General features: G+C 43.8%; 1 protein-coding gene across 1 annotated transcript; it reads right to left on the bottom strand.

Annotated features, from left to right (window-relative positions):
- Positions 1 to 796: 796 nt before the first annotated feature.
- LOC103718765 (protein decapping 5) lies at positions 797 to 33,254 on the bottom strand. Its single transcript, XM_008807722.6, has 7 exons — positions 32,859 to 33,254; positions 32,268 to 32,368; positions 8,212 to 8,280; positions 7,267 to 8,130; positions 2,671 to 2,865; positions 1,441 to 1,551; positions 797 to 1,360 (listed from the first exon to the last, which is right to left on the bottom strand). Exons 1-7 carry the CDS (start codon positions 33,025 to 33,027, stop codon positions 1,214 to 1,216), a joined length of 1,656 nt encoding a protein of 551 aa, XP_008805944.3. The 5' UTR covers positions 33,028 to 33,254; the 3' UTR covers positions 797 to 1,213.
- Between the last annotated feature and the right edge of the window lie 19,424 nt (positions 33,255 to 52,678).

Raw genomic sequence — 52,678 nt, 5'->3', positions numbered from 1 at the left:
TTTTGCTATTCATTAAACCCCAGCAAAGGCATTTAATTTTTTTTTGTCATGCCTTTTGAAGTATTCTCGTACAGTCGACAAATATGGGCGGCTCCGTTTACATTTTCTCCTACCAGTCCCTCCCTTCTCTCTTTTATTTTTTCGTTTTTTTCGGTTCTATGCGTGGTGCGACCTTTTCCGGTGCCAACCAATTCACCCTACCAACAATGAATTGCAACTCACCTGCTGCTAAAACGACCTTCGCTGCTCCGCAGCTAGCCATCACCAGATGGCTTTTGGAAACCCATCGCAGCAAATCATTTTGCTTCCACACAAAGGCATCATGATTTAACAAAGCCTGATTCCTTGACATGCAATTTTCATCATTTCCTAAAGGATAGGGAAGTAAATAAAATATAGCAATTAAAAGAGCTATTTGCTCTCATGATTGCGGAAGCACCAAATATGCTGCCCATATCAGGAATAGGCATCGCCACAACAGCTGCCTTTTATTTTGAAGCACCAAACATCCTAAAATTTTTACCGTAAATTAGTACGGAAGCCTCATTCCATTAGTACGGATTGACCACCTTTGGTCATTGCTCATAATTTTCCTTTTGTTTTTTGTAAACAATCTTATAAAACAGATGACAACATATCCTCTATTCATCAACCATTTCAACTGCCATCTCAAAGACATTTCACACCGATTCCTTGCATTCTGCGCCATACTACCGAACTCCAAATTACAAATTTCGAAGACTGAACAAGAAACAGTCAAAACAGATTTTATGGGCTAAGCATCAAATAATAACAATAAGTACCAAAATTAACAAGTCATTCATAACCATATAAACATTCATCAGCCAACTTTTCTCACCACCTGAACGATGTACATCCTGGTAAGTCGTACATTAGCAGTTCTTCATCTCAAATTACTTGAGATTATATAAGGAGAGACATGAAATGCCTCTTACTACAACAAAGGAAGCCTGTGCGAGAAAAAGACAGAGGCCATACTATGAAAAATTAGTAGGTAGAGACGGCAAAAATTTCTAAAAGACAGTATTTCACATCAGTGGTTAAATGCGAATGGCTACGAGGCCATGACTGGATACAGGTAAGAGGGTGGTTTTGAGAGCCGCCAGACAGATTAACAGGGTGGAGTAGCAGGACTGACATGAGTACACTGGCAAAACCACAAATCCTCAGGAAATCGATCAGATAAAAGCTTCTAGACAGGTCTATATCCTCCATGGCCCCTCCCACTATAATATCCATAACCTCTTCCACGGTTGTACGATCCCCTGAAGTTACTAGAATGAGCAGGCCCATGGATGCCACGACCCAAATGAGTCCTCTGCTGGAACTCGCCAAAAGTCTGCCAGCCAAACAACAATTTCATCAATTAGCATCATCAAGACTTTTCAATATTAAATGCAAAGAAAAGTAACTCCAAACCTCTGTGTCCAATTTCATTCTCTCAGAGAACTTGGCACGGCCGCTCCATGATCCTCGGTTAAGTGAGTTGCAAGAAAGATTGTCAAAGAAGTCATCTTTATTATATACAGGCTGCAAAACAGGACACAAATAGGGTTGCAGTTGAATCACTTCTAGTCAAAGCAGAAGTTAAATGCTTGATTCTATAAGAATTTATTATTCCCAGAAAGCTAGGGCTTGCTCATTAGAAAGCATTTTTCTGCCTCTAGGTCATGTCTTACAGTATATTGTATAATTTGGCCTGCACAGTCATCAATATAAAAATCACTAACCAAGCAAGAACATCAAGCAGCAAAATGGGTAACATGCAGAGTGCTGAAACTAGCTTGCACAAGGTTCAGATTAGTTCAGGGAAGGGACCAATTTTGAAAGGACCTGCTTTTTGGAACTGGGAGGCCAACTAATTGATGCTGGAGAAAAACTAGACCAATGGACCAAGATCAGGTTAGTTCTCAAACGTACCAAATCTTTTTTTTACATTGTCGACATAAGAATCTAATGATTCTTTAATCTCAAGAGAATCCATTTAAACTAGTGAACCAAAATAAACCAACAATAAATATACTCAACAATTTCACACAACAACAAAACCCAAAAAATAAACTATTTGGATATGATATATAATGAAAAACAATAAAAAAAATCCAACATTCTGTTTAACAAAACAGAAATGAATAAAAATTTTGATTAGATGATGTAATATGCAAAACAGATATTAACAATATATAAATATTCATTCATTTGGTTCGGGTTAGATCAGGTTATCCAACCACTAGACATGGATTGGACCAACCTATGTGAAAATCTAAACCACCAAGGAAGTTGGTTCAGTTCAGTTCTTGGGTTACCCCAGAACCATGTGTACCACTGGCTGAATCTCAGGCAGGATGTGAAGTATGGTGCAGTCAAACTTGTACCATCTGCTAGTTTCTCCAGACATTAAATTTTGGTCTAATGACAAGTTATAAATTGAACTACTCACTAAAAGACACCACAAATACAGCCTTGGTCACATCACCCAGCAAGCAACCGAGTCTGCATCTAACCAGCTCTGCTAATAAGATCTCAAAACTTTACTTTTCAGGATCATTGTTTTTTTATAAATTTCAGTGTTTTGACTTTCAAGTGTTGAAAGAACAATCATGAGAGAAGAATGAAACATAAAAGAAATGGCACACAAGCATGTCATACTTTGTGGTCAAGCTTGGGATCTTGTTCATAACCCTCTTCAACCTCCAAATCATCGTGAGCTGGATTTTCTCCTATTTCATTTTCTATGCTTCTTCTCGACTTCCCAAGCGACCCCCAAACTTCATCTTTGTTGAACTTCTCATTCATGGCTGCAAAATCAAATTCATCGGTGAATCGAGCCACCCCAACCTGTCCCTGTAGATTTAAACAAACAGCAAAGAAAATTCTAGTGAGAATAAACTGAAAACCTTTAAAAATAAGTCGAACCGTATATGGCAAAATACTGTCTAATATACTATTGCATGTGTCTTTAAAGCCATGATTATTTCCTTTACTTATTTCCTTTAAAGCCATACTTGAGGGCTTGTTAGCTACAAGGCACATATCACGTGATAGCTAACAAGACCACAAGTATAGCTGTGATTATTTCCTTTACATATTTTGGCCTCAAGTATACTATGGCATGGTGCAGCTACACGTGATATGTAGTTTTCAAATTTTTTAAAGCTACTTGATGGCTTTAAAGGAAATAATCACGGTATTAGACAGTATTTTCATATTTCTTGCCTGCACTATCAGGTACTACGAGCCCTCTCCCTCACGCTTCTAACCACCTCATGTGGTTCATCAGTTCCACTGAAATCTACCACTTGTTGATGCCGAACATAGTGCAGGCCCAAGCAAGAAACATCACTTCTTCATGGATAAGCATCTTTTATGCATGGATCTCTAATGTATTTTAGATTGATTTATATTTAATTTCCATTTTCTTGTAACTTCTTTAACCATCTGAAGTAGGTTAACAGTCCACTGACAAATGATAAAAATTAACTGCTTGGCAGGCCAAATTACAATTGTTCTCATAGAGTGGCAGTATAGGCCATATGTACCTACATTTCAACACTAAAAGAGAGCACTTAGAAAACAGCTGGGAAGTGAGACCTATTTACAGTTTCTCCTCAAGCTTTTGAATGTGAAAAGAAGTCCAATTCCTTTCAAGTTTTAACCCGTGTCATGAAAATCAAGTTTCCAGACGCTCACCCTCAAAGATGCAGTAAAAGTGAGGTTGCCAATAAAAGTCAAGCAAGGTCCACAAAGAAAAGTAGATTAAAAATGAATAAGAAAAGGTGAACTTTAGAGATTTAGCCACTAAATTGTATTCGAATGAAGCATGTTTCTTAAGAAAAGTGGTGTTCAGGTAGTTGAAATATGATTATAAAGATCAAGAAAATCTAAATTTCGTAATTTTGTAAGTTGCAATGAATGGAGCTGCATATAAAATTACGATAGAAGTCTTCCATATCAAATCAAAATCATTGCCCCTCCTTGACAGCCGCTGGTTAGTTGGATGCAATGATTCATGAATTCCAACAAAGGAAAGGCAAGAATGGTCAAAATAACATGCATAACTTCATAATGCTGATTTACAGAAATTAATTAGCTGATGTCATTGTTCAAAATGGTGGAGAAAGACCATCATCAAAGGCAGACACCATTAAAGCAATCAGAAATATAGGTAGATGGTCTATATGTTTTTCCTTTATTGAACTTGTTAACTATGAGGGGTATATATGTATTTATGCATGAATACATATACGTCAGCTGCTCTAATACATTTAAAGTAATGAAGTATGGCAAAACCTTAGGCTTCAGTTCTTTTCTTTTTCAAGTCTTACATCAGCATTTGTTTTCATACAACTAAGCGTGATGAAGAAGAATCCATCAGTATTAATCAATTGTTACATAAAATGGTCCAAGTTCTTCATGCTTTTTCTTTTTAAGAAGGATCTCAAAATGTTATTCATCATTTCACCAAATTTTGATACCAACACCTGAATGCCAGAATAATCTCATCTACCATTGCATGTAACTTGTAGCTAATAGAAACAAGTGTGAACCACAATTACCTTCTTTTATGTCATCTAGTAGCTTCTGAAAAAAGGTGCCCTAGTGCACGAGCGGCAGCCACTGCGGGGTTTGGGGAGGGTCTAGTATTGCCCCCGTGTGTGAAGAAGTTGTTCCATATTTTGAACTTGTGACATCAAGTCACAATGGAGCAACCTTACCGTTGCACCAAGGCTTACCCTCTTCATCAAGCAGCTTACAAAAGACAAAAACTACATCACATATTCAACATCTTTTACAAGATTTCTAATTTATATGCTCTAATTTGATTTAGGACTTTCACAATATATACTGGTACAAAAGCCTAAATTACATCACACAACTAATGTGTTTCTTTGTTTCATTTTCTTTTAACTAGTTTAATTAGCTAGATTGGGTTAGTAGTTCATTGACAACCTGTAACAAGTAAACTGCACCCCGTACCAGGTAGGGGAGCTATATCAAGGTTGTAAAACCAGTATCAGATGATGTATTGGTTTTTCACAGTACCAAGTATCAATACATGATAGCGGACTGTACCCCGTACCAACACCCTATGTACAATGCTGGTTTTCTGCCGGAATAGTAATAGTAGCGCGAATAGCATCCTGTTCTAATGATTTTTAAAACCTTAATCTATATTCCAAGTTGGAACTTGGATTAAAAAACAGTAGGTGAAGTGACACCCCATATCTATGCAAGCTTTTGGACATGAAAAAGAAGCCCAGTTCCTTTCAAAAGTTAATAAATCTCATGAAGAATGAAGTTTTCCAGACCCTCACCCCAGAATATGCACTCAAAGTGAGGTGATCAGGAGAAGAATAGCAAAGAAGCATGAAAAGAAGAAGAAAATTGCGGTTCACAAAAAAAGAAATTTAGGATTTAGACACGAAATGGACTCAAATGATACAGGTTTCTTCGGTAAAGTGATGCACATGCAGCTGAATTATGATTACAAGGGAATCTACATTTCATAATTTTGTGAGATATCATTGGAGGAGCTCCATCTAAAATCACAATCACTAGTCCTACATCATAAAATCAAAATTCTTGATCCTCCATTAAATTTCTTCAAATTAGATTGTAACGGCAATTCAATATGAAACCGAACCTATCCAGCATTTGTGGGGCTAGTTGCCCTTAGGACTCAAAACTTCCAACAAAGCAAAGGTGAGATTACTCAAATTAACATGTACAGTTTCTTAATGTTTTTTATTGAAATTACTTAACCAATGTCATTGTTTGTAGGAGTGTAAATGGTATAACAATCATGTATGGATCCAATATAAGTTTCGATGACCTTGATGTATCAAAGTCAGATTTCATATGTCGGATCCGATTTCATATTGAATCGAACTTGGATGTAGCTATATGCAGATCAAAAACCCGAATACATACTATATATGTAGTACATAAAAATTTAGAAATATAAGGAGGATTGGCTTCTGACTTGTATTAATTATTTTCTGCATGTTTGGATTTTTGCATTTTTCTCATGCATGCTCCCTATAAGTCTCGATTGCCGCCATTTCAATTCCAAAATCCTAGCTGATAGTCAAATAAACATAAATGGAGACTCAAATCTGTTCCCAAAGTGGTTGGACATTTTTTTTTCAAAACAGTCATTAACTTCCCATATTGGGTTCCTTTCCCACCATAATCTGTCACAAGTTCAATATATATGGAGGACCATCGTGATGACAGTCCTTTTAGTTTTAGGAACTGTTGACCCTTGGATGGTTGGCCCACTAAAATCATGTGCTGAACCACACAAAACTTGAATACGAACTTAGAATTAATCAGGTTTGGTTTGAGTTTGAATCTTACTCATTTGGATAAATTCAAACTCAAATCTTAATTTGATTTGCTTATTAAGTTCGGATGCGGATTCAGCATGGATCCAACCTAAGTCCAACCTGTTTGCAATTGAAAAGTAATGAACTAGTACCAAATCATGTCTCGGCTAATGGGGTGCACTGCATACAACTTTTGATATGTTAGACTTTGGCTCTTCCCTGTCAGAGCTTCATATCAGCATTTGTCGTCATATCACAGTGTGATTGGCAAATATCCATCAGTATTATGATCCTAGGATACAGAAAATCTAACTACTTCCAGATTATTGAATCTACTCTGCTGTTAAACTCAAACACCTGAGTGCGATGAGGAGGCTCTACTTGGGGTGTCATCTGTCTCCACACCATAGGACATGTTAAATTCTAATATTCAGATAGTGAAAACCATGTAAAATAATTTCAAAAAGTCAAATATCATTAATGCTCTTCTGGCGCCATCCGTGTTCTCTTCTTCTATATCCGGCATAGTTAATATATTAAGCCTAAAATCTGCACTTCACTCCAAGCATCAACTGTGCGGATGCATATTAGCTCATCCAGTTGAGAATGTGTTCGTAATGTCCTAGATACAGTTGCATACTTCAATTTCATTTATAAGCAATATTGACTTTACATTCACTTAAACACAATCATGATTCAATAAATTAAAGAATAACCTTTTCAACCTAAACTATTGAATCCAGATAGACTTTCAAACCATTTCAGAGACATTCTTAGAAAACCAAAAAAAAAAAAAAAAGCAGCAGTAAAGAGCAGTATGTCCTTTAGAAAACAACAAGAACTGCATAAAAGACATAACCGACCTGTGAAAGCAATTTAGGCAACATATTGAAACTAATATAAAGTGTCATTGTACCTGTTGGGAAGGCAATGGTAATGGCAAAAATGGTGCCTGAGGCAGTGAGCTAACTGACAATAATGGGTCCGATGATGGCGGTAACATGGCTGCCATGTCTTCTTGCTCATGGCTCAGTCTCTGGTTAAAGGAGGAAGTTGTTGGCCTAGATTGTGGGAACTGATCACGGGCCAGCAGAGGAGGCAATGTAGTTACAGGAGATGCAGCAGATCCCAAAATTGAAGCTGAGGAATAAGGTAAACTTGGCATGGAAAGGATTGGCAGTGCTGAAGATCCAGCTTTGCTAGAAATTGAATACATGGAGGCATTTAACTCTTGATTTGATGAAGAAAATGAAGACTTTGTTGATGGATACAGTAGAGATGACAATGGATGAGATGGTTGAGAAGCGTCACTGGATACTGATGACAATACATCAGCAGGGCTAGAAATTCCAAAATGAGAAGAGGGTCTATGAAATTTTGAGTGCTCATTGGTGGCAACAGGAGTGAAGGTTAAAGGGGCAGGGTCTATGAAATTTGGAATGCTCATTGGTGCCTGCCTTACAGGTAACTGCAACTGATCTTGCAGCATTGCTGAAGAGGGCTGCAAAGGAAATGATTGCTGTTGAGCAGGAGCCTGGCCATCTAGTGCACCAGTATATCCTTGCCAATACATAGGTGCACTAGAAGAGGTCTCATTTATATTTGTAGAAGCAGGCAAGGAGGCCCGGGAACCGAGAGCGGCCCCAGATTGATACTGTGATAATGCATCTGGATATGATGGCCTGGCTAAAGATGAGTGTGCAGCATGGGAGCCTTGACCAGTAAGAGCAGTGCCTCCAGCTGAAGATGTACTTGTAGTAGGTGCATAAGCATAACGTGACTGCAAAGCATATGATGGAAACGTAATGAACATACAGTAAGTAGCACCAAGAAAAAAATCCCCAAGTCATATAACATATACCTGAATAATAGCTGGATCACTGGGTGCCTGGGGTTTACTAAGAACTGGAGATGACTTCACTTGCAAATCCTGAAAACAAGATGAGCTAAGAATGCATCAACTTCATGAAACTCAAACATGGAATTATAGTCTATTTTAAGACCACATGGTAAGAAATTATACTCATGGATCTTCATGCATTTCAAAGCTCTAAATTATTCAGGTGTTATAACAAAGAAAATTTAAAGGTAACATCAACATTTAGAAACATGATAATACTACTACATGAGCAGTCAAATTCTATGGTAGGAACAATTATTTCCAGATGACCTTATATCAAGGGAAATCATGTTGGCAATCATTTTCAAATGAGATCTTATCTGTCCCTCGTCTTATCATTCTTGTTTCAAGCCACTGTGAACTGACGCATGCCCCCACATGATACTTCTGCTTCCACTCTCCATAAATAGGAAGACACTAAAACCTCACAAAACTTCTTTGCAAACATATGCTATAAGAAGAAGAAATAAACAATTTCAAGTCAGCAGGTCAAAGGCTCGAAAAAAGCTTTTCATAATCAAGAATTCGTCCTGTCTCTTATGGAATGGATGTTTAAAAATCAAAACAGCTTTTCTTTTCTTGCAATTTACTTTCCTGCATATGTCAGGACAGCTGAGGTCAATGCAAGATTGAAAAGGGAAAGGCCTCATAGCTATATTACATGGTTCAGTTATGGATCCCAGGTAGACCTGCGCAAGCTAGCCTAGCTTCTTGGCCTGATTTTTGGTGGGCCCGAGCATAGATGTTCAGCCCGACGGGCTAGGCTCAGGTTGTCAACTTCTGATCTGGCCCGGCCCGAAAGTCATCCACTAAAATATGCAATATATATTATACATTTTATATTAAAAATCAAAGAGGAAAAAATAAATCTTAATTTGCTCCCTTTCTCGTCTCCCTAAGTTCCATCCTTTGCTAGCTAGAGGACATAGACGCGCTCCTTCCCTCGTCTCCCTCTCTTTTCCCTCCCTCCCTCTCTCCACCCCTACCTTCCCTCCCTGGTGTCCAATAGCATGTGCCCCTATATGGTTCTACAGCCTAGCTCCACAAACAACCACCGCCTCTCCCCACCCCCCACCCTCTCTCTCTCCTGCCCTCCAACCCCCCCCCCCCCCCCCAAAAAAAATAAAATAAAATAAAAAAAGAGGAGTCTATCTTGTCTTGCAGCTCCTCCACACCTCCCCCCCCCCCCCCCCCCCCCACCCAACTCCCTCACCATAGGCGGGACAAGCCACCACTGTCTTCTCCACCTCCTCCTCTCTCTCTCTCCCTCTCTCGCCCTCTCTCTTCTATCTCTACAACCCCCTTACCCCCACATCCACAGTTCCACAGTGCCCCCTCCACTCCCAAGCATGCTGACCTAGGCCCTCATTTGTTGGGCCAGGCTAGGCCAGGGCAGTTTGAGCTCAGCTTTTAGGACTTGGGCTAGCTCAAGCTGGATGCTTAAGGTCTGAGGCCAAGGCTTGGGCCCAATTAAGCTCTAGACCATGCTAAGGCCAAGCCCAAACACGACCCAGCGAGGCCAATGCTCAAGTCTAGTCTTGAGTGCAGGTATGTAAGGTTCAGATCCATTCTAGGCCCAAATCTTAGGACACAAGAAGATTCAAAAACTAGGTGCAAGCACCTGAATTTGTCGTATTCGTGTCTTGGATTGCAACTTTAGGAACTTAAGCTTAATCTAACTATTGGATAGAGTTTGGCATACTTTGCTATTTCAAAAAGTCCCTGCAGAATTACCGTTTAACTTTTAGTCCTTATACACAATTAGGTTTTGTTTGCATAATGTTAATCAATTATGCATATTTGGCACAAGCTTATGATGGTTAGAGTCTAAAAACTAAAATGCCCCTCAAGTTCTAGGACTTGGAATTACAAGTCCACCATACAAGGGCTAAATTTCACATCAGTTAATCAAGGTTAGACTTCAATTTTCCTCTTTCTAAAGTGAAAGCACATGTACCATCTGTGCCAGGTCCTAATGATGTAGGAAAGTCTAGGGAAAGGGATAAGACCTGATTTTCAACAAAATTGAACCAGAAAGTCAATGTTCTTGAAGAAATAGATAATGGTTAGCTATAATCTATCCTTGGGTTTAGGATTTTAGGGTTGATTAGGTTTTTAGGGCTTGATGCAATTGAATGGCCAAAATCAACAGTTTGCTGTAAGTTTTCTGGAAAAGAAAATCTGTGTCATGAAAGATCTAGGGAAGATAAAAGTATTTTTTTGATCAAAGAAGGCAAAGAACCCTAAAATAAAAAATGAAAGAATAAAAGTGTAAAAAGGAAGAGGGATGATAATACTAGACTCACTCCGCAACCTAGGAATCACACCTAATTTTGCAATCCTCACTTGTTATAGTTTAATTAGATTTGATTTTAATTATCAAGTTCTCATATTTTCTTTTATTTCTGGTTAGTTTTAGATCAGTGGATATTGAAAATTAAGGGCTGAAATTAAGGATAGCTTTATGAACCAAGTTATTATAACAATACTGTTTGCAGCATTATTTAAGCTATAGCAACCATGAATAGTAATCATGCGTGATGACAGTAATTTTAGGATTATAAAAGATTGTTAGGGTCTTTTTCTCTTATAAGCTTCGGACTGAGAGTGATGTAATCAGTTTTTATGCAATGAATGGAATATCAGTTTTTTTTTTTACTTTCTTATGGTGTGATGCCATAGGACAAGCATGTGGCTTGCAACGCTAAGTGTGAATCATACGTTGCTGAATGAGTATCGTATCATCATCCCTCTTCCTTTTTCTATTTTTCTTCTTTCATTCTTTTTTGCGTAACTATCTGCCTTTCTTCTAATATTCTTTAATAAATACCATACTTTCGTCTTCTCTAAATCCTTCATGACACATATATTCAACTTTTTCCCCAGACAAATACCGGCAAATTCTTGACTTTGGCTATTCAATGTAAAGCCCTAGAAAACCCAATCAAGCCCTAAAATCCTAAAACCTATGACTCAATCATTGTCTATTTTCTTCACAAATTTATCTTTCTACTTAACTTTTATTAAAAAGTCAGGTCATTAACGAAATTCCCCTCCTCTTCTTCTAGATCTCCACTCCCCCTCTACTCCATCCAACTTCCCAGTCTAGAGGTATTGCTTGAAGTGCCATTTCTGAAAATTATTCTAATGCTTTGGACTCATATCCCAAAGTACTCATGTCATGTCAAGTCAACATGGGTAGATCGGTTATATTACTAAGTCCAAGCATCATAGCCTCAGAGTTCAGCCAAGTGCTACACTCCAAGGTTTCCCATAACTAGATATGGTAGATATATATTGATTGGAATTTTGATTTTCTGCAAGGATTTCTGTTAGATTCCTAACAAGATTGACCTAAGCATTTGACAGTTTAAGCACATAGTTACAGTTAAGGTTGGCTACAACCGTTTTGAGAAACATCTTGGTCCAATTCTTCACATCATGTAGATGAGCCGAAGACATGGAGCTGTTGGCCAAATAATAGGAGCAAACCTTCTCGATGGCTGCATAGAAATCCTAATGAGCTTTGAAGAAAGATTTTTCTTCCAAGAATTATCATGCCGATGGGGGGTTATCCGACATTCTGATGGCAGCTGACGAGTCAGAGGAGGTTAGACGGATAAAGGGGAAGGTGGTAATGTCGGCAATAGCTGAGGTGCTAAAGCAGTCCCCGACACCTGAACCCAGTTCAAATCAGAAATACAATTTTATTTCAGCTTAAATTTGAATGTATCTCCAACTGTTTCTAATCTGCTGGTGTATGACGTACCTAAACTCTTAGGCTCTTTCTTTGGAGATGCAAGGGCTCTAGAAAGTGAGGATCCCCAAAGAGGCTCTTTACAGCTATGGGATAATCCTTGTTTATATGGAGGTCAAAACTTTAATGCTTCTGTTGAGAGAGATAGGACCATAGAGGTTTTACTTTCTCCTAGTGGATATCATGCTAAAAGAGTGCATCACATAACACAATTTTCCTTTCACAGCAAAAGAAAAGGAACTCTAGCTCAAATGTTGGTAGTAAGCTGGAAACTGCCTTGGTGTCCATGGCTGGCAAGGGCCCCACCCCTGTGGACCTCAATAGTTCAGATCCCATTCAGGTTAATCCTATTGCAGCTTGACCAGCTCCAGAGGTTCAGGTTTCTAAGAACATGTGGTGCTAAAGTTAATGGAGTTTCAGTTAAGGACAACATATGGCTCAAAGACAAGGCTGAGGCAACAAACTTAGGAAGCGCTGGACACCATAGAGAAGATTTGCATGCTATTATGGAGAATGGGGTTGAGAACGTGTCTGATGGTGACTTAAAAGAAGGAAGGTCAAGAAGGAATTCAGAACCGTAGGGAAGAAATGTGGACTCTTGATAATTGAAGAATTTATTGAAGGTGCATTGGATAAGCTCAAAGACTTGGAACAAGAATGAGCCAAGCAAGAAGTATGCAACACAAGATAGTGGCAACATCATCATTCATTGAGCCGAAGTTAGTGGAGACTTCGGTTTGACATGTTGGGTGGGTGTAGTGATAGAAGCAGGGTGTCTAAGCAATAGTTATGCTTCTTCTGGGATTTGCTTTGTTGGGTTTTCTATTTTTGTATCCTTGCTGACAGTAATTTTAGAAAGTCTACATTTGTGGTAGGAGTTTGGTGTATTGTTAGCTGTAAACTAGATAGGAAAAATGGGCAAAGCAATCTTGTATGGAGTAGGATGGTTTGTGCATCATGGAAAGACCTGTGTGGTTGAAGTCCTTGGTGCAATCTGTGTTGGTTTAGAAGATCTTTGTTTGAAAATCAGTAGATTCCACAAGAAGGTGATAGGGCTCTAGGTTGATTGGAGAAACAGTCAAGTTAAGAAAAAACGGTGTAAAGGATGAGTACAGTGGTAGTAGGTATCTTTCAGGGCATTTGGATGGAAAGTAATGCAAGAGTGTTCAGTAGGAAGAAGAACAGCCTCAGGGACATCAGCAAGACTAAGACGTAATTAAAGGAAGGTTTTGAGCATACAGTTCAAAGGAAAAATCACATACTAGGGGACTGTTAAGAATGTTGGGTCATCTTAGATGCTAATCCTGTTTTGAATGTAACTTGATCCTTTAGGATCTTTTATATGAGTATATTTTCTTACCTTATCTAAAATGGAACTATTTGGAATTCTTGTCAGTTTCCAGAATTTGGCTATGAATAAAATAATGGACTGGAGTGACTGTGTTTGGAATTTATGATTTACATTGGTGCAAATCCGATCACCCAGATTTGACAAACATGGGAAACAAGGCTGGAAACTCATTTGGTTACCCATTTTACTTTTTTGATCTTTTTAAAAGCATTTTCCAAAATTTTTGAAAAAGCAAAAGCTCCAAGGATTAGCTTTCACTTTTTTCGAAAATGAAACTATCTATAGCCATCACCACCACCTATGGTGCCACCACTCCATTGGCCATTGGAGCCGCCACTCGCTGGCTGCCCGCCGCCACCACCACCAATGCCACAAGCCATGACTACTAAACAAGTTGTGGTTTCGGTTTTCAAGAAAAAATAGAAACAGATTTTGGTTTTCATGAAAATTGAAAAGTAGAAATGATGCCAAATGGAACCTTAGCATCCAATTTTTCTCTTCAAAAAATTTTGCACTTCAACCTACTGAAGCATCCAAATGACATAAAAAAAAAATTAACTACGTGAGAAGGTTTCATATCTTTGGAGTTAGGCCTCATATACCCTGACTCCAAGTATTTGCATTTTTAGATGCGGTATAAAAATCCCAAGTGAACATGCATATACTACTAACCACATGGAAATGTTGCCCCATAATACCAAATATTAGTTCTAAAGATGGACAAATACTAAGTTTTTTGCACAGAAATCATAGTAAGTGATTAAGTGTAGTCCTATAAAGCTTTCTTTTCTTCATCTTACGGAATATTAACGGTGCATTAAAATAGCTTTCTCAAGTTAAACAAGAAATAAGGTGAAACTTCTAGAAGTATCCATTTGGATTCGAGTCTCTATTAAGGCCCAATGGTGATAGAACAGCCCACATCAACATCTCAATTGGTGACCGATATAGCGTATCCCACGTAGTTAGCTCATTATCTTGGATATGGAGGAGGATTCAAACCCATGAATGATATTGGAAAGCACCACATTATAGCAATGCATATCAAAGAAGCTTCCCTAGCAATGCATAGTGTTGTGGATCACAAATAATGTCATGGCCTCCTTAAAGATTGAAAAGATACTATACAATATACGTACTTATTTACAGATTTTGATGTTGAGCATTGAAGGGTTATTATTAGGAAGCAAACAGATCTATAGAAAACTGTAGCCACTGCTTCCTGGAACATTAGTTCCATCTCAGAGGTTATGGAACAGCAACCCTTAGTTGCATAGCAGCAAACAAAGTGAAGGCTGATAGGAGAGAAGAGACAACACTTAGCTACATAGCAGCAAAAAAATGGAGGCTGGTAGGAGAAAAGGGATGTGAATTTGGTGCCCAAGATAGGGTGGGTTTCTTAAAGGCGTCGGGTTGGGGGAAGGGAGGGATATTGATCAACATTTCTCTTTAAGTAGTAAATCACATTGTCAACATTGATAACAGACAGAGAAAGAAAGAGAGGGAGGGGGGGAGTGGAATTGCCATGGGGAGCAGGTGCATCCTTTTTCTAAAAATAATCTAAAATAACCTCATACATATAGTTGTAGTATCCATATTTGCATAACTAACATGTCTTTATGAGTGCATGTAGATACATATGTACATCTATGCTTCACGCAAACATGCACATATGCACCAGCATGAGGAGCTGTATTGAGTCTGTCAATGTATGCACGTATCAATATAAGTGGATGGCAGGATGGAGCGCATCGAAATGAATTGGTTAATAAAAATAATATCTATGTTTACTCAATAAAGTTAGAAATGAATCATATATTTCTGATAATTATGCACTCTTTAAACATGTGTTTCTGTTTGGCTATTTACCATATCTATCGATCACAAATATACAAGTTAGAGATAACAAAAATGATGGCATAGTTCAGCATAACATACTAGAAAAATCAAACATTGAAATGTACAATATAAAACTAATCACATAATTGAAATAAAAATAAATAAATACGTCACTAAAAGTATTATATTTATGATATGTCAATATAACATATAGAAATATTCCTATTTGTATCCAAACATTCAAATATCTTATCCAAATTGGAATTGTACATCAATATATATATATATATAGGCACACACACACAAAAGCAAAATAACCCCGCGATGGGGAGTAGTAAAAAAACAAATACAAAGAAATATTAAAGAAAATAAAAAAGAATTAGATTTTAAATTTTTAAATCTAAATTATTGAATAGGGATAATATCTTCTAACAAGAGAAAAAAATGGCTTCAATTGGATTTTGAAGCAACTGAATCATGTGATTATTTCAACCTATGAAATAAGATATCATTATTACTGTTACGGGGGAACTAAGCCGCCATGCTCCACGTGACCGGCACGCGCGCCCATGAAGACTACGGCTGTACTTTGACCCAGCAATCCGACCCCGAGTCGGACATCTTCGGCTTCGCAGCCCGACCCCGAGTCGGCTGCCCCTTAATCTAGCAATCCGACCCCAAGTCGGATATCCTCAGCACCGCAGCCCGACCCCGGGTCGGCTGCCCCCTGATCCAGCACTCCGACCCCGAGTCGGAGATCTCTTGATAACGACAGGCTGCTTCCCAGAGGCACGCCGAGGCCTCCTGCTCCACTACTCCCTGCAACGGCTGTATCCGATGCTGTTCCACGATCTCCTGTATCAGCCGTACAAAGCGGAACTCCACTACGCCCTGTCATGGCCGTACCCAGCGCTGCTCCACGACGCCCTGTAACGGCCATGTCAGTGGCCACTCCATCGCGCCCACGATGACAAACCCCCCTGAGAGACCCCCCAGCCAGGTATATATGCGGCTGGGGGGAGAAGGGGGGGTAAGCAATATCTTCCAGAGCACTCTCTTGCTTGCTATTATCATCTCTCCTCCTCCTCCAATCTCCTCTGACTTGATCGTCGGAGGGCCCCCACTACCCCAGTGGTGGTGCGAGGCTTGCTTGCAGGTTTTCCGGTGGAAGGTGGAGCACAATCAACATCGACCAAGGCAGCTCAGACGGAATCCCGTTCACACCGCTGTGCCAATCGTTCTCGGTTTGGACCACCAGCAACAGTTGGCGCTAGAGGAAGGGCCTGATCTCAGAGCGATCGTAATGGCACGGCGAGGTGGTCGTGGAGCTTCCAATGCCTCCGGTCGCGGGGCCTCTCGCGCCTCCGGCCGGGAGGCCGCTGCGTCTCCAACACATTCTCAGCAACACTCCACCGTTCCACCCCCGATTCAGATGGTCGAAGCCGCTCAGTTCGACCAGTTAGCCCAGCAGGTCCGCACCCTCGCGGAGGCGGTGCAGAACCTGCAGGGTGTGATGTCTCGGGCGCCGCAGCGGGCCCAGGAGCCGCTGCTCCCTGAGCGCTCACCTGTCCTCCTTAACCCGCGCTCCTTCCTCTCCCATGGGGAGGAGCGCCGGCGCGAGGAAGATTCTCAAGCACGGTCCATTCTGCCGGGACCGTCCCATCGAAGCTGCGCGGGGTACAAGAGGCGGGCCCGGGCGCGTTCCCAGACCCCCCAGTCCTCAAGGAACCCGCGCTCCAGTCGGTCCCCCTCTCGGTGCTCCTTGTCTCCCACCCATCGGTCGCGCTCCCTGGACCGGCGGGTGGACGATCTCCACCGACAACTCCAGGTCCTGAAGGGCCACTCTAAAGATCCCTTCGCCGACTTGGAGATCTCCTCCCAACCGGCGCTTGCCTCGAGGATCCTGCGGACCCCAAATCCGCCGGGATTCAAAATGCCGGCGATCGAGCCCTATGACGGGGCGGCGGACCCGCGGGATCACGTGGAGAGTTTCAGGACTCTTATGCTCCTCCATGGAGCATCAGATCCTCTCCTCTGCAAGGCCTTCCCGGCGACCCTCCGTGGCCCAGCCAGGGCGTGGTTCGCCGGCCTGGAGGCTGACTCTATCCAGTCCTTTGACCAGTTCACTCGCCTCTTCATCAGCCATTTCGCCGTCAGTAGCCGGCGGCGATTGGTTTCCGACTCCCTCTTTGATGTCCGGCAAAACGAGGGAGAAAGCCTGCGGGATTACCTTACCCGTTTCAACAAGGCTACATTGGAGGTCCGGAACCTGAGCCAGGAGGTGGCTCTCTCAGCCCTGAAGCGTGGCTTCCGGAAGGGCAGACTCACCTTCTCCCTGGACAAACGCCTGCCGCGGAGCTTTCCGGAGCTGTTGTCTCGGGCGAACCAGTATGCAGACGCCGAGGAGGCAGCCGCCCACCGGAACAAGGAGGCCGCCGAGGCCCCTCTAAAGCTCGGGAAGAAAAGGCGAAAAGAGGCACCCCAGAGGAGGAGCCCGACGCCTCAACATCGGCGCAGAAGCCCGTCACCGGCGAGGAACCACGGCGCCCCACGCTCTCGTTCTCCGCACCGACGCTTCAACCGGTACACCCCACTCCTGGCCCCCCGGGCCCAGATCCTTATGGAGGTCAAGGGGCGGGAGAACCTCCCGGTCCCGAGGCAGATGAAGAAAATCCCTGGGAGGAGGCCCTCTCGAGCGTACTGTGAGTACCACCGAGACCACGGCCACGACACCGAAGACTGCTTCCAGCTTCGGGACGAGATCGAGGCTCTCATCCGCCGAGGGCGTCTCGGTCGATATGTAAACGACCGACGTCCCCCCGCAGACCCGCGTCCGGCCGACCCGGCCCCTCAGGAGCCTCGGGAGCAGAATCGACCCGTCGCGGGCGTGATCCACACCATCACTGGGGGCTGCTCTCGGTCCGTGAGGAACGCAGGGGGCTCGGTGGAAGCATCAGGGGTGGCCGTCGCGAAGAGGCAGCGGGTCGGAAATGTAATCACTTTTTGTGATGAGGATGTAAAGGGGGTTCAGACCCCCCATGATGATGCCATGGTGATCTCCCTCACTATGGCGAACTATGATGTAAGGCGTGTTCTTGTGGATAGTGGAAGCTCAGCTGATATTTTGTTTTACGAGGCCTTCCAAAAGATGAGCTTGTCCCGACAAGTGTTGCACAAAACATCCACCCCCCTCATAGGATTCACTGGAGACGCTATCTCGGCCGAAGGTGTCGTTGAGCTGCCTATGACTGCGGGCGTTGCACCCGCAGAAGCCACGGTGCGGCTCGGGTTCTTGGTCGTCCGTGTTCCCTCGGCCTACAACGCTATCCTCGGACGACCCGGACTGAACGCCCTTCGCGCGGTAGTCTCTACATACCATTTGCTAATGCGGTTCCCCACGGCGGCCGGGATTGGAGAGGTCCGAGGTGACCAACCGACCGCACGGCAATGTTTCCTAGCAACTCTCAAAGGGAAGAAGCCCGTGGAGGCCCTAAGCGTCGAGTCCCTTGACGCCAGAGACGAGGTGGCTTTGCGGCACGGGAAGCCGGCCGAGGGTGTGATCGAAGTTCCCCTTAAAGAGGGTCGCCCGGACCGTACGGTCCGGGTCGGTGCCAAAATCGACTCGGAAGCTCGGCTCAGGTTAGTGGAATTCCTCCGAGCCAATGCTGATGTATTTGCCTGGTCGGCGGCCGATGTACCTGGGATCGACCCGGAGGTCATTTCTCACGCCCTCAACGTCGACCCAACCCACCGACCAGTAAAGCAGAAGAAGAGACACTGTGCCCCGGATCGGATCCGAGTGGTCGACCAGGAGGTAGACAAGCTCTTGGAGGCAGGATTCATAAGGGAGGTCAGCTACCCCGAATGGCTGGCAAATGTCGTACTTGTCCGGAAGGCGAGCGGGAAGTGGAGGATGTGCGTCGACTACACCGACCTGAACAAGGCGTGCCCCAAGGATAGCTTTCCGCTTCCACGGATAGATCAACTGGTCGACGCGACTTCCGGATATCAGCTGTTGTCTTTCATGGACGCCTTCTCCGGCTACAACCAAATAATGATGGCTCCACAGGACGAGGAGAAAACTGCCTTTATAACAGACCGGGGGCTGTACTGTTACAAGGTAATGCCCTTTGGTCTGAAGAATGCAGGCGCCACTTACCAGCGCCTCGTCAACAAAATCTTCAAAGGGCAAATCGGCCGGAACATGGAGGTGTACGTGGACGATATGCTGGTGAAGAGCCGCCATGCAGACCAGCACATCGCGGATCTGGAGGAGACTTTTGCCACCCTGCGGAAGTTTCGCATGAAGCTGAACCCAGCGAAGTGCGCCTTTGGCGCTTCGGCCGGGAGGTTCCTCGGTTTCATTGTCAACCAGCGGGGGATCGAAGCCAACCCTGACAAAATCAAGGCTATCCAAGATATGTCCCCTCCGACCAAAGTGAAGGAGGTTCAGGAGCTCGCTGGAAGGGTCGCCGCGCTCGGACGATTTGTGGCAAAATCGGCCGAACGCTGCCAACCGTTCTTCAAGGTGTTGAAGCGCCCGAAAGACTTCCTTTGGACGGCCGAATGTCAAGTGGCATTCGACCAACTCAAGGAGTACTTGGCGTCTCCTCCCCTGCTGTCCAAGCCGCAAGAGGGGGAGATGCTCTACCTCTATCTGGCGGTCTCCCCAACCGCAGTCAGCGCAGTACTGGTTCGGGAAGAGGCAAAGCTCCAGAAGCCTGTGTACTACATCAGCCGGGTCCTACGGGATGCCGAGACGCGGTATACGAAGGCGGAAAAGATCGCCTTCGCGCTGCTGACCGCGACCAGGAGGCTTCGCCCCTATTTCCAGGCCCATTCTGTCACCCTCTTGACCGACCAACCGCTGCGGCAGATCCTCAGCAATCCTGAGAATGCAGGACGGCTGGTGAAGTGGGCAGTAGAACTTGGTGAGTTCGACATCCGCTACCAGCCCCGACCCGCTATCAAGGCCCAGGTGCTCGCGGACTTCCTCGCTGAGTGCACTGTGCAGGAGGCGGAACCTAGGCCGCCGGAAACACCCAGCCTCGACCTCCCAATCTGGACGCTTCACATTGATGGGTCGTCGAACCCCGAAGGTGGAGGGGCCGGGCTGGTCCTTACCAGTCCCGATGGAGTGATAGCCGAGTATGCCTTGAGGTTCGGATTTCCAGTGACCAACAACGAGGCGGAATACGAGGCCCTAGTCACAGGACTCAAACTCACCAAGGAGCTCGGCATCCGGCGTTTGAAGGTCTTCACCGACTCCCAGCTGGTGGTCGGGCAGGTCCGAGGGGAGTTCGAGGCTCGGAGCCCGACCATGCAGAGCTACGTCTGGAAGGTGCAAGCACTCATTCCCGACCTCGGCAGTGTTGACATTCAGCAGGTCCCAAGAAGCGAAAATGCCAGGGCCGACAGGCTGTCCCGCTTGGTGGGCGCAGACGCGCACAACTTGTCGAGGGCGATCTACCTGGAGACCCTGGATGCCCCGAGCATCGGCGAGGCCGGAGCGGTGATGGCGATTGATCCGGAGCCATCTTGGATGGACCCGCTCGTCGCCTACCTCGCCGAAGGGATCCTCCCAGAGGACGAAGATCAAGCTCGGCGACTCGTCATGAAGTCCGCCCACTACGTACTCTATGAAGGGAGGCTGTATCGGACCTCGTTCACCGCCCCCCTCTTAAGGTGCCTCCGCCCCTCGGAAGCGGCCTACGCCCTCAGCGAAGTCCATGAAGGCATCTGCGGATCGCACCTGGGGGCTAGGTCCTTGGCGCATAAGATCATGAGGCAAGGCTATTATTGGCCTACCTTGTTGGAGGACTCAAAGGATCATGTGCGGAAATGCGACGCCTGCCAGCGCCACGCCAACGTCCAGAGAGTCCCTTCTGTCCCCTTGGCACCAATCACTGCACCCTGGCCCTTCGCCCAGTGGGGAATGGATATCCTCGGACCATTCCCCGTCGCTTCAGCTCAGCGGAAATTTTTGATTGTTGCAATCGACTACTTCACCAAGTGGGTGGAGGCAGAGCCGCTGGCCACTATCACGGAGGTGCAAGTCCGGAAGTTCGTGAAGAAGAACATCATTGTCCGATTTGGGGTACCTCGGGTCCTCATCTCGGATAATGGGCGACAGTTCAACAACAAGCATTTCCGTGACTTCTGCGAGGAGTTCGGGATCGAGCATCGGTTCACATCTGTGTCGCATCCCCAAACCAACGGCGAGGCCGAGGTCACAAATCGGACAATCCTCCAAGGAATCAAAGCGCGAATCGGTCGGACGGGGCAAGCTTGGGTCGAAGAACTCGAGAATGTCCTTTGGGCGTATCGGACCACGCATCGGACCCCTACCGGGGAGACGCCTTTCAGCCTAACCTATGGCACGGAAGCCGTTGTCCCCGTGGAGCTCGGACTCCCCTCACCTCGGGTGGCCGCGCACCGACCCGAGGCCAATTCGGAACAACTCCGAGGGAACCTGAATCTCTTGGAAGAAGCGAGGGAAATGGCGCAGGTTCGGATGGCGATGTATCAGCGGAGGGTGGCCCGATATTACAACTCCAAGGTCCGACCGAAGCTTTTCAGAATCGGAGATCTGGTGCTAAGGCGAGCTAAAGCATCTCGACCTGCGGAAGGTGGGAAGCTAGCGCCAAATTGGGAAGGCCCATATAAGGTTCGCTGGGTAAACCGACCTGGCTCCTACCAGTTGGAGGCCCTAGATGGTCGAGAAATTCTAAGGAGCTGGAATTCCGCTAACCTGCGGATGTATTACCAGTAGAACGACGATGCCAGAAAGACAGTTCAAAAATGTATAACATTTTGCATTTCAATAATTTCTGGTTACAACGGCGTGCTCGTGTGATTACAAGGAATTCCCAGAGGGGAATTAGGGTGTAAAGAAAGTAAAGAAGAGGTGGAGACTCCGAGGAGCTGAAGATCTGGGATCCCGAAACCTCCATCTGAAGCGGTTGCAATCCCGTCGGAAGTGGGTGCTTCCAACCGGAGGCGCCATCGGCGTCTCACGAAAGAGACGAAGAGCCGGCGCGGATGAAGAAGAAGTGGACGAAGGAGAAGTCCACACTGCCTCCAACCGGAGGCGCCATCCACGCCCCACGAAGAGGATGAGGAGCCGCCGCAGGAGAAGCCGCCGCTGCCCCCAGGGGAACGCCGCCTCCAAAGGATATTCCGATCCTCCCCAGTGTCAGAGGAGAGAAGGAATACGAGGGAGAAGAGCATATGGAGGCGCGGTCCCGGATCGAGCGTCTGGTGCAGAGCTCAATCGGGAGGCTGAACTTCAAGGAGGGGAGATGTGATCCCGGATGAAACGCCTAGAGCGGAGTTCCGCCGGGGAGACCCTCCTTGCTGATCCCAGATGAAACGGCTAGTTGGCTGAAGTCGCGAGGGGCGCGCCTCCCGTTCCTTCGGCAGGAGTCTCTCAGCCATGCGCCAGAGAGAAGGTCCACGATCCATGGCAACTTGAACAGCTCCGGCTTGGCAAACTCCATCGCACCTGCACCTGTATTTATAGCCAAACTGCAGCCCCCCGGTCGTTCCGATGCGGGTGGCTCCCATAAATGCGGACGCATTGAATCCGGAGCCGTTCTGGCTCTCGAGGCGTATCTTTCCGCGATTTCCTAAGCGTCATTCTCCTTAATCGCATTCTTTGTGCAGGACACTCCGGGTGGCACGTACCCCTAGGTCCACATATCTCCGCTCGCGCCCAGGCCGCATCCGCCTCGAAGAACGCGCGCATCGCGGCCGCTTAACTGACACTCCTCGCAAGCAGCAACTGGCGATCCGATTTCCCAGGTAACGCATCAATTAGCGTTTAATGCCCTTCTGGTGTTCCCCAGGCAACGCTTGGAGAAGAGGAGAAACACGATCGCAGCTGGCCACGGAGAAACCCCGTCGGGCTGCAAGCGACAGGCGCATGGCCAACGAGCGGAATTTCCCGAGGCACGGCCCTCGGATGCCAGGCTAACCCGATGATCATCCCGGGAGCAGACTAGCCTGAAGCCCCGACCGGTCGCCTTGGCTTGCGCCAGCCTTGGCCGACCAACGAGCGGAATCTCCCGAGGCTCGGCCCTCGGATGCCAGGCTAACCCGATGATCATCCCGGGAGCAGACTAGCCTGAAGCCCCGACCGGTCGCCTTGGCTTGCGCCAGCCTTGGCCGACCAATGAGCGGAATCTCCCGAGGCTCGGCCTCGGATGCCAGGCTAACCCGATGATCATCCCGGGAGCAGACTAGCCTGAAGCCCCGACCGGTCGCCTTGGCTTGCGCCAGCCTTGGCCGACCAACGAACGGAATCTCCCGAGGCCCGGCCCTCGGATGCCAGGCTAACCCGATGATCATCCCGGGAGCAGACTAGCCTGAAGCCCCGACCGGTCGCCTTGGCTTGCGCCAGCCTTGGCCGACCAACGAGCGGAATCTCCCGAGGCTCGGCCCTCGGATGCCAGGCTAACCCGATGACCATCCCGGGACCAGACTAGCCTGAAGCCCCGACCGGTCGCCTCGGCTTGCGCCAGCCTTGGCCGACCAACGAGCGGAAGAATTTCCTGAGGCCTAACCCTCGGATGCCTGGCTTAGCGCCGGAAGAATTTCCTGAGGCCTAACCCTCGGATGCCTGGCTTAGCGCCGGAAGAATTTCCTGAGGCCTAACCCTCGGATGCCTGGCTTAGTGCCGGAAGAATTTCCTGAGGCCTAACCCTCGGATGCCTGGCTTAGCGCCGGAAGAATTTCCTGAGACCTAACCCTCGGACGCCTGGCTTAGTGCCGGAAGAATTTCCTGAGGCCTAACCCTCGGATGCCTGGCTTAGGGCCGGAAGAACTTCGAGAGTCAGGAGTCGGCAAGACGCTGCCAAGAGTTAAAAAAAAAAAAAAAAAAAGAGGAGGACGAAAGCGAGATGAAGAAACATTCGACCTGTATTAATTTTCATTGTTTCAGGGCCAAGGCCCATACAATTTGGCAAAACGCTGACATACAAAAAAAAGAGGACAACGAAAGGTACAAGAGGTCAGCTTGGAGGAACCCCCGGGTCGGGAGCGTCGGGCTCGTCCGCAGGGGGTAGGGAGGCGGTAGGAGAATCAGCAGGCGATGGCGCCGGAGAGGAGTCGAGAAGGGAAATCCCACTCAGGTCAACTTCGGGGTACTTAGCCGACATCCTTGCCAGGCCCTCCTCGAAGCCTAAGATGAAGGATTCGGACCCCGCGTCCGACGCGTCACGGACGAACTCGTCAGACTGACGATAGGCCCGTACCGCCTCCGACATATCACGGGTGAACTCGGCGGACTGACGATAAGCCTGTACCGCCTGGCGCCCGATCTCCGCTCTCTTCTCGGCCAGCGCCGCCTCTGCTCGCTCCGTAATCTGAGCCTTAGCCTCCAAGACCTTCGCCACAATCCGGTCTTCAGCCTCGGAGGAGACCCTCAGCAGATTAGCCTGAGCCTCCTTATGCTTCGCCTCGGCAGCAGTGCGAGCGGCCTCAGCTTCCTCCAGGCGCGAACGGAGCTCTTGGTCGTTCGCGCGGGACCTCTCCAAGGCTGACTCCAATTCGCCCAGTTTGGCTTCAAGAGACCGGGTTCGGTTGCGGGCGCTGTCGGCAGACCGCTGAGCCTTCTCCCACCTCTCTCGATAGTCCGCGACCTTCCGGGACTGCTTTTCAGCTCGTTCCTCCGCCTTCTTAACCCTGCTTTCGAGGCCCGAGGCGACTTTGAGTTGCTCCCGAGCTTCCAACAGTTGCTTCTCGAGGGCGGCGAAGCCGAGTGCCCGCTCTTCGGCCTCCCGGAGCCTCGCCTCGAGGTCCCCGGTCGTCCTGCCCGCCACAGCCTGGCCTCCCTCTTCCACTGCTTTCAGTCGGTCCTCGGCCTTCGCCAGAAGCCCCGCCTGTTCCTTGTAGCACTCCTCTAGACGGATCATGTACTGGGCGAGCTAAGAGATAGGAAAAGCGAGGGCGTCAGGCGGAGAACAACAGAGCTAATAAATGGTGAAAAGCGGCCAGAAGAACACTCACCGACATGAGACAGACACAGCTGGCAGCCCCGACGTCAGAGACCCCCAACTCCCGGACCCGCCGACGGTCCTTCTCCAGCAGCACTATTTCGATGAGGTTTCGGGCGCCATCGGTAGTGAAGGCCGACCCCGATTTCTCCCCGGAGCCGGATGGTGGTTCTGCAGCCTTACCCTTATCCATCGCCTGGGGAAGAGTCCTGCTGATTGTGCTCGGGGCGGGGGTCACTCCAGGAATTGATAGGGCCCCGCTCGGCCGGGGCCTCGGCGCGTCCCTCCCCGAATCATCAGGAGCCGGCTGAGTCGAAGGCCGGGCCGGGGACCGATCACGTCCGACCCGTCCGTCTCGAGCGGGCTCGGATGATACCTCCGGAATAGCGGCAGTCTCACCACCGGAGGGCTGATACAGCGTCAGCTGCCGGTCCGTGCCCACGGCGTCTCCCTGATCGGTGGGCCCGGACTCGTCGGTCGGCGTCGGAGGCACCTCCTTGCGGGACTTCTTCGCCAGCGGGGCCCCGCTCGGAGGAGCTCGTTTCCTCCTCCGGACCGCTTCCAGTAGGGACGACCTACCAACAGCCGGTCCCTTGTCCGACCGCATGACGTCGTCAATCTTTGCAACAAGAACGAGATGGTCGAGGGCTGAGAAACCGAAGGAAAGAACGAGACGAAAGAGGAGAAAAGAGTCAAAAAAGAAATGGTGGCGGGCTCACGGTCGGTGGGGACCGAGCTCAGACCGACATTCACCAAGGTATCCTCGGAAATAAGGCGGGCCACCGGGGGGAGCTGGCCCTCGGCAACCAACCCCTTCAAGGCGGCCAAGCCATCGGATTCCTCCCTCGACAGTCTCGATAGGCCGATCGGGGACTTCATCGGCGTCTCCCAGGTCGCCCTGATTTCCCAAGAGGGATCTACATCGATGAAGAAGAAACGCTCCTTCCAGCCGTGAATGGAGGAAGGAGCCTCTTTGACGAGGCCGCACCCTCGCCGCGCCGCAAAGCACCACCACCCTTTGTCCTGGGGGTGGCCACTCAGGCTGTAGAACTCCCAAAAAACATTCAGAGTGGCGGGAATCTCGTGCATGCGGCAGAGAACCTGGAAGACCGTCAGGGCACGCCACGAGTTCGGCACCAGCTGCGTCGGCGCAACTCTTAAACCCCGGAGTACCTGCACGACTAAGTCCGAAGGGGGAAAGCGGAATCCGGCCTGGAGAATGCCCTCATTGATGGCGATCTTCCCTGGAGGAGGATGGGACATCCTCTCCTCAGGCCCCGGGAGCGTAACGTTGCAGGCCTCGGGAAGGTGGTACCGAGCCACGAGTTTGTCTAAGTCTTCGGCGACAGCTCCGACTTAATGTGGTCTGCCCTCACTTCGCCCATTCCTAATGGCCAATAAACCTACGGTCAGGACGGGGACAAGAAGGGGGGAAAGACCGGGACGACTGGGGTACACTAGTACAAAAGGAGAAAGTATGGAGAGCCCTAAGTAGAAAAATGGGGTAACTCACCGGAAGAGAAGGAAGAACGGCTCCGAGAGTGTCAAAGGAGAAGCAAGCGAACAGTCCGACGGCAACAACGGCAGCGCAAAGGGGAAACTCGAAAATGTCTGTAAAGAGGAAGACGGACGGGGGAGGGCCCCCGGTTAAATAGGCGGAAAGGCGGGTGATGCCTCGATGACGCCAGAGGACGCCTGGCCGCCGAAGGGTCGCTCGCGCCCCAAAGGCGAATCGACACCATTAAGGAAGGATGTCCGCCGAAATCCTCAGACTGCCAGATCAGCAACAACCGCCATACGCCATAAAGAAGGCGGGGGGCTCGAAGCGCGCGCGCCTCTCCGAGGGATGGCGGCAATCTCGAAGCATCACTCCCTTCACCCGTTCCCCTTCTGGTTCCAGGCTCGGAAGTGGGGGGCTACTGTTACGGAGGAACTAAGCCGCCATGCACCACGTGACCGGCACGCGCGCCCATGAAGACTACGGCTGTACTTTGACCCAGCAATCCGACCCCGAGTCGGACATCTTCGGCTTCGCAGCCCGACCCCGAGTCGGCTGCCCCTTAATCTAGCAATCCGACCCCAAGTCGGATATCCTCAGCACCGCAGCCCGACCCCGGGTCGGCTGCCCCCTGATCCAGCACTCCGACCCCGAGTCGGAGATCTCTTGATAACGACAGGCTGCTTTCCAGAGGCACGCCGAGGCCTCCTGCTCCACTACTCCCTGCAACGGCTGTATCCGATGCTGTTCCACGATCTCCTGTATCAGCCGTACAAAGCGGAACTCCACTACGCCCTGTCATGGCCGTACCCAGCGCTGCTCCACGACGCCCTGTAACGGCCATGTCAGTGGCCACTCCATCGCGCCCACGATGACAAACCCCCCTGAGAGACCCCCCAGCCAGGTATATATGCGGCTGGGGGGAGAAGGGGGGTAAGCAATATCTTCCAGAGCACTCTCTTGCTTGCTATTATCATCTCTCCTCCTCCTCCAATCTCCTCTGACTTGATCGTCGGAGGGCCCCCACTACCCCAGTGGTGGTGCGAGGCTTGCTTGCAGGTTTCCCGGTGGAAGGTGGAGCACAATCAACATCGACCAAGGCAGCTCAGACGGAATCCCGTTCACACCGCTGTGCCAATCGTTCTCGGTTTGGACCACCAGCAACAATTACAATTATATTAAGTCTGTGATTGAATGACCAATATTATAATATTATCATTTGATCCTCATTCCTAGAGGTCTACATGCCATTCTCATATCTCTCCAATGATAATATTTTCTGCATAAAATGAGAGAGAAAAGAAAAGAAACTTCCCATTCTAGTAGCAATTACAGAACTAGGTCTAAGCCCACCTTGATTTGCCACCTCCATAAATAACTAAAAACACCTATATCTTGGGACCAGTAACATAAAAGCATATACTAAAATAATTCTTAAAGAAACCAAGAGACCTCTAGCTACCTCCCATTGAGACCTCTCCTTGCATTTGATCTCAACCAACTTGAAGTTAGGCCCACAAATCTCTTCTTTAAGAAGTTTGGGCAACCTCTCTGGATGCCAACCTCCAAGCAATGAGCACATGGATGGCCTTGGCACCAAGTGGTGCATACTTCTTTCAACAATTCGGCTTATCGAATATTCAAGAGAGGGTTGTCTGCCATCCTCGCAGCTCAGGCATTTATCTATGCGTCTCTCATGGGCCCCTTTAGTCCCTTTATATAGCAAAGAAAACCAGCGAGATAGAGTCCCAAGCAAACTCCATCTGACAACATTACTCAATCTCAAGGATGCGTCCTATCATCATCCAACCCCCTATCTTGTCACTTCCCAAGTTAATCCAAGAACTCGAGGAAGGTAGAAAGAATCCAGCATGGGAAAGGGGTTGCTTGATGCTGCCTTGTTGGATGGTGCCTCTCTCACGGGCAGCTCCAGTCCCAAGGAAACTGGTGAGATAAAGTCCCAAGCAAACTTTCTCTAGTGACCTTGTCTTGATCTCAAGGCTGGGTCCTATCCCCATCTGACCCCGATCTCGTCACTTCGCAAGTTAATCCGAGAACTCAAGGAAGGCATGAGAAACGGGTTGTTTGATCGCCATCTTGTTGGATGGTGATAGGTTAAGATGGATGATGGGTCTTTGGAATGACGTGGCATAGGAGAATTTTTCAGATTTTCTTGGACATTTTTCTGAGTTTTGCAGAGGTAAGGTCTTTCTCTTTCCTAAATGTTTAATAGGTTTTATGTTAAAATAATTCTTTTAACATAATAAAGAAACCAAGAGACCTCTAGCTACCTCCCATGGAGACCTCTCCCACCTTGCTCTTGATCTCAAATAACTTGAAGTCAGACCCCTAAAGCTCTTCCTTAGAAGTTTGGGCCACCTCTTTGGACGCCAACCTCCAAGCGGTAGGCACATGGATGACCTCTGCACCAAACGACGAGCACTTCCTTCAGCACTTTGGTATGCTGGGAATTCGCAAGAGGGCTATCTGCTCTCCATGCATCCCAGGCATTTATCCATGACTTTTTTCACTGGCCCCTCTAGTCCCCTTATATTGAGAAGAAAACCAGCTAGATGGAGTCCACAATAAACTCTCTCCAACAACCTTATCTCGATCTCAAGGATGGGTCTAACCTCTATCTTGTCACTTTCCAAGTTCATCTAGGAACTCAAGTAAGGCAAGGAGAGTCCAACATGAGAAAGAGGTTGACTAATAATGCCTTATTTGATGGATCTTCTCTCACAGACCCTCTAGTCCCAGGGAAACCAGCGAGATAAAGTTCGAAACAAACTCTCTCCGGCAACCTTATATCAAACTCAAGGATGGATCCCATCCTCGTCCAACCCCTATCATCTCACTTCCCAAGTTAATCCGGGAACTCGAGGAAGGCAAGAAGAGTCTGGTATGAGAAAGGGGTTATTTGATCAATGTCTTGTTGGACGGTGATAGTCCTATACAAATAATGTGTTTCCGGAATGTCGTAGCATAGGGGATTTTTTCAGCTTTTCTTGGACTTTTCTTTTCTGAAATTTGGAGAGGTAAGGCCATTCACTTGCTTGACCGTTTAATAGGTATAGAGATATACATGTATATACATGCATGTATATATATATGTGTGTGTGTGTGTGTCTACACATGTATATATGTATATGTATGTACATGTATGCGTATTCATATTATGGCAATACAAGACATTAACTTTCATATTTGTATATCTACAGTTATATAAAGATAAAACATATTCATGTATATTTATATTTGTACCACTGCAGACTAATAATAGTGCACATGCAATAGTGCAAATGCAAATGCAGTGCAGACTAGTGGGAGAAAAAAACTAATTAAAACTTGTAGAAGCATAGCTTACAGATTTTTGGTATGATAATATTAAAAGATTTCCTGCCATATGTGCCAAGATTCCCTTAAATTACTGGAGTAAACTAAATACATATCTAGGAAAAATTGTGAGAATTTGAAAAGAAAAATCATTAAATTAATTCCTGCCATATGTATAAAGATTCTTGCTACTAACTTTTGAGACTAGAGCCAATTCAAAATAGATGCAAAGTATGAACAGACTCATAACAACATACAACAGACTATACCAACCCACAAAAACCAATCTTACAATGTAACAAAATCAAAAGAAAAAAAAAAGAAAACACATGTAAGGACAGACCATGGAAGAAGAAGAAGATCACCAAAAATATTCTTGAGGATAAGAGATTCACTATCAAGCCCAGAAAAAACAAAAGGAAAATGATCACCAAGCTCTCCTAATCTACAAACACAGCAAATAGTTCCTCGTTCTCATACTTTTTTTTGCCCATTTGCTTCCACTTTTCACATCCATCAGTCAAATGTTCATCCAAGATATCATGAACATATTATGATTATGATAGATCAATCAAGGTTGTCAAAAGACCTAGGCAGTCCAAGTCAATGGCCCCTCAAATACCTAGGTAGAACACTCAGGCATCTAAGCAGGCATCTAGAGTAAAAATCTCCAAAATTAATGAAATCAGTATATCATGTACCATCAAATGATCAGTAAACAACATATAGACATACATATGCATGCATGGACATATGTATTTATGTATGTATGTAATTTGCAGAAAACATTGTACTGATAAATGATAAGGCCATTAACTACCTAGACAATCCAATCAAATCTCTAGTTTGATTACTTAAGTTTTACATACTGAATAAACTTTTCATTGAACAATTTAAAGTATACACAGCTTCCTATCAACATTATCATGATTTTGCATCAACTGGTGTCTAACAAAACACAATATAAGTACCAAATCGTGTACCAAAAGAGCAAAAGATAGTCGCATAATTTAAAAAAAAATGAAAAGGTGTATACAATTGGTTATATAAATGAAAAAACACATAAAGACAGATATCTACAATGATCGTGTTAGAGCTATTAAAACATGTAAACACACTTGTCAACAAAAAACTTCTTCTTCTCTAGCCACTCAGCCGTTGCCCTCAGCCTCCTTCCCTTCCCCTTTCTCTCATCACACAATGGAGATGAAAGTTGAGGGGTGGTAGCAAAACTTTAACATTATAGTCGAGGGGAAATAATAGATGGTTGGTTGTAATCTTAAAGAGGAATTGTTTTAAAATGGTTCATTCTATACACTCAGCTATACTATCCAGTGCATGAGGCTCATTTCATTATGGGGTCTACGAAGGTAAGAAACTCTACCCACATGTGAGAAGAGTCTATTTTGTGTTTCGAACCCGTGATCTCTAAGTTACAATGAAGCAACTTTACCGTTGTGCTAAGGGTCGTCCTCATACACTCAGCTATACTGCACATACTCCAAATTAAGAAAGTTTTTTTTAGAGGAGTTGTTCTAAAACAATCGCTCTCTTATCTTATCTCTATTTGTGAAAGAGGATCTCCACCATAACTCTAATCCCGCAAGTTTAACATGCATCAAAAAGCATACTTTAACCTTATTTCTAGATCTACCACAGATCCATCTTTATATCTCCAACTCTTGTGCCACATCTAGTGCTCATGTGGCATGTTTTATTCACAACCTAATAACTGAAGCAGCAAAACCTTATTTAGTCTAAAAATGTTTGTGATCAAGTCATGGACCATTGTAAAATGATATAGGCAACTTAAAATGCTAGAATTGAAGTATAACCAAATTGAGGGATCCAAAAGTACAACCAAATTGTTCCTATGGCTCCTCCAAGAAACAAAAACTAACAAAGAAGTGGAGGAAGGAAAGTTAAACTATTCATAACCTATGCAGCGTCCTCAAAAGTACTGGAAATAAACAATTGAGTAACCAGATGTCCAATACTGATGACAAGAAGAAAATCAATTTTTGACCAAATAAAAGATTCCAACAAGACTTAAAGAGCATAACCAGCAGGGAAAACAAGAGCGTACTGAAACTTCTTCCCTACAAATAGATGATAAAGTCAATAATCTTCCAGTTTAATGGAGGCAATGCAGGTGAAACATCACTCAATTACATTAAAGACACATTGCATGCCAGGAATTATCCATAAGATCTTAAAATCAAATAGGAACTTCGCATTTACCTTGATGTCACTTCCTCGGAACAGAATATATTCATATACTTTGTCGCCTGGGGGAACCTGAGGACCGTCCTTCTTTCGTCCCTCAGTTCCATAGGACCTCACTGCAACCATGGGCAATGTAACTTACTAACTGACAAAAATTCCCAATAAAGAATAAGAATCTACATAACAATTCTCAAATTCTAATCAGTTATCATTAGTTTCGGACGATTTTTGCAGTCTGGAATAAGAAAGAAGAAAACCAGCAGTACTTTCATGCAACAAGAAAGGTTATCCACCCAAGACAATCCCAAGAATAAGAAAACACATTAGCTCCTCCACAATGCCAGAAAATATCAGATTTTTTGAGCAGAACATGCCGGGAATTTCACATCAAAGAGAACATAATTCGATCATATAATCCAAAAAAGGAAAAGAAAAAACCTCAAAAAACATCAAGAAAAATAAAAAAAGGAGTGATCCGCGGAGCGAGTCAAAAGAACACCGAACTGACCAACCAAATCCAAGACAAAGATTAACGACCTCAGAACGGAAACCCTCAGAAGACGGAAACCGAAAGGTCGGAACGGAGTCAGGTGGGAGGGGGTGTACCGTTGTGGAGGGCGATGGTGGACTCCTGGGGGTTGATGGAGACGAGGACGCCCTCGTAGCGGATCTCGGCTTTGGAGGTGAGGCTGATGAGGCTTCCGATGTACGAATCTGCCGCCGACGCGGACGAAGACGAAGACGGGGCGGAGCTCGTTCCCTCGGCGGCCGCCATTTCCGGGCACCGTTCGCTGCTTGGATCCTTGATCTCCTTCGTCGTCGTCGTCGTCGTCGTCAAGACCTAATCAGGGTTTCGTCTCGCTCTTCTCGTTCTTTCTTTTCTTTATCTTTCTTCTCTCTCAGAGCGCTGCACCCTCCCTCTTCTCCCTCTTTCTTTTTGCTTTCGTTTTTGTTCTTGCTTTTTGTTTTTTTATTGCGGAGAGTCTCCAACATTGATCACGTGCTCATCACGTGCCAACATCTCGTAGTATTTAAACATTAATAAAATCAAATTTCGATGTTCCCGGTACGCCGGTTGCCGGGACTAGTTCAAACTTATTGATGGAAACACATTTTCACATAGACCCCTGTAGAACATAAATATTGTATAAAAGTTGTCGTGCCGTGGGATTTTTTTTTTATATATATATCTTTAGTTCGTGGGATGTTATATGTAAAGATGGTTAATTGGCTACGTTAGGCTTGACTATTATATGAAACTGGATTTACGATACTACTTGAAACTTAAGCACGTTTTCTCATAACCCCTAATAGGACATAGATATAGAATGATACTTTATTTATTGTATTTATTCGTATAACATTAGAGGATACAGGTACAAATCTAAATAGAAGATCAAACATGAGGCCCAACTCGACAAAACCGGACAGGCACATTCATGGAAGTTCACGACTGCAGTTGTAAACCACACTTAAAGTTCATATCAGCATTATTTGTGATGAAGTTGGACTTTGAGGTTTGTGTTGTTCTAAGCAACTTGTAGACTGGCAATAGTTTTCATACATTGTTGTGCAAACTTTCACTGTAATTATGTACATTGGATCACGCAAGAAAGAATATATTTGTTGAATATTTTGTAGTGAAATCATGAATTGTGTTTGTATAATATTGTAAATTATGCATATTATGAGAAATGATGAATATTTTGTAAATGCAGGGATTATCTTAGAAATTTTAAATATTCAAAAAGAATACCTTAAATTGAATATAATGTATATATATGTGTATTCTAACTCTTAGCTTAGCTATGTTATATGACCTAAACCATAGGGATTAATATGATACGTAACCTACATCGTAGGAATTAAATATGGTATGTGATTCACCCCACAAGAGTTAAAATAGAGTGTTACTTGCTGAGCTGTAAGTTAAATTATTTCACTTATCTCTTTTGAGATCCATGGATTGAAAACTAGCCTTGATAATAGCTTTTGGGGAGAACATATAAAAGTAAGGCCGACTCTGTAGTTAAGCTAGGCCTAGTTTTGATTAGCCTGTATATTAAAGTGTTATTTGAAAATTATGTGTAAATAAGTTAAATACTAAAATCTTATATTTGTAAATCTAATGAAGTATTTTGTTTATAACTTTTGGTCGTATGTACCGATACATATGATATTTTATTTTAAGAGTTACTTATTTTGATAATCACTACTATCGGCATATGAATTATACTGTTAAATTCATTTACAAGTAGAAAACTTTGTACACTTACAGTGTCGAGCCAACCCCTATAAGTATGTGGCGATTGTTATGCCCTAGAAGTATGAATTTTGGGTCAGAGGTGTGTGATAACTTGAAGAAGGACGACAAAGTGATAGAGTTAGCCTAAGTGGTGAAAGAATTTGAAGCATACGTAATTAATGGATCACAACGAGAAGGAGGTGCACATCTAGAAGTGCGAGTCAGGAGGGCCACGTCCATGGTCACGACCACTCTAATTGGAAGATTTGAGTGTTTTTGAGCAATAAAGGCTCTAACATTATCTCCTGTAGCACCGTGAAATTGGGTAATTCATTTCTTCTGAGACAACAATCAAGACCTCAAATCTCGGAGAGAGAGATCATCTATGACTATTCAATAGTAATAAGAGAGTCATGAACTAGTTTGAGATCTCGTAAATAGATCTAAATAGTATTGGCACCTTTCTTGATTGATTGAAACTGTAATTTCAAATACAATTCTTGTGCTTTGCAGGAATACAGCCTGTGTCATTTGACTGACAGAAGAAATAGATGAAAGTGGGTTTCGCTGGAGGAGGCACAAAGAAGGGAGAACTGGAGAGAATGGATGATGTGATGGTCGAGAGAAATAATGAAGCAGAGAGCATAAGTGTACTCGATATTGCAATGGATGGAGTCACATATGAGAGAATTGAATGCTAAATAGTAATTTTTATATGTTATCATGCTATATTTTGGGGCGACATTTCATAAGAGTAGACTTTGGAATTTGGTATGGCAGGAGTTTTCTAGAGTTGGGGAGTACGTTGTAGTAGGGGTATTGTTGGAGTTGCATTAAACATACCAAGTAAAATATGAGGGAGTCAAAGGGTCATTCCCATATTGGTTCATTGTCCCTTTATAAAATATGTCATATCCTCATATTTTATGAAGAGAGTAATCTAGAAAGTCATTAAGTCAATATATAAACATATGATATACATATTTCTATGTATTAAGGCATTTTTTGACTGATGAAGTTTATGGGGAGCCTTCTTCTACGTCTCTCTTCTTCCTTATTGCCCACCATTAAAGAGCTCGAGAATGTGCCCATCGCTTCCATCTAAAGCTATCAAATTGGCATTAGAGCTAGAAAAACTTCGCAATGGCGAGTGAAAACCTTCCAATCCCTCCTGTCACCAATTTCTCTAAAAAATGGTGTGTCCAAACAAGCACTTTGCCTGACCCATAAGATATTCGAGAGGTGATTGATAGAGGCTCTGTGGACCCTCAAGATGAGACCTCACTAGCGGCAAATCATAGGAAGGCTCTAAGAGATTCAGAAAAAAGAACAAGAAGGGTGCCGACCACCACTACCAAAAAAGCATAGCACATGCTCTAAAATGCAAAGGTGTTGAAAAGGTGAAAAAGTTTATCTCTAAATTAAGCTTACGAGGTGAGTTTGCAACCTTGCAAATGAAGAAATCAGAGTCCATTTCGGACTGTTCATAAAGGTGTTAACTGTTGTGTATCAATTGAGAAGGAACAGTGAGACAATGAACCTTCAAAGCAAGCTCTCTTTGAAAGAGGAAAAAAGGTCACATAGGTGAAATGAGGAAAAGAGGCCGTGGCCGAGGTTATGATCAAGGTCGTGGTTGAACCTTTGGACATTGCTGAGGATAAGGCGAACATGATAACAATGATGATGAAGATAGCTCCAAAGAGAATATGGAAGAGGAGGTTCTTCTAAAGGTAAAATATACGACAAGTCTAAAGTTCGTTGTTATAAGTGCAAAAAACTTGGCCATTGTGCATCGGAATGTACACATGATAATCTAATCAAGTTGAAGAGAAAGACAATTAGATTTTTAAGAAGAATGAAGAAAAGAAGTCCATCCTATTGCTGACAGATGATGAAGATGTGGCTGGCACGTAAGATGTGTAGTTTCTAGATACCAGTGCAAGCAACCATATGTGTGGAAAAAGAAATATGTTCATGAAGTCAATGGATCAATGGGTGGCCAAGTCATTTTTAGAGATTCATCAAAAATTCTTGTAAAAGTCAAAGGTAAAATCTTGATTTGCTTGAAAAATAGAAGCCATCAATTTATCTCTAATGTCTCTTATACGCCAGATATGAAGAACAATATTTTGAGCATAGGAGAACCCTTAGGGAAAGACTATAATATATGAAAGATCATAGTCTTTTGATAAAAGATCAAAGAAACAATTTGATTGTAAATATTGAGATGACAAAAAACTGAACGTTTATGCTAAATACAAGAATGTAATTTCTACGTGCTCGAATGTATGTGTGAAAGACACTAATTAACTTTGGTATTTGGAGATTTGGACATCTCAATTTGAAGTGGTCTCAAATTGCTATCTAGCAAGAAGATGGTGAATTGTTTACCTCATATTGATTATCGAAAACAGTTATGTAAAGAGTGTGTTCTTAGCAAATACCGTAAGAAGAGCTTTCCATAGGAGGTATCTTATAAATATACATATGTTTTTCATTTTTTTATTTTTTGTTATATTTTCTCTTATATATAATATAATTTTTTATATTTAGATTTAGCCCAACTTATTTATCCTAGCTTATTAAATATCAACTTGATAAACCAAACTGAACCGAATCAAACCAAATTTTTCGGATTGGTTTCAAGCAATTTTTGCGGATGGTCACTTTAATTTCGGTTTTAGAAAACCAAGTTTGATTTTAGGTATATCTCCAAAATGACACGGCCCTATCTGTGCACACCCTTACCTAGGATGGTTGATGGTTACACCCGGGTTTTTTCATAGGTCAACTTAAACCCAAATGGAGGTACCTTAGTTTGGCTAATTTTAGGGAAAAAATCAAAAGATGTCCATAGAAGGTTAGGCAATTAGAGACCAAGATGTTAAGGTGGGCTTAGGCTGTAGCCCTTTTTTTTTTTTTTTTTTGTAAGGTCAGGATACCTAGGCCTTGATCCTATGATGGTTTGCCCTATCATAGTATTATGTCTCAGAACTACAGGGTCTAATCCCATGGCAACCACAGTTACATAAATTCTCAGCCTTCTATTTTCAAGCTGAACTCCTGTTGTGGCTGCCATGATGATTAACTCAGGTTTTAGGACTTGTGGCCCAAGCAATTTTATTCTACATAGCAACCGTCAAGATGCATAAGAAATTATGCATTGTGCTAAATGACTGCCATTTAATCAATGTTCATAAATTAATGATAATATCTTTGATGAATAGGAAGAACAAGGAAGGTGAAGATATAGCGGCCGACTTCCGTCTAAAATAGAATTCCTACTTAAGACCTGTTTAGATTTTTTTATAGAATTAGGCTAAAAATTCTATAGGATTCATAAATTGAGCTAGCACAACCACTAAGATCACAAGCTACATACTGAGGTAGATTTGTATTTTGGCTTGAATCCTAGAAATAGCTTTGGAGTAAGCAGGTTCGATCGGCTCACTCCAAATCAATTCCAAGATATTTTGCCTAGCTTAGTTTGTAGCTTGTGGTTGTACTAGTCCAATCAACAAATCCCATAGAATTTCAGCCCGATCTCGTAGAAAAATCCAAACAGGCTCTTAAAGGTCCAAGTCACTACTGGCGAAAGTATTTTGATGTTTTAGACGGCACAAAAGTATTTTGGCTTCTGAGCTTGCCGATAGCAGATATTTGCGGGCAGCCAAAATTGACATAATCATTCATATGAGTTGATTTCCCAGGCCCAAAATTAAGGAATTAATGTTAGGGCCGGAAATGTGCTTGGGCCGGCTCAAGGCCCATCGGGCCAGGCTGACTTTGGGCTAGGCCTGAAAGAATTTAGACTGGGTTTGAGCTTAAATGTAGAGCCCGTCAAGCTTGAGTATGTTATTGGCCTAGCCCGAGCCCGCACAAGGCCCAAAATGGAGCATGGATTCAAGCCCAAATCAACTTGTTTTTTGTAGGTTATTATTTAGAAAGTATAATGACGAAGTAAAGGATAAATTAAAATGGTTATAGTTGAAAATAATGTATCATATATTATTTACTTATGTTATAAGAGAGAGTCTAATTTTTAACTAGCTCATTTACTTGTGAAGCAATATTATAGAATATTAAACTTCAATCAGGTTTGGGTCGGACCTATTTTTGGCCCAAACAAGTAATTTTGGTTGGCCCAATCAAGTTCGGGTCGGGCTCTGGTTGGGCTCGAGTATGAATTATCCAAAAATTTTCGGGCTTAAGCCCGACCCGAAGCTCACCCCCAAAAAAATCGGGTCGGATTTGGGTAAGAGCATGGCCTGGCCCGGCCCGGCCCACTTCTGGCCCTAATTATTGTTAGGATGATGAAAATAATTAGTCATGGTCTCTGATAATATACTTGAGCTATCCTTGAAGAAATAATGGTGGCTCTTGCACCATTCTTCTCCAAAGAGATAATGTTTTAACTGGTTGGTTGTGAAAAATCCTGCAATTTGCTTACCAACATTAAAAAAAAAAAAAATCCTGCAATTGCTTCAACACTTTAGGAGCAATGTCATTCTCGTGCCTGGAAACGGCTGGCAAGCGTGGTAGATTTTTTTTTCCCTTTTTTTTCAAAAAAGGAACTATCAAAACCTACTCCTTAGTGGTTCACATTTTTATTTTATTTTCTTTAAATTTTAATAATAAAATAAAAAGTTAGCTAAAAAACATTTCTTAAAAGAAAATTACTTTGGGGCACTCATTAACTGCGCATGAAAAGTTTCTTGAACCCGCTATTGATGGCTTGGCAACTTAAGAGTTAACCGTCCTTACGTTCGGTAAAAGCTGCACCGATTTCCCCATGCTACATGATGCTGAGAACTTTTTATAGGCACAGAGTCGACCTCTGCATGGTATTACTCTTAACCTTGCTTTTCCTCAGAACATATACTTAATCTTATTTCGATTCAATGAGTCAGCCAATGGTGGGAGCTTGACCTTGGTTAGCTAACTCAACTATAGAGCAAGCTTTGACAAGCAGTCATGATAATGGAGCTAGATAATTATTCACAGCTGGTGATCGGTCCTTAAATAATTTCTATGGTCTAAGCCTGCTAAACAGAGATATATATAGGCCACGGACCTCGAATTTTATGACCTGAGTTTAATAAGCCTTCTAGTGTTAAAGCCAGTGAAGGCCTGGATCCTTGCTATGTAAGGTACAATATAGTAATCGATCAAGGAATTGAATGACATTCTTAATTAAAGGTGTCTCACTCATTGTTTTTTGACTAATTATTCAAGATTTGGTGAGAATAATTTGATGTAATTAAGCATTTGAATGTTAGAGTGCCCAAGAAGGATGATGGATGTTTCAAATGTTAGTTACTTGTCAAAAGCATGCATTTACGTGAAAGTTTGTATGATTGTCGCCAAGTCAAACAGAAGGATGCGACAGTGTCCGCTGCTGAGTATGTAGCTTGCACCTTATCCTTTGGAAGAAAATAATCTCCATCTTGTTAAATAAAAAAAGGCATGGCATTGATTAATTAAGGGACTCATCTAAGGTTTTCACCTTTAGCTAAAATCTCGGATTGCAACCCAAACCGAAGCAATTTGTGTTAAGGTTGGATTCAAAAATATGGCCTCTTTAGAACCTGAGCCCGGAACGACCAACTGATCCAAAATTGGAACGCTGTATTCCAAAGCCTCTTTGGATATAAGTAATTAGTTTTTAGTCAATAATTTGTGCTGTCAGTCATAGCTGTATCTGGTTATCAGTCAATCTTATGTAGAATATATTATTGGACAAAATCTAGATGTTGTTTACTCTATCATTTTTATTGTCTGATATATTTATGATACAATTAGGCAATCAATTTATGCAAGTTTTCTGACTCGATCGGACATGAAAAACCTAATAGATTGATAAAATTAATATCATGCTCGATCTGGTCCAACTTGAAGAGAAGGTTGTGGAAGAGAGACAGCTTTTATCCTTTCAGAAAGCAATGTCTTTGCCATTCTCCAGCACAAAGGGAATCCTAAATAAAGTATTGGATCTAAACACTTGCTCCCTAAAGGCATGAGAGCCAAGTGAAATCCTCTACAATAGGAAGCATTGAAAGATCATTTGGACAAATGTCCCTAGCCCTGTTTGGCAAGAAGAAAGGAGAGAATGTTGCAGTGCATCTCCAAAGGAAGGGCTAAATCTTGATGAATAACGGCATGATAAAGTTTGAGATATCAGCTGACATTTTTCGATCACCTTTTCACTTCCTTAAATAGTTCGTTAATTAATTTGCAATCAATGTCTAAATATAGCTGGCGATCTCATATTTATCATATTCGTTGGCATTTTGGTATTGGTCTGTACTTTGGATCCAGAAGAATGGATGGCCAAAATTTGGAGCAATGCCTATTGCACCTTCTTCAAATTCTATTAATCATCTGACATTACTTTGTCAAGACCATGAATACGAGTAATGCCATCGCCTACTTGAAGTATAGTGCCAATATTCACAATCTTCAAGGCTGTCATTTTAGAGGCCTAGGAGTTATTATCTCTTCTAACAGCCTCTCACCTTCGGCTATCTAAGCATGAGAAAATTGTTCAGACGTTTTGATACTTTGCTCCGCTGTTTTGTTATTTATTCTTTTCTTGTGACATCTTTAGTTTCTGGTTTATCTCAAAAAGCTGAGCATTCAACTTATGGATTTCTGGATACGGTTACAAGCCCATTGACAACCTTTCTTGAACTGATCTTGCCAACCTTGATGATTCCAATTATCGTCGGATCAAAAAGGAGATCTTGGATGGCATGAAACTGACTCTTTTATAAGAAAAAAAAATGATTGTTGGGCAAGAGCCCATTGGAATGGACTCCACTCTGTTAGTGTCAAAAAAATTAAAAAAAACGTGTCGGGTTTGATTCAAAAGCAATGGTTAAGGTACATGGCAGTGATGGAATATGGTGAAAATAGTTCTAACTTAATCTTTTCTTTGAATTTGAAAGTAAGGGATCAAGTCTAACTAAAATTGCTAGCTGTTCTCCTTTCTTCGACCTTTCTATATGAATTTTATATATAAAACCAAGATAGTTACCTTTAAGAAAATTCTAATGATATAGGAAAATATCTATGTTTCATTCGTCTGAAGGTAGAAAAAAAATAAAACTACTTATTGATCAAAATAAGAGTTTAAAACTTAATGTAATTAACTTCTTTTTCTTTCATTTGCCCAAGAAAAAAAAGGAAAATATTGGTGAGCAAGACCAGTTTTCTTGTTTAAAAAGAATGGCATGTGAGAAGAATGAATAAGTAGGTTTGCCCATGAAGTAAATTATTGCACCTACGATCCGACCAATTAGGAGAAAAATCAATAGATTTTTTTTATGCAATCACATTCTCTACTCCAATTGCTATTTTTGTTATTGTATTCCTGATTTATTCATTGAGTCAAGGCCTAAAATATAGGCTAAGATTTTGGAAAATCTTAGTAGTTTCCAAGTTCTAGTATTCCACCTAATGTGGTAAATAGAGGTCGCAGTTCACATCAGTGTTGGTCACTCTGGTTGGAGGAAAAATTATTAGTCATCCATAACCCTCTTGTCATGTTTTTTTGTTACATATTGATACGTATGATCAATCTGTTTATTAATCTTTCATGAATGAAATTTAGATATAAACAACCCCTTATGTTCGTTGTTCTCATCTGATATTTACAAATAAATTTCAAATAGTTATTTTGCATCTAAAGTGAAAAAATAGAAGTGCATTAAGAACCCATTGACTTGACAATCGTAAAATGGATCGAATAGACTGATGGTCATTTCACAATAGTTGATATAAAGTTTAAAGGAGTTTGCTTAAAAAATTTCACATTATTTCCATATTACAAATTTTTTTCCTTCCCTCAACGATTGGTTTGTTTGAAATTTATTAGACCATCATACCCCTAAATTCAAATGGGCAAATATATAATACAAATCAAATTCCATACAAAAGTATTCTTATAGCAGTCATGAGGCTGGATGATTGGCGAAGGCTCGCGTAAGATGACTTGGGAAGTTGGATGTGATTCAGAGCAAACAATAACCCGCATCAATTTATATATCCCAAACCTAATCTAACCTAGTTTGCTCTCCGGCTGCAATTTCTCTAAACCAACCCTACGCAACCTTCATCTAAACAAAATTAGGTTAGGTCAGGCCGGGTTATGTAAATAAGGTCAGCTTGGGGTGACCAACAAATTTAAAATTTAAAAAAAAGTTTGGGATGCTTTTGTGGGTTGGAGGCTCAACCATTCATCAATTTAGATGAAACTTAAAAGACTTAGAAAAATATAATTATTTATGCATTTATATATTGGATTTGGTCGTGCTGAGTTGGATTGGATCCGATCTTCGATGTGTTTGTATGGATAGACTCAGGTTGGGTAGAGGTGGTCGGGTTGAAAATTTCAAGTTGGAACCCAATCAAAATTTCTAAAACTTCAATCAACCCTATCCGATGAGCAGGTCAGGCAGGTAGGTCCCAATTCATGTTACATCCTAACTTAAAGCCAACCTGCAGTCAGTGATTTGTCTCATACCTGACACTACGCATAATCAACACTCAGCGCACCCAGATTAGATATATATTTATATACGTGAAAGGTTAAAAGAATCGCTCGCTTCCAACGGCAGCCTCTTAGCCGTAAAGTGGGGGGGACTCGGGAAGGAAAAGATCGTAGGCATCAAAAAATCCCTACCAAGCGCACATGGTTCATACGATGGAATGCTGCATCCATACAGTGGTCGGCAATGCCTCGGGTTGAGGTTTTAAGGCACCACCACGGCCAGAACTGCATCCATACGACGGAATGCATGGGTTGTTCTTGTTTTTTTCCTCCCATCCCTTTCATATAATTGAGGCTCCAATCATGCAGTTGAACGTGGGTTTCTGCAACGAATACCAGCAACTTGCGGCTGAAACCGAGGGTGTACGACTCCGCATGGATATATATATTGTTGATTTCTAAGTCAGATCGCTGACAATTGCATGGTCTTCCCCAAGGGTCTTCCTGGCCAGACGCATGCACGCACTAAAGATCAGCTTTCAGGGACATATTAAATGAAATTTGTTGGCCAAACGCCGACACAAGGTTTTCATGTTGCAATTCGAAAAACCTTGGGCCATTTGATGTGTCCTCCCTTTTCTTTTTTTTTAAAGGAAAAAGAGAAAATGGCATATGTATAACTTGTAACTTTATACATAAATATATGTATGTATGTATGCGCATTTGTATATAAATATATGTATGTATAGGTAGATGTAAATATAAATATATATATATATATGTATATGTATATGTATATGCATGTATACATGTGAATGTATATGTACATGTGATTAACTACATGTGAATGTATATGTAGATGTAAACTGAGTAGAAGTTGATTGGGGCTCCGCTTTTTTTTTTTTTTTTTTTTCATGTAGTTAATCACACCATATAAATTTCAATTGATATAAGCTATTGTGAATGTAGACAACATTCAGAGACGCCACCCATTTCTTGCAAGTTGCAATGTGGAAACCACCGAAACAAGTGGAAGTACCGAAGTACGAAATTTAGCGGCCACCAACATGTGCCTTCTCGTTCCGTATTTGAGGCAGCACTGTTTCAATAAGGTCAGCGAGGCTTGACCTTGCTCCATAACCGTCCAAGCTTGTAGTTTGGCACATAATTTATAATATAAAAATTTTGAGTCCACTTACGTGATCCTTTATGGGTGACCATGCTTCACAGTTTAACTTATTTAACTTATTTCAATTCATTGTAGATCAGATTAAACTATATGCTTAATAAAATGATTAAGTATGAATTTGAATTTTTGATCTAGTTGATAAATAGGTGAGGTTCAATTTGACAATTTTTATTTTTTATCTATCCTATATCCGATTCGATTTTTGTCTGATCGAACCCAACCTGATTGCTGATCTCTATGATACTCGAGGAAAGCCAAATAAAATAAAGGTGCTAATTCTTAGATGATCCATCAGCTCAATTTTCAAATGGAGCCCACGAGTCAAGTTCTTGTGTTACCAGCGAACCCACATAAATTCAAGTGCATGTTCTAAATTGCTGAAAAATTTGTTCGTGTCTTAATTTGGGACCCAGACCCAACCCAATAAAAGATCGGATCGAGTCGGGTCTACCGCTACAATTTTTGACCCAACAGATCATTCAGGTCAGGTCCATGTATAACCTGGACCCAACCTAAAAAATTCAGATCTGTTTTGGGTCTGGGTCGGGTCCGATTCGAGTTAACCCATCCATGGCTTTAGAACTTGTTTGTACTTTTGCGGGCTGCAGCCCGCGGGCCCAAATAATTTTACAAATTCGGATCAGGTTTGGTCAGGTCGTAAAATTGAAAACTCAAAATTATTCAAATTTCAAATGAGTCGGATCGGATCGGGTCTGAATTCAGTAAACCTATATCCGACCCAAAAAATGGAAGAGGTCCAATTTTAGGACCCAACTCGGTCCTACATGTCCTCAAAAATGGGTCGGGTCGGATTTAAGCAAGTTAGATCAGGTTGGGTCGCAGGTCAACCCAACCCACTTGCAACCTTACAAACGAAGGAGGGATGCAACCGTCTATCTACATACTTGCAGGATAGATTTTATTTTATTTTATTTTTTTGAGAGAGATGAGGCATAGACCAACACCCAATATATGGCTAACTGCGAACAGGTTACCTGTGGATCACTTGAGCAAAGGGTGATAATTTTAGGACATGACTGAGTCACCTGACCCACAACTAACCCGAGTTAAGCGAGTTTAGATTGGGCATAAACATGTTTGGTTGACAATGTATTAAACCAAGTGAACTCATTCGTTTCATGGGTCTAGTTTAGGTTTAGAATTCTTGATCTAGAGGGATCAACAGATTTGCTGTGTCTTTCTGGCAACTTTGGATAGATGCGGACAGGGTTTGGACTCAAGATCTACCAGATTGAAAGCTGATTTATGTATCTATTTTTTTTTTTTTTCCTAAAAAAGATAAAGTTTGAGATCCAAGGATACTGCTTCCGCTCCTAAAGAGTCTGACGTACTTAGCAATTTAGGGCAAATGCTTGGATCTTGTGATGGGCTAGTTAAAATAGATGCACTACCAAGGGCCCAATCCAACTCTCATAGCACCCTTTACCAACATCAAGGAAATCGTTCCCACTGCCCATTGCGACCAGATTTAGCCCGTTTAGTGTGTTTAATAGTTGCAATAGTTGGGTTGGGTAGACATAAATATGACCCAATATAAATACGGACCAACTTGTTCAACTTGCTTCCAACCTATTTATTAAATAAGCCCCGAGGGTTAGGTTATGTTATCTGTTTAATAATGAAATATGACAAAGAGTTTCAAAAAAACATATGTATTCATCTCTACGCCTTGGATAATTTTTGGAGCCTGATGTGTGAGGAATCACCTGAGATGCTCGCGCAACTCTACCAATATCGAAATATATCCGGCAAAAAAAGTAAACAATGTAATATATTCGATGTATATATTTACAATCTATATTAATAATAATTACAATATAAGGTATTGAGAGAGTATATACAACTTGTTCTCTCTTAGAAAACCAGTAGTGAGTAAGCTCCCTCCATTGATGAGGGTATATATCAGGAGGACAATTACGAGCAACTTTCTCCTCCATCATACCCTCGCCTTTGTAGTCCATCTTCAACTTTTTTTTATATACTTTCCATTTGCGGTTGAGAGACTTTAGTACCCAGTCATAGCTCTCTAGAGGGAGCATAAACTTACTCTACACCAAAGTAAAGAATGTTATAATAACGTTAAATCAAAAATTAAAGAAAAGAAATTTGGGGGACTTTCGATGACGCTTATAAACTCATTCTTGGATTCCGACGGCGCTTAATCGCGTCGTCTAATACTGCCGATGCTTTTGTGCGTCGGCTTATTCTTGGTTTCCGACGACGCTTATTAAAAAAAGTCGAAAAAATTTTGTGCTATATTACCGATGCTTTTAAGTGTCGTAATCTTCCGACGCTATTAAAAAGCTTCGGCAAATTTTAGTGCAGCAGTTAAATCACCGATGCTTCTTTCTGACATCGGCAGGTTGGAGTCATCGTATACAATTTTTTTGTGTAGTGTATGGGACCATCTTTATGAGGACCTACATATACAACTTGGTGATTATTCATGGGGAGCAACATCGAGAGGAGGTGATGTCATTTGTCATAACGCAAGCCCAACGGCCGGCGCTCCCTCCATTCCCATCCGTGGGTCCTTGGAGCAGAGAAATTTTCAGTTGGAACAGGGAGGGGCTCACGATGCTCGGGAGGATTTTTGCCTTGATCCCCCTTTGCTTTTATGTCGACCGCATCAAACGTTGGGGCCAACGCGCCCATAAGATCCCATCTCCGATGAGTTGTACTTAGGTCGATCGACACCCCCACTCCCACCGCAACATAGGATATTTATTCCATCGAACTGTGCAAGCCGCGTGATAGCTGGATCCGAGCACCCGACCCTTCATTCATCCAACGAGGGCAGCTCAAATGGCGTGTCCGTGTCCGGAACAAACCGGGCATTGGGTTTATTAGACCCACCAACAAATCAATCCGGATAGGGCCCTTGACAGTGCATCATCTAGCTAACATTCAACTAGCATTTCTTTTTTTTAATAATCTTTAAGGCGGCCTGAACAGCTTTCCAGCTACGGCGATTTCAATCTTATTTTTTTTTTTTATTTATCCTCACAAGCTCTCTAGAGAAAGAAAGAAAGGAAAAAATCTTTGCGTGCTCGTAGAGATCTATAAGATGGCAAGAACATGATGCTTCCGAGCATGCACGGTCAATTTGGAAAGTCAGACCATGCACGCAGAGACAATAATATATGCAGAAGGTATTAAAAAGTGACCCACACGTGTATTACCAATGTTTTGTCCCCCTTTTGATTTGGTTTTGCCGCTGCAATGTTCAGCTTAATGTGCTAAACGTGTGGGCCTCGAGCGTGGCATGCTAACCAGCTGGATCGGGTTCGCGTTGGCTTTGGCTTGTTGTCCACCGATCAAGAGCTTATTTGTCATTAAATTTTCATTCAAGAAAGGGATAGGACATCAGCTATTGCAGTCCTGGCGACCGATTAGTTTTTTAATACTCTTAAATGCTAAGATCCATCGTACGGTAAAAATGGTTCGCCGGTGATCGCTTGATTTTGAAAAGCCATCGCAAAGAAAGCAAATCTGGATGTGCGATTTACGCAAGCATATTAACTAAAATTCTAATTAATAGAAATACCAAGCTGCATTCTATATAAACTTCAATAGAAAAAAATAGTATAGTGAGTATAGATAAGTACTCAAGGCTACAATAAGAAAGATATATCAAAAAGTGCATTTAGAAAAGGAAATTAAAATAAAGCACGGTAAGTATTACATATCGCTTGGTCAATATCACCCTCCTCCATTTTTTGATTATCACCCTAACTTAGGCATCGGAGGGTTCCCCACACGACACACTCCGTCAAGAGGAGTTCTGCATCTTTACTGTTTCAGATCAAAGCTTGGTTGCAGACTAGGACCCTGAACATAACTTTCCACTTTAAATCATGGCCTCTCACGACCTGAGCAGCTCTCTGCCTAGCTCTCTAGCATCTCTCTTCCTCGACACCTAGGTTAGGCCGATCCTTAGAGGCAATAGATTGACACTAGAAGGAGGGTCGAGGTCTCATCTTCGGAAAGCGAATAGCCTGTCGCTGGGCACAATCTACCTTCTAATGCTCAGCCAAATACTCCAGAGGAGTTCGACGGCTCTTTGTAGAGCCCATGGAAAGCTCCATTCCCACTGAAATTGTAGGCGAACATAGCAGTAATCCCTGAGCAATTCAAACCGCTCATGTAATGGGTCAAGCACTGACTGCCGCTGCCCAAAATCTGCAGCAGTCAGCCGCCGATCAGTAGTAGAAGCGCAGGCTCGCGAGCCGAGTTGACGCAAAATCCCGATGCACTGGGTCATCACACCCCTCCCTAGAGTTGACACAAAGTCAGCATGCCCATCCTCAAGGTCCCAACAAGGCCCTGCGTAGCCACCATTTCTGATCGTGGAGCCTTGCATAAAATACTCAGCACCGATCTTCTAATTCTCCCTTATGAGAGGAGTTAGCATCTAATGTCTCCTCCCCTCATCAATTCGAGAAAGCCTCCAGGAGAGAGGCTGACCTCGATCGCAAGTTCAAAGAGATGGGCTGACTTCTTTAGGCCCTAAGGTAGCACCAGGATGAGCAAGGGAGGGACGTGGAGTTCACCACTAGCTGGAAACTTATGATGGTACCATGGACCCATTGAATCACCAGGAGAGTTTTAAAGCTCTCACGATGCTTCGCGGGGCCGTCGTAGTTTCGTGTACAACCTTCTTGGCTATGCTGTAGAAGACGACCCTATTATGGTACACCTTTCTAAGTTGGGATAACCCAAGCGGAGGTTTCGGCTCTTGCGCCGAAGGCTTAGCGAGCTAACTGATCTCCACAGATCGAGACAACCCAAGCAACTGACTTTCGTGCTAAAGCTTGGCGAGCTAATTGACCTCTTGCAGTAGGAAGCCCTCTCCGGAGAAGGACGAGTGAGCCTTCAACTTCCTCGAACCATTCGTAGTCTCCCGAAGGTTTCATCAGAGAAGGTCGAAATGGATCCAATGGTTGAACGACCCCTCGGGCACACTCGAAGAAGAGTGGAAGTAATGAAGGGTCACAGGGATCGACCCATTGTCTTGGAAGGCGAATCCTAGCACTATATATAGAAAGTGCGCATGGTTGAGATTTGGGCACCCAAGCTCGATGGCTGACCACGTGGCCGATTTCTATGTCTTAGGAGACCCACATTTAATCCAAAAAATATTCCCTAAGAACTGATTGCTGAGGTGGCATCATCTTAGGATCTCGTTCAAATATAGTTCAATAAATTCACACTACAAAAGTATGTTTTGGGCTATGAGTATTAGTCAGTATGATGATGCTTGTGCTTCTCGAGGAAATGGATAGAACCCAGCCGCAAAATGACTGGGGGGTAGGCATTAGTATGCCTATCGCAATACCCTCATCGGCCAACCTCGAGCAACCTCACCTCAAGTTAGAAATGGACGTCTTGATGGTCAAAGTGCCAATAAGCCTTGCCCCAAACTGGGTAAGCCTTCGAACAGAAGTTTATCAATCAAACTAGACAATCAGGCAAGTAGATGCAAAATGAAAAGAGAGCTTCATTCATTTAGAGGAGGATTACAGGAATAATAGAGATGAAAGAAAAGATACAAAATTATAGCTTGTAAACACCTGAGCTAGAAAATAATACTATTCCTCTCCCCTCTCTTCTTCTTCTTCTTCCTCCTCCTTGTTCTCTTTGGCTTCATTCTCTGTCATCTAGAAGGAGCCTCCTTCGTCAAAACTCTTCTCTGAGAAAGTGATTGAACTGAGATCAACCTTGAGGAGTAGTTTGCCAATCCTCCCTCGGCAAATGGTGATGACATTTATGAAGGAGTCTTTGGTCCTCAGAAGTTTTGCCATCCGCAACAGCATGCTGGGCCTTTTTCTTTGCATGGGAGGCTTCCTCCTTAGCCTATGCCGCCTCTCTCTCGGTGAGGTCAGGACTTTCCTCAAATTGGGCAGCTTTGCCATCCACTCAAGTGAACTGCTCCTCAACCTAAGAGGTTCCAAACTTGGCCGTGGCGACCGCGTCTTTTAGAGGAGCAATCTCCTCCCTGGCCTCCCTCTTGATGGAGGCTCCTTCCTCACCAATGGACTACTGCATCCCCTGGAGCCATGCTGCCATCTGACCCAGCTTGGCCTTGGCAGCATTGGCCCTAGCACCTAGGAGGTAGGCTCGTGCCTCCGCCTCCTCTCTCCTCTTCTCTGTCACTACCCGCTCCTCCTCATTATGGGCCCGGTTGCACTCTGTCTCTTGAAGGAAATGGTCGGCGACCTCCAATCTCTGCTAGTAAGAGCGAATGACCTTGATAAGCATTTGAGCAGCATACATTCTCTACAAATATGAAGAGGGAAACAATCACTCTATTTAAAAAAAAAAAATAGAGAAGGAGGAGGCGGATGCTCAGAAAGGATAGGGTCAACCCATTACCTCAATGGTAGTGCAGTACATTGAGGTGAGCACGCCTTCCAATGGCCTTTTTCATAGTTATTCTTCATCCTTAGGGAGCATGAACTCTTGGACCATGTCCCACATGACTCAGGGGTCGCCCCGACGAAGTGCTGAATCAGAGATCCTCATGGACCAATTCAGGCAGAAGGCCCCTAGCTTTGCACTTCATGGGGCAGGTTGGAATGGAGATGTTGACGTATGAACGCCCCCGACGGTCCAGGCAAAAACTGGTTCAGATGTCATTGCCTAACGCATAGTAGCATTTGGGCCTAGTGTAGAAGGATGAGACCCTCCAGGATGGGCCATCGAAGATGGGGTTGCATTTGGCACAACCGACAAAATGGGGATGGTTTCTAGAGCTATTGTAAAAGATGGAGTGACGACAAGGGCAACCACCAAAATAGACTTAGAGGTATCAGTGGGGAGAGCTCTCGGGTGGCCCCCATGATAGGAGAACATATAGAGATGAGAGGGACAACAATCACCTCTACCGCTAGCGATTCTCCCCTAGTGGGCCTCTCCTCGACTCTAGTAGTGGAGCCCGATGCAACAGAGGGCCCAGACTCAGCGGCAGATGTGCTTATCATCACCCTCCTCCTCCTCCTACTTGAGGAGGGACTAGCCTCTCCAGACCTCCTCTTCCTAAAAGAGTTGAAAAGCTCATTCATCTTGAACTTCATTGCTAGAAGCGTGAAGACAAATTAAATCAATCAACAGAGCAATATCAATAAAAAAACAAAGCAAAGAAAGTATACCAACAATAGAAGTAGGGCTCAGGTCGGTGTTTACCAAAGCTGACTCCCAAAGTAGCTCGGTCAAAGTTGGTCCCCTAATCTGGTGAAGGGCATCAATCGATTCTTGTTCTTCATTCGACAAAAGAGGGAAAAGGCTCAATACCCACTTTTCGAGTGTCATCCACCATGTTGGAAAGCCCCAAGAAGCCGCAAAAATTAGAAAAAAAGGCCTTTCCAGCTGTGAATGGACGAAGGACCCGAAGGAAGGACATTTTAACTCTTTCTATAGAAAAGGTACTACCACTCTTTATTTCAGGGGTGAGCCATCACTTGGAGAAAGGCTTGGAACACCCCACAGTAGGGACGTTCCTTTGGAGTTGAACGAAGCAAAAGAATCCAACTATCATCCTCCAAGTATTAGGGATGAGCTGAGTCAGGACGAGTTGATATTGAGCTAACAACTCGACAACAACAAGGAGATCGGGAGCCTCAAACTTGCCTTTAGAGATTCCTCAAACAAGGTGACCTCAGGGTGGGTTCCTTTTGAGGCTGCAGAGGCTTGATGGGGGGAACCCTGACCTACATGTTTAGCATTGGTAGACCAGCCTTCGACGGATGAATCCATGAGCAACATGGCAAAGAAGGATAAAAGAAGGCGAAAGAAATGGAGAGGACCCAAAATTAGCCAAAAGTGCAGAACTATCCATCGAGAACTAGAGAAAAGCCTTAGTAAAAAGCAAAGAAGATGGATCTTGGTACGAAGGTTCAAAAGGAGTAGCCGCGCAACCTTGTGCTTATCATCTTTCTTTCTAAGTTTCAGAGCAAAAGGGACGAAGTAGAAAGGTTTATCACCCATCTATTCTATTTATAAGGGACTTAGGTGACCTATGCCAATACGATGCCTCACCAACTTTGACCGTATGTCCCCTAAACGTTCGCCCTTGAGCGACCTCTCAGATCATTGTTGGACTCCAAGAGTCCATTTAGCATGCATACATCTCCTTCATAATTGCAATGCTTCGGAAACGGCAAGGACGACCATGCCTTTCATAAATGTAGAATCTGAAAAATCTCCACACTGGTACCGAAAGGACAGCTACAAAAAAGTGACTATGATGATCACCTGGGTTTGTAGGCAACCTTCGCTGGTTGGCTCTACCAAAGAAATTACTTCCGTAACCCAAGCCAGCGGCCTTGGCTTGGCTACGGAAGTGGGAGGTAAGTAATGTACCTCGAGACCGACCACAATTCATGCGAAGGGCCGGCCAACTAATGCCCGCCACAAAGCCTCTGAATCGACAACCAATGTCTATCACATGGCAGGTCTAGAAGTGCATGGAAGGCTCTTTG

Source organism: Phoenix dactylifera, chromosome 3 (genome assembly GCF_051530095.1).
Source record: "Phoenix dactylifera cultivar Ajwa chromosome 3, Ajwa_hap1_PhDact_Kaust_v1.1, whole genome shotgun sequence".
NCBI lineage: Eukaryota > Viridiplantae > Streptophyta > Magnoliopsida > Arecales > Arecaceae > Phoenix > Phoenix dactylifera.
Note: the sequence above shows the minus strand (reverse complement) of the source record. Positions and strands in the feature narration are given on the sequence as shown.

Coding starts and splice junctions, on each gene's coding strand:
- LOC103718765 (XM_008807722.6), bottom strand. CDS start 33,027: ATGGCGGCCGCCGAGGGAACGAGCTCCGCCCCGTCTTCGTCTTCGTCC. Junction 8,281..32,267: donor TCCGAGGAAGTGACATCAAG/GTAAATGCGAAG, acceptor TCTTGTTTTCAG/GATTTGCAAGTGAAGTCATC. Junction 1,552..2,670: donor ATCCCAAGCTTGACCACAAA/GTATGACATGCT, acceptor CCTGTTTTGCAG/CCTGTATATAATAAAGATGA.